Consider the following 72,089-nt stretch of genomic DNA (forward strand, 5'->3'; position numbering starts at 1 on the left):
TTGCCCATTGCCTTCCTCTTGTCTACATCCCTGAGTCTCAGCCCCATCAGATCTCCTCAACAGGCTTTCTGGTATTACTGTCCCATTCATGCATTAAAAAGCAGTAAACCAAGTCTCTCCTTGGAACATTTGGAGTAAAAACCCAATACCCTGCACCTGTCAGAAAGAAAGATTCATTAGAAAAGAATCTTTAAGTGTCATATGATTCTAATAAGAGTATAAATAAAGAAAAAAATAGTCCTGTGTGGTAGGCAGCCTCCAAGAGGACCCTGGGAACCCCCACCTCGGCAGAGCCACACTCCTGACCAGTCCCCTCCCCCTGAGTGTGGCTGGACTTAACTGAGAGCTATCTCTAAAAAAATAGAATATGACAGAAGTGATCAGGTGACCAGTCTGGCATTAGTTTATAAAAAGAGCTTGCCTTGGGGATCCCTGGGTGGCGCAGCAGTTTGGCGCCTGCCTTTGGCCCAGGGCGCGATCCTGGAGACCCTGGATCGAGTCCCACATTGGGCTCCCGGTGCATGGAGCCTGCTTCTCCCTCTGCCTGTGTCTCTGCCTCTCTCTCTCTCTCTCTCTCTCTGTGACTATCATAAATAAATTTAAAAAAAAAAAAAAAGAGCTGGCCTTCTGCCTGTGTACCATCTTTCTCATGGATTGCTTGCCTGGCTGGTTAGCCACCGTGTCATGAGGCAGCAGCCCCTAGAAAGGCCCACATGGTAAGGGATTGGGAGCTGCCAGCCAACACCTGAGTGGGCTTAGGAGCAGGTGGGCCCCACAGATGAGACCACATCCCCAGCCAACAGCCTAACAGCAAGCTCGTGAGATGTTAGAACCAAAGGCACCTAGCTAAATCAAACCCAGATTACTGATCCACAGAAACCATGAAACAAGGAATGTTTGTGTGCTAAGCCATTAAATGTCGCAGTAATTTGTCACACAACCCTAGATAAAATACACCATTATGCATCATTTCTGAGCTCTACACTTGTGCTAAGTTTTGATACTAGACACCAGCAACATGCTGGCACATGGCGCAGTGTCAGCTGGAATTCCTGTCCAATGGGGCTTAATAAATAGCAAAAACAAAAGGAACTATCTCGCTGAGAAGTTTTTAGAGTCCTGGTTATTTGAACAACGTTTAGAAATCCACAGTCATTACCAATATCCCTTCCTTAAAAAGAAACTCATGAAAGAAAAAGGAATTTGGAAGTTTTGAATCTCTTTTTAAAAATACATTGAAGCACGTGTCCAAAATATGTAATGCTGAGTTGACTTGGCCAGTTCTTTTTCATCCCAAACTCCAAATTGTGAATAACCCATTGCATACATGGCCTTCAAAGATCTTGCCTGTTCTCTCTCTCTTCTCTCTCTCTCTCTCTCTCTCTCCCTTCCTTTCTTCCTTCCTTAATATTACAGGTGAAACGTTTGTAGCCCTTTGTCCATTAAATAAAGTGTCCCTAAATTAATGGCGGCTCCACCTACCTTTTTAACTTGGGCATCACTCCTAACCCATGCAAATAGAAAAAGTTTAAAATAAACAAGAAAACTTATTCTATTTTTTGTTTTATTTTAATTTTATTTAAATTCAATTAATTAACATATAATGTACTATTGGTTTCAGAGGTAGAGTTCAGTGATGATGTCTTATATAATACCCAGTGCTCATTACATCACATGCTCACCATCACCCACTTACCTTGTCCCTGCAGCCTCCTCCCCTTTGGTGACCTTCAGTTTGTTTCCTACGATTAAGAATCTCAGGATGCCTGGGTGGCTCAGCAGTTAAAGTGTCTGCCTTTGGCTCAGGGCATGATCCTGGGGTCCTGGGATCAAGTCCCACATGGGGTTCCCTGCACAGAGCCTGCTTCTCCCTCCGCCTGTGTCTCTGCCTGTGTGTGTGTGTGTGTTTCATGAATAAATAAATAAAATCTTTAAAAATAATAATAATTGTCTCTGACTTATTTCATTTAACATAATATCCTTTAGTTCTATCCACATCGTTGGATAAAAATGGCAAGATTTCATTCTGTTCAATGGCTGAGTAGTATTGTATTATAAACGTATATATACACACACACCACCTCGTCTTTATCCATTCATCTGTCAATGGACATCGAGGTTCCTTCCACAGTTCAGCTATTGTGGACATTGTTGCTGTGAACATTAGGGTGCAGGTGTCCCGGCATTTCACTACATTTGTATCTTTTGGGTAAATTCCCAGTAGTGCAATTGCTGGGTTGTAGGGTAGCTCTATTTTCAACTTTTTGAGGAAGCTCCACACAGTTTTCCAGAGTGGCTGTGCCAGTTCACATTCCCACCAACAGTGCAAGAGGGTTCCCCTTTCTCCATATCCTCACCAACATCTGTTGTTTCCTGACTTGTTCATTTTAACCATTCTCACTGGTGTGAGGTGGTATCTCATTGTGGTTTTGATTTGTATTTCCCTGTTGCTGAGTGATGTGGAGCATTTTTGTGTGTGTCTGTTGGCCATTTGTAGATCTTCTTTGGAGAAATGTCCGTTCATGTCTTCTGTCCATTTCTTCATTGGATTATTTGGTTTTTGGTTTTAAATTTGATCTATGCTTTATAGATCTTGGATACCAGCTCTTTATCTGATATTTCATTTGCAAATATCTTCTCCCATTCTGTAGGTTGTCTTTTAGTTTTGTTGACTGTTTCCTTTGCTGTGCAGAAGCTTTTTATCCTGATTAACTCCAAATAGTTCATTTTTGCTTTTGTTTCCTTTGCCTTTGACTTCGTGTCTAGCAAGAAGTTGCTATGGCTGAGGTCACAGAGGTTGCTGCCTGTGTCCTCTAGGATTTTGGTGAGTTCCTGTCTCACATTTAGGTCTTTCATCCATTTCTGAGTCTATTAAGAAAACTTATTCTAAATCATAGGTTTAGTTTAGTACTAACCCAGCTCTGCAATGTATTAAGTTCCTTAGAACCATACTTCTCAAATCTTTTCTATACAGATCACTTGGGGAATCCTGTTAAAATGCGGTTCAGTAGTTCAGGTTTGAGAGGGCCTGAACTTTTGCATTTCTAAAAGCTTCCAGCCCTTGCTGCTGGTCCCTGGCCCACACTTCAAGGAGCAAGGCCTCTGATGGAATCATTTCTTATTTCTGGGATGAGGTTCCTTAGGACCTGCCAGACCCTCAGAGTGGGTTAGGTATCATTATTATGCAGTCTTTTGGCAGGCTGTATTTTTCCTTCATAGCCTTTGTTACAATGAATTAATTGAATCTCATGTGAGTGTCCGGTCTATGGCTAGGCTAATATCCATGCTCACTCTGGATCACCTATCTATCCTCAGTGTCCAGGGCACATCTAGGCACATGATCAAAATATTATGAATGAATAAATATTTCCCATCCACATTCAGAATTCCTGACTGATATCTCTATATCATCTCTATTAGGGTCTAATGGAAGCTAAAGTCTTAGTTACTGAGATATGATGTTGGCCTCCCAACGTGGGGATATTAGACATGTTGCCTTGTACAATTTCCTTGCTAGGAAGGCTGTGCATGCTGTGGCTAAGTGTGATAATAATTAGTGGATGGATGCAAGGGACATAGTTCCAAATAATCGACACAGGAATTCTAAACATTGGCACGAACAACACATAGAGAACACGTGGTTTCCAGGTCTCCTCCTTCAGACTCTAGCTTGCTTCTGCTTTCTTCTTTTAAACAGTGAATTCAAGAAGTAAATTCCTTGTCTATCAGAACCTGGATGAATCGCAGACACAGACAAAATTCATGGCAAAGGGATGTCTATCTGGGAGGTGTGAGTAGAGGGCTAGGGAGCCCCAGGTCCACAATACCTCCCCAGTCACCTGAATTTCATGAGAAGAAATGTGTTTCTTTAGAATTTGGAGAGCCCTGTTAAAATACAAGTACCCTTTGGATAGCAAAGCTATTTTCCGAGGTTAGAGAAACAGTTTCTCCTCAAATCAAGGTCACGTATAGCCACAGACAATATAGGTGCATTTTCCTAGAGTGTTTGCTTTTTATACCCTAACAAACTTTAACATAATTTGTATTTTAAACCAAATATAGAAATATTATAGAATAATATCAAAAGATTCATTTGCATGAATCTTCAAATGAAAAGAGAGATTCAAGGAAACATAAAGAATACTAATGCAGTCCTGGAGTATTAAGGACCCATGTTTGGCATACTTAAAAAGCACAGATGAAGAGTGCTCTCTAACCAAGCCAGTCAGCCTGTGGGGCTGGCAGAGGGTGGCATGAATTCACTGGGAGAGAGTATGGCAGGGACTGCTGTTACATACTGTCCTTCCTTTAGAGCAATAAATCTCTCATTTTAACCTTGATCTATCACAAGCCATGACCAATTCTGGATTTCGCAGCCTCCTTTGCAGCTAAGCATGCTCTTGTGACTAAATTCTGGCGCAGGTGATGAAAGTGGAAAGGTGATGTTACAACTTCTGGAAACTTCCTTAAAAGACAACAAGCACGTGTTCCTTCCTTAGAAGACAACTGGCACATGGCCAGTCTTTCTTCTCCCTCTGCCTTCCTTGTGGCTGATTGCAATTTCCTGACATGGCTGAAGCTAGAACAGTCAGATATGGCAAACTCCTTACCACGGATGAGTCAGATGGAAGGTGCAGGACTTGCATGCAAACCCTGGACCATCCACCCCATACTTTACAGAAGAGAGAAATAGAAGTCAACCCCTTGCTGAAGCTGGTGCTGTTGGGAGTTTCTATTACTTATAAACCTAAACCTAAGAGAAAAGGGGGGGGGGGAATGAAAGCAATTTATCACTTCTACCTGGGACACTTTTAGAAGGAAACAGACATTAAAACAAAGTTATACCTTAAGGAGTCAATCCCATTTACAATTGCACCCAAAAGCATAAGATACCTAGGAATAAACCTAACCAAAGAGGTCAAGGATCTATACCCTAAAAACTATAGAACACTTCTGAAAGAAATTGAGGAAGACACAAAGAGATGGAAAAATATTCCATGCTCCTGGATTGGCAGAATTAATATTGTGAAAATGTCAATGTTACCCAGGGCAATTTACACGTTAATGCAATCCCTATCAAAATACCATGGACTTTCTTCAGAGAGTTGGAACAAATTATTTTAAGATTTGTGTGGAATCAGAAAAGACCCCCGAATAGCCAGGGGAATTTTAAAAAAGAAAACCATAGCTGGGGTCATCACAATGCCAGATTTCAGGTTGTGCTACAAAGCTGTGGTCATCATGACAGTGTGGTACAGGCACAAAAACAGGCACATAGATCAATGGAACAGAATAGAGAATCCAGAAGTGGACTCTGAACTTTATGGTCAACTAATATTCGATAAAGGAGGAAAGACTCTCCATTGGAAGAAAGACAGTCTCTTCAATAAATGGTGCTGGGAAAATTGGACATCCACATGCAGAAGAATGAAACTGGACCACTCTCTTTCACCATACACAAAGATAAACTCAAAATGGATGAGAGATCTAAATGTGAGACAAGATTCCATCAAAATCCTAGAGGAGAACACAGGCAACACCCTTTTTGAACTCAGCCACAATAACTTCTTGCAAGATACATCCACGAAGGCAAAAGAAACAAAAGCAAAAATGAACTATTGGGACTTCCTCAGGATAAGAAGCTTTTGCACAGCAAAGGATACAGTCAACAAAACTAAAAGACAACCTACAGAATGGGAGAAGATATTTGCAAATGACGTATCAGATAAAGGGCTAGTTTCCAAGATCTATAAAGAACTTATTAAACTCAACACCAAAGAAACAAACAATCCAATCATGAAATGGGCAAAAGACATGAACAGAAATCTCACAGAGGAAGACATAGACATGGCCAACATGCACATGAGAAAATGCTCTGCATCACTTGCCATCAGGGAAATACAAATCAAAACCACAATGAGATACCACCTCACACGAGTGAGAATGGGGAAAATTAACAAGGCAGGAAACCACAAATGTTGGAGAGGATGCGGAGAAAAGGGAACCCTCTTACACTGTTGGTGGGAATGTGAACTGGCGCAGCCACTCTGGAAAACTGTGTGGAGGTTCTTCAAAGAGTTAAAAATAGACCTGCCCTACAACCCAGCAATTGCACTGCTGGGGATTTACCCCAAAGATACAGATGCAATGAAACGCCAGGTCACCTGCACCCCGATGTTTCTAGCAGCAATGTCCACAATAACGAAACTGTGGAAGGAGCCTCGGTGTCCCTCAAAAGATGAATGGATAGAGAAGATGTGGTCTATGTATACAATGGAATATTACTCAGCTATTAGAAATGACAAATACCCACCATTTGCTTCGACATGGATGGAACTGGAGGGTATTATGCTGAGTGAAGTAAGTCAATCGGAGAAGGACAAACATTATATGTTCTCATTCGTTTGTGGAATATAAATAATAGTGAAAGGGAATATAAGGGAAGGGAGAAGAAATGTGTGGGAAATATCAGAAAGGGAGACAGAACATGAGAGACTCCTAACTCTGGGAAATGAACTAGGGGTGGTAGAAGGGGAGGAGGGCGGGGGGTGGAGGTGAATGGGTGACGGGCACTGAGGGGGGCACTTGACAGGATGAGCACTGGGTGTTATTCTGTATGTTGGTAAATTGAACACCAATAAAAAATAAATTTATTATTAAAAAAACAAAACAAAAACAAAAAAAACCAAAGTTATGTCATTTTAAACTATTTTTTATTGACTAGCAAATTGGTGTTACTATCTAAAAAATAGTTCAAAAATAAACTTTCTAAAATAAACTTTCTCAAACTCAAAACTTCTTCATTTTTTAAAAGGCTTTATTTTATCATTTGAGAAAGAAAGAAAACAAGAGCAGGGGGGAGGGGCAAAGGGAGAGAGAGAAGCAGACTTCCCATGCTGAGTAGGGAGCCTGTCATGGGCTCTGATCCCAGGACCCAGAGATCAGGACCTAGGCCAAGACAGACCCCTAGCCAATTGAGCCACCCAGGAGCCCCAAAACCTTCTTTATATTGATAATCTGAATGCTAAGAAGTAACATAGTAGAATTGTTCTTGGCGCATATTTACTTGCTCTGATTTATTTCTTAGCTAGATCTCTCCTGAATGTCATACCACTAATATTTTTTTCTGAAAAATACACTTTCTCCAATTTGGTCTTACTACCTTTTTATCTTTTTCATAGAACTGCCTGTAATCTTCTTCAAAGTCACTTTTTATGATTAATAAATCTTAAAGTATTAGCATCTTAAAGTCATCTCAATAGACCATAATATTTTTTATTGAGAAAAAATTATCTGTACAGGTATAGAGGTACAGAAAATTCAATACCGAGGATCTTCCGAGTTCTAATTTCTGTAATGGAAGTGGATAAATATTTCCACCCAGACTTTTATGGTTTCTGTCTTCTTAACCTCCACTCAAAATAAAGTTTTACTGATTTCCATTTCCCAAAGGACAGGAGCAATCGGAAAGCTCGCAGAGTGAAAATGTTAAAGCTCCTGAGGCTGGCTCTTGGTATGGAAGCCTCCCTAGCTCCAACTTCTCTCTTCACCCCACTTCTCCTCTCTTACAGCTGTGCTTTCTGTGCTCTCCCTGTCATGACGTGCCCATCCTTAATTGTGCTCATGAGGCTATCTCATCCCTGACCTTCAAGGTTGAAGCTGTGCCTTATTTCATCTTACAAACAGATTCCAGCACCTCCTGCCTATCTCCGTCCCCTCCCCCCACCTCTCTGTGCCCCCACCTGCTGGTTGTGCAACTGTTCACGGACGTCAGCCCACAGAATATCATGCCTGGAGCCCCTGGACCAGAAACTCCTTGAGGGCTGGCTACCAGCACTGTGTCCCTGCAATAAAACACAGAGTGGAGCCCAAGGCAGAGACATTCATGTAGGATTTGGTGGATGAAAGAATCTTAATTCTGGCTCTTAGCTGGCTTTGGGTATATTAAAGCTCAAAAAACTGAATTTATTCAATACAAGAAATCACCTCTTATTTAACTTCAGGATCAACCTTCTTTCAATGCCTGAAGCTGTAAAAGCTGACAGAGTGCTTCTATAAATAGTCTCCAGGTCTCTAATCAATCAATTAGTACTGCCCAGCAAGGAGGGGATCACCACACCCAAACGCCTTCTAATTCTCATGCCTTCAAATGTGTCTAGAATAGAGAGACTTGGGAGGCAGGGGTGAGAGATGGCTTCTTCCCTTTCTGAGTTTCTGTGTGTTGTTGAAATGAGAGACACTGAGAGATGAGACCACAAACCAAAAGTTACACCCTTTTGGTCTGAAAGGTTTGGACAGACACTAGTGTTTCTGGAAGACAAAGAGAATCCACAAACATGGGAATGTGGGAATGGATGTTTGCACACAATGGAAGGCACGTTCTGAAAGTGCATTCGCAGACCATGGTGTAAAACCATTTAAAACTCACCAGTGAGAAGACATATTAGACACAGGGCTTTGACTAGAGGGAAGGGGCTCGAGCGCACTCAGAAGAAGCCTAGCAGATTCATACTTCCACGGATAAGCAAAACTAAGCATAAAAACAAAACTCCAATAGTCATTTTCCCTATACATCACATCCTGGTAGAGTTCCCACCTCTTAAGAGGAAACCTCTGTGACCACATAAGAAAAAAACGTTTTTAATTTCATTCCAGTTTTTAAACGAGTCCAAACTAAAACAAAGATTTTATGACTCTCTCAGTCTGCCATGCGGATTTCCGCCTCTGACAAATGCCAGGAATCCTTGTGGCTACTTTAGATGTTCAAACCATTTATTAAGAGTAAGAGAGTGCCATGTCGGAAAGCAGGCTCCAGAAAGGTAGCTGAGGCCACCACTTTGGACACCAGCCAGAAGAAGACTTCTTGGCAACGAAGTGGGCAGTTTTAGGAATTTCACAATTGTTTAAACTCTCTTGTGCAGTTTAAGAAGTGTTTTCAGTGGCAAGGAGGTGCCATAGAGCTGCAAATACAGGCAGAAGTATTTTCTCCAGATCATTGTATTATGCTGAAAATGAAAACTAAAACCCAATAAAATGTTACCATTATCCACCAGAGGCTTCAAATGGAGCCAATTCTGTTCTAAGGATTATTGGGCCATTAGATAAGAGGAAGAAGAAAAAAACTGAACAAAAATTTTAAAAACATAAACATTAATTTCCAACTTAATTGACATCAGACTTTTGGTGAGAGGAAAAGATGTGTACTGTACATCAGACACAATTGTCTTTAAACTAACTAGTGACTTTAGTGACTGGATATTGAGAAAATTATCTCCTTTGGATCTATGTGACTTAAGGATTGAATACTGCTAGAATACATTTGGATGAAGATATATGGAGGCAGGAATAGACGTGAGATCATATGGTTAGCTGCTGGCTAGATGGAAGAAACACTTGCCAGAGATGGAGGCTATTTAGCTATCCAGACAGCCCCTGGAAGCCTACTACAGTGTCTGAAACACACAAACCTGCATGCATGCATATACATACAATAATGTCTCATTTGGTTAAGAGTAAGGCATATTTTTAAAAATACATGTGCAATCTTGTGAAAGCCAAATAAGGTCTACACCAGAGTTAACAGTACTGTATCACTGTCGATTTCCTGGTTTTGATAATGTACTTATGTTTACATAAGATATAATCACTAAGGGAAGTATGGGAGCTCTCTGTACTATTTTTTTGCAACTTCCTGTGAGTTTGAAACTATTTCAAAATAAAGATATCTATATATCTATATAGATATATAAATATACATATATATGTATATATTTATAGTAGTAACATGTAAGATACATTCTTGTATACCACACATTATAGATGACCGTTCCCATAAGCCTGGGCCTAGGGTGGCCAAGTGAAGGATGACTGCCCCACTGACTTATTGACCAGCCTAGTACCATCACCTGAGTGAGAAATAAACTTCCATATTGTTGCGATTACATGTTTGGGTATCTTTGTTACCACAGCTTATCCTACCCAAATTAATATGGTCCTCCTCCTCCCACTAGTCTGTGATGTAGCTCCTTCTATCAGAGTTCTAAAAGAAGAGGAGAAAAAAAGCCAAAGTTTCAAATGAGCTAAGCTTATAAAAAACACTGAAGGCAAATTAAAGTCTACCTTTAGTTATATTCAAACAGCGAGTGCTGGGTGAGCAGAACTTTAGCTAGAGAAACTCCAATTAAAAAGCTGTCTTTTGAGTTAAAAATAAAGCTATCCTACAACCCAGCAATTGCACTACTGGGTATTTACCCTAAAGATACAAATGCAGTGAAACGCCAGGACACCTGCACCTCAATGTTTATGGCAGCAATGTCCACAATAGCTAAACTGTGGAAGGAGTCACAATGTCCTTCAACAGATGAATGGATAAAGAAGATGTGGTCTATATATGCAATGGAATATTACTCAGACATCAGAAAGGATGAACACTTACCATTTACGTTGATGTGGATGGAACTAGAGGAGCTGAGTGAAATAAATCAATCAGAGAAAGAGAATTATCATATAGTTTTATTCATATGTGGAATATAAAAAATAGTGAAAGGGACCATAATGAAAGGGGGGGAAACTGAGTGGGAAAAACCTAAATCTGAGTAACAAACAAAGGGCTGCAGAAGGGGAAGTGGATGAGGGGATAGGTTGACTGGGTGATGGGCATTAAAGAGGGTACATGATGAGATGAGCACCGGGAATTATACTGTACGTTGGCAAATTGAATTTAAATAAAATAAAAATTTTAAAAATAAAGAGATAAATGAGGTTTTTACCTTTAAAAAAAAAAGCTGCCTTTTAGGTAGAGACTAGAAGACCTCTTCGAGCAAGATATAACTACATGGTCATACATATCTTGATCATTCAAATATATGAAGTCCAAGCTCCCTTTGCTTGGGGCCTTTGTGGACTGGTAGAGGGTACCTCCTTTCCTGTGGTTGGCAGAGATTAAAGACTGGCAAACTTGTAGTAGAGACCAGGACAAGAAATTCAACTCCCAACATCTTGGATTTGGCATGTCCTCACTGATGTCTACAAGAGAAGCACGAAGGGCGTAATAAAATAACTCATCATGAGGGAAGGGAATGTGGCTGGAGACCTGGGTTCACACCAGAGTCTGGGTGATCTTGAAGAAAGGATTCATCCTGGCCCAAAGTGCAGCTCAACTCAGACAGACTTCTGACCCAGCTATCTCTATTCACAGACTACTTTGGACAGTTCATGGCTAATGAGGATGAATCCAAAGACTCTAGCCTTGAAAGACTAAAATGGAGCACAATATTTGAGAATCCAGGATCGTCCATCCCAGAGGCACTGAATTACCGGAAGCACCATCCCAGCAGCACATAAGGGCAACAAACTGGTATAGGAACAAGTGGAGCTAGTCGGTAGACAAGATTCTCCAATAGTGTCTATACCAAACAAAAATAGCACCCTCAAACTGTGTAAAAAGCCTGGGACAGGAAGATGGGTTGGGAAGGTGTTCCAGAGGAACTGGGTTTCTTGCTAATTTAATATGCATTTGACTCTGAAAAATAGCCATGATCATTATTCGCAGTTCCAAGCTGTAGGATGGATCATATTAACTTCACTTGAAAATCATATAAAGAAAAAATAGGTCTATTGTGGAAACCTATATAGTAATGTTGATGGCTGGCAAAAAAGCAAGTATGCAGTTTGCATTTTTTTTCAAAGTCATTTCTTTAGAGGCTAAAAAAAAAGCACAATACATATTGGTTAAAGGGAATTGGACCCTGATATAGATAGAGTGTAGGAAAATACTGAATGCCCTAAAACGAATTCTAATATCCTGATCTGGACAAATCATACCTGAGGCTAATGGTAGAATCAACCCTTAGCAGCAACCTGGGAGAATAATGGAGAACAGGAAGAGGACCAAAAGGTAAGAAATGGGCAAATGATATTTTAATTTCCAGAAAGAAGAAAAAGGCATATCTGAATACCATATGATTTCAATCTCAGGCAAGTAACATGAATAGATTATTTAAAGACCAATGTGATTGCTATAAGCTTTGATAGGCTCACTGAGAACAAGCCATTTTAGATTAACCTCATTTCCTTTTTTGGAATGGTTGTTAGACTAGTAGCTCAGAGAAATGTGGTTGATGCAGAAAATGTTGATATCAGAAAAACATTTGGCAAAATCCTGATAAAATATGGGCAATGTGGGTGAATGGAGATAGAGATGGGTGGATTGATGTATGACTGAATCAGTTAACTCATTTGGTTTATTAGTGATGTGTCTGTCACAGGGCTCAGACCTGGGAATTGCCTTGCTTTTTTAATGATATGAATTAAAACATAAATTATATATTTATTAAAATTTCAGATGATGAGCAGACTATCAGAATCCAAAATTATCTCAAGTTGAACTGCAGGACAAACTAACAAGATGGAGGTAAAAGAAATTTTCAATTTTCTCAATAATCAGGTTTTAATTCCTTTCTTTCCCCTAAAAACAGTCAGAGCTAAGGCTAAAAATCTGAAACTGTTTTGTAAATTTAGTAAATCATTTCCAAATTATTCACGTAGGGATACATTGCTCAGTGTACAACAGAACATAATAGGAAATGACATTCTTTTGAAAAGGTTAATTTCATCCTAAATCTCTCCTAATTCAGTGCATTTCATTTCTTGGTAATTCATAAAAGCTAAAAGAACTGTGTATTTTCTTTTTCTTAATCCTTTCAGAAAAGATCCTTTAAGGAAAATTTTTGTGCTAAACCAAATGGATAATTTGTTTCCCAAATGGATAGTTTAGAGAATGCTATTCCATGGAGCTTAATATGTATGGCAAGAGAAAAGTGTTCCACAGCCATTAGAAATGACAAATACCCACCATTTGCTTCAATGTGGATGGAACTGGAGGGTATTATGCTGAGTGAAATAAGTCAATCGGAGAAGGACAAACATTATATGGTCTCATTCATTTGGGGAATATAAATAATAGTGAAAGGGAATAGAAGGGAAGGGAGAAGAAATGATAGAAAATATCAGAAAGGGAGACAGAACATGAAGACTCCTAACTCTGGGAAACAAACTAGGGGTGGTGGAAAGGGAGGAGGGCGGGGTTGGGGGTGGGGGTGAATGGGTGACAGGCACTGAGGGGGGCACTTGACGGGATGAACACTGGGTGTTATTCTGTATGTTGGTAAATTGAGCACCAATAAAAAATAAATTTAATATTAAAAAAAAAAAAAAGTGTTCCACAGGCCGAAAATTGGGAAATCTTGGGTCAAACTTGGCTGTCGGGGGTTCCATTTCTACAGGGTTTTTCAAAGCTTCAAATGTGGTGAACTATGCTAATATAAAAAGGAAAGTTCCACTAGAGGTCACAGCAGGAGTCCAACCTAATCCCCTGGTTAGTCTTTCTGGTGACCAGCCCCATCCTGAAGCCATCTAGGGGCCACCAGGATAGCCTCGTTAGCATAACAAAACAATCCTAGGGATGGGTGAATTCCAAGAGTTTTTGAAACTCTGAGACAGGAAGCAGAGACAAACACTAGATATATTTGTTTATTATACTGTACTCTGTATCCTGTAAATTGATAGTTAAATCTAGACAACCAAATTTCAGGCTTAAATTTTTGGCAAAAATACCACATAGGCAGTATTTCATGCTTATACCAGGAGGCACACATAATGTTGGGTGGTTAGAATGGGATATTTTGTGGGTTTTTCTGTTTTTTGTTTTTTGTTTTTTTTAAGAATTTATTTATTTATTTATTTATTTATTTATTTATTTATTTATCTGAGAGAGAGAGATAGCAAGAGAGCACAAGCAAGGAGGGGAGAGGGAGAAGCAGGCTCCCCACTTAGCAGGGAGCCCACTGTGGGGCTTGATCCCTGGACCCTGAGATCATGACCTGAGCCAAAGGCAGACGCTTCACTGACTAAGCCACAGGTGCCTCGAAATGGGACATTTTGAAAAGCCAAAACTAGTAGTTAGCTGCAGAGGAAAGCTTTCTTTCAGCTGACGCACCGCAAGTATGTCATCATATTCACCTTCCAGGTACCTGCTATGTGTCTCTTACCACTTCAAACTCATTTCCCTTTCCTAGTTACCTCTTGTGGCTACTGTGTTCAGCTCCAAATTGTGTAGCAAGGATAATTCTCTTTTATTTTAATTCATACAGGAAAAACAGTGTATCATGAAGGAAGCGATCTGCAGCTTGTCCCCTCAGATTGTGTCCTCTTATTTCTTTGGATTTCTGTATCCAGTCCGTCAGAAAAAGAAATGGATGTCTTGATCAATACCTCTTACTCATACATTGACAATGTAGAGCTTTCCACAGCCTTCCAGACTAAGTGGAGGTGCAAGAACAAGCTGTGGGGTGTCCCTGAATGTGGGTGGGCACCAGGAGCATGAAGGCAGCCTGAAGACCCGAAGGACCTCAGGAACTCAAGTGCCCCTGAGAAACATGGCAACACTTGTTTTGCCAGAAAAAAGTCCCAAGCTCACCCTCCCATAAATGCTTAATCCATGGGCCCTGAGAATCCCTTATATTTCAGAGATTGGAGGAAATCAAGTCTGAGACTGTGCTGTTGAGGATGGAGAATGACTGCACTCCAAACTAGGATGTCATTCAGAGGCTCTGAACAACAGTAAGTGGAGTATATGAGACGAAAGTAAAATTCCTTTTCATTTTCCTCTAATGTAGGCAAGCTGTATGACCACCTGCAGGATAAGTCAGAATCCCTTTGCCCAGACAAGGCAGTGAGGATGCAGGCGTGGTCAGCAGCAAATGTCATGGGAAGTAGATGGGAGCCACTGAAGCAGGAGGAGCCCTCTGAAGGGACAAGGCATTGAAATTCATCTGGAGGACAGCCTCCACAGCCAGTAAGAGGGAAGCCAGGTATAAACACAGGGCTGTGAAAAGCAGAGTCTGTCATTGTATGTCTAATTTATTTCAAGGGTTCAGGGGTTTGTTGCCTTACATCCTCTTCTTACACAGGTAGTAATTACCTGAAATTCCTTTAAAGAGGAATCATCCCATCAGAAGACTTCTGATACTCACTGTCCTGCACATAGTCCGTGACAGAGGCTTTGCTACCATAGGCCTGGCTGGAGCTGTGGTACCAGGCAGTAACCTTGGTGGTCGTAATCCAAGGGGGCAGAACTCTTGGGACCTGGTACCTCCCGATGTCCTGGCCACACCCCACACCTTCTCCTCTCTTTTCTTTGCTCCCTTCCCTTTCCACACCAGGGGTGGCTTGGGAGGGAGCAACCCAGAGCTGAACTCATCTTCACACATCCCTTCTCCCATGGTGGCCTCTGGGAAGCTGGGCAACCCAGTGTCACTGCCGAGCCTGGCATGTGGGTGGCAGTGAACTGGTACCATCCAGATCGCAGGGCTCAGATGTCTGTCCCAGACAGTGAAGCAAGCCCCTCACACTGGTGTCAGGATTATGCCATGAGGAAGAGGGGAAGATCCTTTGGTAGGTCTTCAGAGTGGTCACACAATAATAAAGTCTGGTGTTCCTGGCCATGATGGTACAATTCCTTTCTTTTTTTGTTTGTTCATTTAACAAAAATATATATTTTTTTGTCAGAGCAGTTTTAATTATTTTATTTTATTTAAACTCAATTTATTAACATGTAATGTATTATTAGTTTCAGAGGTAGAGTTCAGTGATTCATCAGTCTTGTTTAACACCCATTATGTGCCCTCCTAAGGACCGTCACTCAGACACCCAGGTACCCCATCCCTCCATCCCCCCACCAGCAAACTTCAGTTGGTTTTCTATGATTAAGAGTCTCTTATGGTTTGTCTCCTTTTCTGATTTTGTCTTGTTTTACTTTTTCCTTTCTTTCCTTATGATCCTCTGTTTTGTTTCTTAAATTCCACAAACTGAGATCATATGATAACTGTCTTTCTCTGAATGACTTATTTCATTTAGCATAATATCCTCTAGTTCCAACCACATTGTCGTAAATGACAAGATTTCTTTCTTTCTTTCTTTCTTTCTTTCTTTCTTTCTTTCTTTCTTTCTTTCTTTCTTTCTTTCTTTTTATAGCTATGTAGTATTGCACTGTATGTATACCACATCTTCTTTATCCATTCCTCTGTCAATGGACATCTGGGTTCTTTCCAGTTTGACAACTGTGGACAAATACCTAGTAGTGCAATTGCTGGGTCATAGGGTAGCTCTATTTTCAACTTCTTGAGGAACCTCCACACAGTTTTCCAGAATAGCTGTACCAGTTCACATTCCCACTAACAGTGCAAGAGGGCTCCTGTTTCTCTACATCCTCACCAACTTCTGTCATTTCCTGACTTGTTCATTTTCCCCATTCTCACTGGTGTGAGGTGGTATCTCATTGTGGTTTTGATTTATATTTCTCTGATGGCAAATGATGAGCATTTTTTCATATGTCCTTTGGCCATTTGTAGGTCTTCTTCAGAGAATTGTCTGTTCATGTCTTCAATTGCTATACTATTACTTTCAACAGAGAATACCATCCTCTGCTGTAGGGCTAGTCCTGGAGTAGCAGTCTGTGCTCCTCTAGTCTCGTCGCTCATTCCCAGTATACCCCTACAGTCTTTGGTCAAGCCTTCCTCCTGTGCATCTGTGTGCATGTGTGAGTGTGTGCCACACACTCTGCTAAAATACTCAGCTTCCTGGACTCCCTTCCCAGACTTCCAGGATGTCATGTGACCCATGAGAAGTAGACATCCCTGGGTTGGGCTTCCCTTTCTGAATACAATGTCAGGAGGAAATAGCTCTTGTTGGTCAGTCTGCCCCACCTTGTCCCTACGTAGTGGGGGCAACAATCCCAAGACCTTGAGGATAAAAACTACACACTAAAGACAGTGACATGGCAAACAGAAGGAAACCAGCCCCTGGGATCACCTTTGATCATATTTGGCATCAACCAATCAGCTGCCTATCCATCACCACCATCTGACTTCTGGTGATAAAAGGAAAATGAATCCCTTGGTTGTCACAGTTGAACATATTTCTACCTCACAGTCCCCTGACATGATGGCTAACGTGTATGCTGGCATCAGGTCCTTGGCTGTCACTGAGAGATACACCTAGGAACTCTTCTGTAACTGCTGCTAGTGATTTTATTGCACAATATAACTGGTCTCTGTGTCTAGTCTTGCCCCCTCCAAACATCCTTCATTCTGTGGTCAGGATGGCCATTTTAAAATTCAAATTCAATCATACCAAGATCCTGCTAACAATTCTCCAGGGAGTTCCTGCAGCAGAAACAGGTAACTGTCCTCCAAACCTCATGTGCCCCTTCCAGAATTAAAATACTGCTGCCAAGTGGCTGCCTAGCCAGGGATTATGCTCCACCCTCAACCACCTCCCTGCCTGCCACTTCATTTAGGTGAGCCTCTGGGACTAAGTCTTACCAGTAAATTATGTCAAAATGATACGAATCATTTTCAAGACATACTGGTGTTCTCTCCACTTCTCTTCTCTGTTACCTCTGCTGTCAGCAAGAAGGCCCCAGTGGCAGAAGAGACACCCAGTAGAATCACAACCTGAGGTAAAGTTGCCCAACTACCAGAAATAGTGTCAGACTACTATGAGAGTCATAAAAAAAACCATAGTATGGCCTGAATCACTGAAACCTTGAGAGTTATTCACTACAGCAGCTGATATTACTCTATTAAACTTTATATTAACTAGAGAACAAAATCCTTAAATTGGGCACAAGCCATTTTCTCTACCTTACCTGGAAACTTCCTTATCCACTCTTTGCTTGGCTAATTACTATCATCCCATAGACACCTTGAATGTCACTTCTTTAGAAAAACTTTTCCAATAACCCATAGATAAGCCTCCCTGTTATAAACCCCTATGCCTTGCTGTTCTTCCACTTTCATGGAGCTCATTGCACTTGTCAACATTTGCGCCCAGTGCCAGGCTGTGAACACCAAAGAGGCATTTCTATCTAGCTCACAACTAGCTCCCTAATAGACAGGTACAGTACTGGATAGGTAGTAGGCAATCAATGAATTCCCAATGAATATATGAATGAACGACCTGATATTGTTAGAACAACTTTATTGGCCCTGTTTAGAGAGACTCCTGGGAAGTATCACTCATGTCGCAGGAATTTCTAGCAATTTTTAAAATTTTATTAACGGTGTTATTTTTTTAAGACTTTATTTATTCTTGAGAGACACAGAGAGGCAGAGACACAGGCAGAGGGAGAAGCAGGCTCCCAGCAGGGAACCCAATGCAGGACTCGATCCCAGGATCCTGGGATCATGCTCTGAGCTAAAGGCAGATGCTGAACCGCTGAGTCACCCAGGCATCCCTAATAATGTTATTATTACACAATCGTCTTTCCCTCTTTACTTTTGCCACTAGGAAACTCACAGACAGAATTACAGCCTACCTTTAAGAATCACATAAGGCCTAAGTGTATGCTTTTCTATTTTTTCCCTTGATCTAGCTCCATATAATAATTCAATTCTATATCTTCTCACCATCCTGAGTTTATTATTCTTTATCTACAGGTTCTTAAAGTACTTCTGTGGACTCTTTAGATGCTTTCTGTACAGAGTGGCACATAAAAATTTTTAAGTTTCATTCTTAATGAGAGGACTGGCCTGTAATTCGTCCATGCTTATGTTAACTTGGGAATAGTTAAAATTTATCTCTTCCTTTATTTTGCTTATAAATATTGAATCTTCCCTAATACAAATTAGCACAAAGCTGCTTAGAATATATTTATATTACTTATGATAAAGGTCACTGTGACATATAACAAATGTTAAAAAATATATTCTTTATCAAAATCATAAAATTTAAAGATGACAGAGCTAAAAAGGCGTATAGGGGTCATATAGCCTAATTCCCTCACATCATAAATGAGAAAAGCTAAAAGCCAGAGAGGTAAAATGACCATCCAAAGGCCATACATATGGTTCCAGAGTTGGGGCCCCAACTCAAGTGAGCTTGATCCTAAATCAATGTTCTTTTTGTGGCAGCCCGCAAACCTCCTGTTACTTTAAACCAGGGTATGGAAGAATGAATAAGGGTCCCCAAGATATCCACATCCTAATCCCTGGAACCTGTAAATGTATTTATTTATGTGGCAAAAGAGGCTTTGCGGGTATGATTAAGTTAAGCATCTTGAAATGGGAAGACTATCCTTAGTTATCCAAGGGGGCACTGAATGCAATCACAGTGTCCTTGTAAGAGGAAGGCAGAGGGAGATGTGCTTACAGAAGAGGAGAAGGCAATGTGATAACAGAAGCAGGGATTGAAGTGACAGAGGCCACAAGCCAAGCCTGCTGCCTTGGAACCCACAGAAATCTTTAGCCTGGTGATAGTGATTTCGAGCATCTATCCTTGTGCTCTATGAGAAAGTAAAATTATGTTATCATGTGTCACTAATTTGCCGTAATTTGCTACAATATTAAGAGGACACTAATACACAGCGGTTGGCAAATGATGGCCCATGGACCAAATCTGGCCCATTGCCTCCTGTTTATAAATAAAGTTTTATTAGAACAGAGCCTTGCCCATTTCTTTGTGAAATATTAATGATTGCTCTTTGCTACCCTAGCAGAGTTGAGTAGTGTGATGGAGATCACATGGCTGACAAATCTGAAGCTATTTACAATCTGGCCCTTTACAGAAAAGGTCTATTGACCCAGCTTTCAGCTACAAATTATTTCCATCTTTTCTCATATTTTCATTGTCCTTCTAGACTAGAAATAATATATGTTCATTATACAAAATCAAAACATTGCAAAACTATATCACCTAGAAAGTAAATGTCCCCTGAAAACTATTACCAAAAGTTTGGGACACGTTTCCTATTTGTTCTTTTTCTCTACATGTATAATAACTTGTACTGTTACAGTCATCTTATCAGTGTTTGTTAAGTCTATAGATATTCATAAATTACAGAGGACTAAAAACTTCAGATCAACAGTATAGTCACAACATGTTTTAATATATGAGCCAAGGGCATAACTTTGACAGGTTCCAAAGGTCCATACTAGAGAATCAGCATGTGGATTCCAACTCGGAACAAGTGGGGTGTGTGGTTATGGCCAAGCCTTAGCATCTGAGAGGCCCAATCCAGATCCCTTCTTCTGCGTGGCTGCCCCTTAGCCTATCTGTGCATCATTTGCCTCATCTGTAAAATGGAGATGACATACAGAGCACGATCATTAAATATCAACAAGAAATAATAGGGGCTCCTGGATGGCTCAGTTGGTTAAGCATCTGCCTTTGGCTCAGGTCATGATCTCGGTGTCCTGGGATCAAGCCTCACTCCAGGCTCCCTACTCAGCGGGGAGTTCTCTTCTTCCTCTCCTGCTTCCGGCTTGTTTCTCTCTCTCTCTCTCTCTCTCTCTCTCTCTCTCTCTCAAATAAATAAAGTCTTTTTTTAAAAAAGAGAGAGAGATAAAATGTGGAGCATTCCACACAGTGCTTGACATACAGATTAAATAAAAAATGTTGTCATAATTTAATAAATTTTGCAATGCCTTGATTTGAAATACCTAAGGAAAAGGATCTTTTAAAAACAATGACACAAAAAAAAAAACAAAAAAACAAAAAAAATAAAAAATAAAATAAAATAAATAAAAAACAATGACACAAGGGTGCATGACTGGCTCAGTCAGTGGGACATGTGATTTTTGATCTTGGGGTTGTAAGTTTGAGCCCCACTTTGGGTGTAGAGATTACTTAAAAATAAAATCTGAAATAAGCTAATTAATTAATTTAAAAAAATTAAAACCAGCTGCACAAAATTTTAAGATTTAGTTTTTTCTAATTATAAAATTATTATTGTAAATAATTTGAACATGAGTAAAAGCATAGAAGAGTTAAAATTACCTCTTAATCTCATCACCCTAAAATTACTATGCTTCTTATTTGGTCATATTTCCTTCCAGTCTTTCTTCTGGTCTACATATTTATGCCCATTTATAATAAAAGTGAAATCCGATTAAACGTAAAGTTTGTGCCTTGCTTTTTTTGTTAAAACCATTTTCCCTCATGTCATAAAGTATTTGGGGAAAATATTTTAATACCCACTCAAGTGTTTTGCATGGATATATTTCAAGCATTTTAATTCCATAAGTATGTCCCAGGCACCTATTACATGTCAGACATTGTTGATGTTGAAAAAGTGAAAGAGGAATTAGATGATTTGCCTGCCTTCAAGGAGCTTATGATTTGGCATGCACAAAAAAATTTTTTTGAAAAGCAAGTGCCTCTCATTCATAATACAACGTAGACTCAGATAAACATGATTTTTAAAAATAACAACACAATGGGCTCCAGGATGAGTACAAAGTAAAGTTTTTCTTCCCTCTTTGAATCTTCAGCTACCTATTTCCTCAATCAGATTTGGGGGGGAAAAGTTACCATGATTTGAGGGCTTACAGAGCTAGCAAGAACATTTTTTGCCAAGAAAGGAAAATGTACCCCCAGTAAACACTCCCTGGGAGGTATTTTGGAAAATGCGACAAGTCCTTTTAAAGAAAAGGAAATGAGGAGATTGTCATGTCTGTCTCACCTTAAATAATAAAAGCTGGGTAGGCATCCGAAATTGGAAATAAATTCTAGGAAATGTCTCTGAAGTTTCCACAAAGTGATCCAATTAAGATATGAGTGGCAGCCATGAAAAGCTATGGTACTGCCAAGCCACAGGGAAATTGTAGATGTAGAAACACAAGAAATATCTTACTGGATAACCAAATATTTTTTAAAAGAGCCATATAGTATAGACTTAAACTTCCAAGACATCATTGACTATTTTTTTTGACCTCCAGCCAAAGATAACCTAAGACAAGGGAAAACACTGGCTATCCCATGAAAGCCAGACAAGTAAACAGAAATTTGTAATGAATCTTTCTTAGCCTCAGCAAAGGCCAGGCCTAAAATCCATCTTCAGCACATTAGAATGGAATCTCTTAAGTCAACTAACAAGACCCCCCTCCTTGCAGGGGTGCTGACATCGAAGCACTCTGGAATCCCCAGCTCCATGCACCTCCATCTGCTGTCATAAAGCACTTCGTAAACTGGGCCCCAGATATTCCGTACATCTCTGAAAACTACCAGCTCCCTCTGACTCCAGAGAAAAACCAGCTCCCAGCTCAAATAACATCTGGCCCCATATATGGTGAAACCATCAAGGAGGTATCCTTTGAATTGGATCACTCTAGATGATAGGTAATAGCACTAATGGAGGCCAGGAGAAGTATACATTAAACCCACTCCACAAGTCTCCTTTTAAGCAAGAACATCAATTTTTAAAGTGAGCACTCAGAAAGTCAAACTTCTGATTCCTTCCTATTCTTGAATGGTCACACTGAAGACCAAGATAAGCAGGATACCTGGGAATGTAGGAAAATCCTGCAAAAAAGGACACTCAAGTTGGTTCTATAATAAAATCTCATTTCTAAAATACAACATTTTTATATCATTTCAGTTGTACTCTTAAGCTTGTCCCATCAGTTAGAACATTTTGACATCATGACCTGTTTGAGTGCCTTTTGAGCAGAATTAAATTCTTTCTGGAATGTGATCAATCAAGCAATACTATGAAGGACTTACTGTGAGTACACCCTTATACCATTCACCATGTACATAGGGAAATGGGACAAAGAATCTCTATCCTCAAGTTTAAGTTTATGAGAAAAACACAAATGTTACTGTAGCAGACATAGCTAATTGCCAACTCAATATCCATCAAGACTGCCATTTCCAGTCTTCTAACAGACATTGATTATGGCCAGGTATAAACCTTACAATATATTCCCATAACTTCAAGGAGAATGGTCCAAGTACCAGCCTCAGAAAAAGGACCTGATGTGTCTAACTCAATAATGGCAGTCCCATTTTCCTTTGTATGTTTGGCCAATGAGATGGCTAAACAAAGTTTGTTGAGTGGCTTCTGAGAAAGATACCCTTGCTTAAAAAAAAAAAAAAAAAAGACCCAAGAAGAAATGGATCTTCATCTTCCAGGAGACTTTTCTTTCTTGGTATGATACCTTCAACAGGAGCAGCCCTCTTGCAACCATAAAGTACAGCCATGAATATGAAAATTTAGTATCTGAGGACAAAGCTGAGATGTTCTGAGAAAAGAGATGGAAAGAACCCAAGACCTTGAGGAAGTCATTAAGCTGCTAATGTAACCCATTCTGGGACTATATTCTCTCCAAACTTCTCATAACATGAGATAATACATTTTTCTTAAAGAATAAGCCATCCCATGTTGAATCTCCTACTACAGACAGCTGAAAACCTCCTGGGTGATAGAGATACATAAGCAAAGATGCTTCTTTAAAGAACTGGCAAAGTGTACAACGGAATAAGAATTCTGGAAAGAGCATTTTGGCCATAAAGGAGAACATAGGCAGAGATGTGTGACTCAGCTCTTGACACTCCAAGTGTTTTCTAGGACATTACAAGAAATCACTTTTCCTGCTTTTAGTCCCAGGTCACCAGTGAGTTAGGTCAAGCATCCTATCTAGAAAAATACATCTTTAGGGGTGCCTGGCACTCTCAGTCCATAAAGTATGCAACTCTAGATCACAAGGGTGTGAGTTCACACCCAAAATTAGGTGTAGAGATTACTTAAAAATAAAAAATATTTTTAAAAAGAAAGATATATCTTTAGAAAAAGAAATTTTATAACAAGTAAACTGAGAAATATTTCAACTTACACCAGTTAGAAGAATATGTAATTAAGGAAGTAGGTTAAGTAAGTTGAGTAACCTCTTGAGATTCTTCTGATAAAATGGAACCCAGTAAATGAATTTTAAGCAGTGTTTTATATTTTAATTATTTTCCTTTTTTAAAACATTAGTTATACACTATAGGTGTCCCAATCTTACATGTATCATTCAATCAGTTTTGAAAAATACTTACAGAGACATAGAACATTTCCTTTGCCCCCAAAATGTTTCTTCATGCTCCTTCTAACTTACATTATTTTTACAATTTGTGCTTTCTATATCCTTTCTGATAAATTTTTGCTTAGCTTAAGGTCATGAAGATATCGTTCTAGGTTTTCTTCTGGTAGTTTTATTGTTCTAAATATTACATTTAGGTATTGCATCCATCTCAATTGATTGGCTGTTCTACATAAAGGAAAGGTTGAGATTCATCATACACACACTACATATACATACACACAATTGGATATTCATATATGTATTAATATCTCATTGTTCTAGTACCATTTATTCAAGAGATTTTCCTTTCCTCATTAAACTGCTTTGACACTTTATCAAAAAGTATTTATTCATATATTTGTGGTTTATTTCTGGATGCTTTCTTCTGTCCCATTGATCTACATGTCCAGCTTGTCATCAGTACCACACTAATCTGATTAACAGTATTGAAGTCAAGTAGCATGCGTCTACCAACTTGGGTTTTTTTTCAAGATTTTTAGGCTACTCTTGGTCCTTTGCTTTTCCAAATAAATCTTATAATTCTTATTAATTTCTGAATAAAAGTCTTCAAGCAATATATTAAAGGTGATGGAACAAGGCTTTGCTATGAAAAAGATGAAAAAAACCTTTGAGATGAGATGAATATCCTGATGGCAAGTATGTGGGTGGGAATGGGGGAAGCAAATAACATTTGTGTAGAGGACAATTAGAAGCTTTTTTAAAATTAGAGATTCATCCATTGCATATAACACCCAGTGCTCATTACATTAAATGCCCTCCTTAATGCCCATCACCCAATTACCCCATCATCCCCTACCCACCTCCCCTCTATCAACCCTCAGTCTGTTCCTAGAGTTCAGCATCTTTTATGGTTTGCCTCTCTGTTTTCATCTTATTTTATTTTCCTTCCCTTCTCCTATATTCATCTTAAATTCCACATGTGAGTGAAATCATACAGTATTTGTCTTTCTCTGACTTATTTCACTTAGCATAATACCCTCTAGTTCCATCCGCATCATTGGAAATGGCAAGATTTTGTTCTTTTTGATTGCTGAGTTATATTCCATTATATAAATGAACACATATATATTTAAGTGTATATATACATATATATACATATGTGTGTGTGTGTGTATATATATATATATATATATATATATACACACACACATATTTTCTTCTTTATCCATTCATCTGTTGATGACATCTGGGCTCTTTCCATAGTTTGCCTATTGTGGACATTACTGCTATATACATTGGGGTGCATGTGCCCCCTTTGAGACACTATGTTTGTATCCTTTGGATATATACCTAGTAGTTCAATTGCTGGGTCATAGGGGTAGCTCGATTTTCAACTTTTTGCGGACCTCTACGCTGTTTTCCAGAGTGGCTGCACCAGCTTGTATTCCCACCAATGGTGTAAAAGTGTTCCCCCTTCTCCACATCCTCTCCAACACCTGTTTCCTGAGTTGTTAATTTTTACCATTCTAACTGGTGTGAGGTGGTATCTCATTGTGGTTTTGATTTGTATTTCCCTGATGCCAAGTGACATTGAGCATATTTTCATGTTGTCTATTGGCTATTTGTATGCCTAGAAGTTTTTCTTGATTAAAAACTTGGACCATGAGCCAGAATGGAGACTGCTATAGACTGAACCATGCCTCGATCAAAAATTCATACGTTGAAGTCCCTAACCCCCAGTGTGATGGTATTTACAGATAAGGTCTTCGGGAGATAATTAGGTTTAGATGAGGTCATGGGGGTAGAATCCTCATGAAGGGATCAGTGCCCTCATAAGGAGAGACACCAGAAAGCTTGCTTCTTCTCTCTGCCATGTGAGGACATGGTGAGGAGATAATTGCCATAAGCCGTGAAGAGAATCCTCATCAGAGACCCAAATCAGCCAACACCCTGGGCTTGGACTTCCAGCCTGCAGGAAGTGAGACGTGCAAGACATAAATTCCTGTTGTTTAAAGCCCCCAGTCTGTGGGATTTCGTTATTACAGTCTAGGCCTACTGGCACAGAGACCGGGGGGAAATTATCATGGTCCTGAAAGTTGCCATTTTATTTTGAGTCAAGGGGCCATTAGAACTTACAAATAGCAGGTTGATTGCATGCATTTATAGTTATTCCTTTCCACCACCACCCCCAAAATGATAGCAAAGGCAAATATTTGCTAAGAGAATAGGAGCGGAGATATGTCAATCAATTTTTTTAAGGTGGAAAGCAGATGAGGGATAACAGACCTCCACAGAGTAGAGGACATAGAGGAAGCTGAAACCAAGAGCCTGCATCAGACACCAGGGAGAAGCTAGCGATTCATTGTGCGGAGCCCAGAAAGGACAGGGAACTAGAAGCAGCGGTGCCTATTAACATGCAGGGCTGGAGCAGGAGCGGTGAGCCCTGGGCACCCGTCCCTGCAACCACAGAAGAGCAGCTCTGTGAAATAGGAATCTAATGCAAACCACGGATGTGATTTCAAATTTTCCAGTAGCCACATTAAGAGAGGTAAAGTGAATTTTAATAATACATTTTACTTAACCCAGTATGTTATTATTCCAATATGTAATCAATATCTTTTAAAATTTGTAATGAGATATTTTACTTTTTTTTTTATAACATCTTCAAAGCCTGGTATATATTTTACCCTCAGAGCACATTTCAGTGCTGACCAGCAACATTTCAAGTGCTCCATGGCCACACATAGCAAAGGGTTACTGCATTAGACAGCATGGGTCTCTACAGCAACAGAACCAAAAAGGCCCTGAGCACAAAGACACAGGCACAAGTAGGAGACCGTGGTCCACAGCTGAACTGAACAGGAGTTTTAAGTAAAAGCCTGAAGTCCAGCTTCCTCTCACCTGAAAACCAGAATACTGGCATCAGTGTCTTCTCTGGCCTCCAATTCAAGAGACTGGGTCCTGCTTAGGGCCTTAGGAGAAACAAAAGCAATTTAGAGGGCTACATCAAAACTTCAGGAATCACAAACTTGAGAGAACTATAGAATAAGTTGCATTCATAAAGCAATACCAGGATACTGTAAAAATCAATAAGAAAGACATTTTGAGAATTAGAAAATATGGTAGCAAAGTAAAAATGTTGTGGAAGGTTGGATAAATAAAGAGAAAGGAATTGTTCAGATGAGAGTAACGATAAAGAGATGGACACTAGAAAAGATAAAGGATCAGAGGATCAACCCAGGAGGTTCAACACCCAAAGGAGCCCAAGAACAAGACTAGAAAAGGTACTGGCAGGACGTTCACAAGGAAACACTATGAGAAAAGTTTCCCAGGAGAGGTTGCTCTTTTTGTTACAAGCCTCATGGTACTATTTGGCTCCCACAAGTATGTGCATATGTTACTTTGATAAAAATTTAAAATCATTTGAAAAATGAAATGTTGTAAAAAGGAAAAAGGGGACAATTAATTCTTCTCTTTGGATGAGCGTGACAGGATAATGAACTGCCCTTGATAAACACATGTCTGTTGCTAGTACCTGGTAAATATTAAATAATCAGAAACGACAGAAGTTATCAGAGAGGGGGCCTCTTCCCCACCCCACACCTGGTTTTATAGCACTGTTTTAAGGCAATAACTACAACAAAAGTCTCTAAGCTTCAAATTGCATAAAATTTTGGAAGCCTGGCTGGCTCAGTCAGTAAAGTATGTGACTATTGATCTCAGGGCTGTGAGTTTAAGCCCCATATTGGGCCCGGACATAGAGCTACTGTAAAAAAAAAAAAAAAAAATTGCAGAAAATCTCATTTGGGCTTTAAGACTTTTTCACTTCAACTCAGAACCTGTGTTCTACACATTTCTTTGGTACTCGTCTTCATCTTATCAGAGAAAACTCAGATGAAAGGAAGGACAGACTATTCCTTAGAATCCTCTGCAAGAGTCTCTGTAGAACGTGTCCACACCTTGACAGGCAGGGCCTGTCCCCAATGCTGACTGTGCCAAGGCTGCCAAGAATGAGGAAGGGGAAGTGACAGCAAAGTTCCTGGGCATTCAGGGGGCCTCATGAGGACAAAAACTCTGGGGGAGGTTAGAAGCAGCCACAAATGTCCCCAAAAGGTCCCATCTTTGAGAACCAGCTACATCAGAATATGGGAAGTCAGTTGTCAAAGTACAAATGCCTGGCCCACCCTTAACCTGCGGGATTGGCACTTCTGGAGATGAAGCTCAGGAACCTACAATTTAAAAGGACCCTTATCCACCCACGGCTACCTTCATTAATTCCTATGCACGCCAAACAAAATGAGAGAAACAGCATGGAACTGTGAGAACCCAGCGTGGAAAAACCTAGCTTCAGAACCTGAAGCTTATATTAACCTCAAACTGTGTCACCAGGAGATCCTTCTGGTGGGCCTCTTGAGGAAAACATTTCAGATGAGATTTACAGGCCAGAGCAATCATCTTACTTGATGGAGCAGAAGAACTTGGCATGGCAATCCGGGTCCTGATATCCAGATACTTCCCAAGCGAACACTCATCAATAGCACCTATAACCTTGAGTCTAAAAAAAAGAAAAAAGAAAAAGACAGGTTGTCACTAGGACATGCCTTGCCCTTCACTTTCAACTCAGGAACTTTTATCCCATTTCCTTGTTTAGTGACCTTGCACATACTGCCAGGAGAGGAAGTATTTATTCTATCCATTTATCTAAACCATCTCTGCTGAAAAAATAGGCTCATCGTATGCTTGAGACCTTCATATTATGACGGTGGGTGGTATGGCCACATGTGTGAGGATGTGTGCGTGTTATGCAAATACCTCTCATACGCAGCACTTCGGGGCTGGAGCTGCGCCAAGGGCAGATATTAATGAGATATTTGATTAAGATCAAGCCCTGCCCACTCATTTGAAGTGTGTGTTAGCAAAACATCCAGAAAAGGGGCCTGAGTGCCAGTTCTCCAAGAACATGTGGGGGGTATCCCGGTCTGTGTGTGTGCTGGCCGGGAGGCAAACATTCACATTTCCAGCTGCTGGGAACCAGATGAGAGAGTGGCCCGTGTCACACCACTGCTGCGGGTGAGGGAACAGGCCTCTGGAAGAAAACATTTCAGATAAGATCTACAGACCAGAGCAATGCTCCCGGGAAGTTCAAAGGCCTGCATAGAGAATGCAGCTCCCTCCAAAGGCAAATTGGCCTTTGCTTCCCTGGGGCATTCTGGTTGGGGCTGACAGCTCTGCCTGGAGAACCAAGACTGAGAGGAATTATAAAAATGACCAGAATGAGGCTGTCCATGGGTCTTCTCGCCAGACAAAGCTGCCTGTGTCTAGTGGCTCTGACTACCTTCTTGCCTCCAGGAAGCAGGATACACCACAGCCTCTCAAACTCGGGCCTTAATTAATCCCTCTGTGTCTCCAATGCTCAGAGTGTGAGCACCAAGCACGGGTGCAGGCAGAAAATCTTACACTTAGAACATATGAGAACTCTAATCACACACAAGGACATCTTGAGCAGTAAACATGAGCCAAGTCCACCTTTGGCATAGTTTGTTAATAAGCTCTCACATTCTGCTCTGGAGAAATTCTATCTGGGAAAGATAGGTCATACGATGAGAGATATATGGGACATTTGGAGGGAGGGGACAGGTAAATGTTTGCAAGATAGAAAGAGGAGTATAGTCTAGCTGCAATTATAATTTTTCATCAAGGATATCAGTGTATCAAGGTTAGGTTGATGTTGGCAGTGACAGTGGCACCACCACTATTTTCTGAGTACTTCATATGAGCCAAGCCCCCTAAGTACTTTACCCTCTCTTTCTAAAAAAAAAAAAAAAAAAAATGGTTTTGAAGAAAACTTTGGGAGGACTTTTATGCCTAAAACAATGCAATGAAGGAGCTCTGGATACTTCTAAGGAGTGAGAATGATGTAGGGAATTTTACAGGCCCTGTCTTTCTGTAAATATTGAGTCAGATTGCTCCAGGGCCTAAACCTCACTCTTGGAAATAATATAAACCCTGTGGAGTACTCAGATTAGCCAGGGAAACATCTTCTGCCCGTGGGCCCAAGTGTCCTGAGACATCACAACAGCTTCCAGGGGGGTGTTCCATGTGGAGACCCCAGCAGGACCACCACAGCAGGCATATTTCAGCCCAGGCACACGACTAGAGAGGGTGTGTGCTGTTTCTCAATGTCGTTTGTGACACTGACCGACTATCTTCACTGTGCAGATTCCCCCCCTCTTATTTTTTTTTTTAATTTTGCACGGATTTCTTTTTATAGAACATCTATTTAAATATTATAGAAGTGTTCCATGGACCATTCTAGAGGAAACCACCCGCTGGTCTGAGTGCTGCTGGTGGTAACAAATATAAGACAGGCTCTCCCTTCAGGACCTCACTTCCATTTCTGAGGCAGGATTGAATCACATCATACACCTAGAGAACAAAATAGAGTTTCTTCTAACCTATCAGCTGCTTTCCGCAAATTGAAAAACAGAGCTACCCTTTACCAAGCAGCAAATCAGCTGCTTTACTGCTCCAGGTATACTGCAGGAGAGCAAAGAGCATGGATGGGATTTTTGTCTCATTCCATCATCCTCTTGGCAAGGTGCCCTTGTACAGTGAACAACTTATACAACCTTATAAGAAAATAAGACCCAATAAGCTCAATGTAATCAAATTTCAGTTTATTACCCATAGCTGAAAAGAGGACAACTGGGCTATAATTTTCAAAGAATATTCCACACCTAAATGTCTAAATCTGCCAAGCCTCACTTCATCCATTCTTTATATTTTGCTTCCTTTCTTACTTTACTGTATCAATTACCTGTGCTTTGTCTTAAGGTGCAATTTTGTTCCCTCTCACTGACTCAGGGACTTCACCCCTTCGCTTGACTTGCCCCTTATAGCGTCACCAGCTTCCTCGCTCTATTAAATGATTCAATCAATAAACCAAAGCTGGGCTTTCAGCTTAATAAACAAATGTTAATCTCATCTTTTCCAACTACTGCCCCAATTCTCTCCACTCCACTTCTCAGCAAATTCCCCCAAAACTTGTCTCTATTCATTATTCCCAAACCCCCTCATCTTATTGTTTTCCCTTTTGCAAGCGTGGCACAGGTCACAGCCAGCCCCTCACCTATGACATGGTGGAAGCCCGCACTTCCTCCATCTTCTATCCTTGGCCTTTGTGCTTCAGTCACAGCCCAGATAGCAAGAGTTCCAGTGTCTCACATGACTATGAGAAGCTCTCACTCTAGGACACAATGAGACTCCCTGAGTCTTTTCTCTTTGTCTTCAAGGTCCTTATTCCTCCTTTTCCTTCCTTTATATTTAAATATCTCACCACCAGTCTTTCCATGTCTTAAGTGCCTTTCAGCAATTTTGAGTTTGAGGTATAGAAGCCCTTGAGGTCATGGTTTCCATATACACCTGCCCAGGCAGCCAGTGTGAATGAGTGAGACTGCTGGAAGAAAGAGATCAGAGATAAAGAAGATTGATACTGGGCTTAGAGTTGGGGGTGCAATAGGGAGTGGTGGGACCACAGTCAATGGCAAGGGGATAGCCACGGTCCTATCTGAAAGGAACAGCTACTGACTGGTTAAGGCCAACTGTTGCTCTGCTAGACTATAAGGCTTAATGTTGCCCCAAAATTGGATTTTTCAAGAGAAGTCATAAATCTGGCTTTTTATGTGAAATCTCTGAGTATTTAAATATTGGCTACAAATTCAGATTGTCTACCCAAAGCTGTGTGGACTAACTGGCCAGAAGCCCATCAAAATATGTATGGGGACCAGAGCTGGCCTCCCCGCCTTCCCTTTGTAACCTTGGTCTGATGTTTCTATACTGAGTTCAACCTCCTTTTGACTATGTTTTTCAAGTTCCCCATGATTTCATTATTTTCTCCTCATTCTCTTAAGCTCTTTTCTTGGTTCTTGGAAATTAGAATCAGGAGATAGATGGACAGAAAACAATGTTTTATCCCACACAGCAAACCTAGAGCTTTGTTACTGATTCACACTATAATTGTGAGTCAAGATTTGTTGCCCTTTTTCTTTCTTTAGCTTGTTTCTGTTCTCAATCAGAGCACAAAGCATAAAGTTCCAGGGTGACCTACCAGATGACAGAACCACCCAATGGAAATCAGTCCCATTGTTTGTGAGTTGAAAAGCCCCAAGCATAAGTCTGACTAGAAAATGAAAAGGCAAATGAGACAAGCTCTGGGCAGAAAAGAACCAGGGCCTAGCAGTTCTTTCTTCATTTAACATGAGTATTGCCAGTGAAAATTGCTTTTATGTTTATTTCTAAGAATGATGGTTGTTCAAGCAGGAGTTGAGTCTGGGGACCATGTACTGTGCAGCAAGGCCATCCTCACATGAATTCACTTAAATTTCAAGGGCCTGAAAATTAAGAAAATTATAATGTTAACCAGTAAAGCTAGCAAAGGACCTCTCCATTAGCCCTTTAGGTTAAGAAAATTAGGCTGCCCTAAAATACAATATTCCTTAGGAAAAGGCCATGATACTCATAGCATTTAGTAGGTTTCGAACCATTCCTGACAGTCTTATTGCAGGGGAGCAGTTTCACCAGGACTTGAGAGGGACATTTACTTGAGAGCTAAAATGGTTGAATGTCTGCCTTTGACTCAGGTTGTGAACCTGTGGTCCTAGGATGGAGTCCTGCATCAAGCTCTCTGGAGGGAGACTGCTTCTCCTTCTCCTATCTCTGTCTCTCTCTGTGTCTCTCATGAATGAATAGATTAAATCTTAAAAAAAAAAAAAAGAAAAGAAAAGAAAAAGGCATTTCAGAAAGCATTCATGCTCACTGATACCCACTCTCCTGCTTCTCATACTCCCTCACAGCTAAATTGATTACATGACTAGTTTGGGCCAATGAAATAGCGCTTCTGGTTGAAGTGGTTAAGCATCTGGTCCTACTTTTATCCTCTCTCTTCTGCTCACATGACTGCAAGCATTTGCTCAGACAGCAAAGTCACACAATGATTCCAGAGTCACTGCTTTGGAGGACAGCTGCCATGGATCTCATGGGCTGAAGAAGAAATAAGCTAGTATTAAGTCACTGGAATTTGAGGATAATTGTTATAGCAGGTATCATTAATTTCTCTGACTAATATAAAGAGAAGATGGAAAGACTAGATAAAATTTACCCCTTAAGCTTTCCCAGTGCCCATTATGTTGAGTTACAGGAAAAGGAAGCTATTTATTATTCTACCCGTACTGGAAAAAGTACAACTTACAACAATCACTCCCCAGGTCCTGAGACAATGTCCACCTTTTCTCTGGAATTGTGTTAGCCAGACTTGTAGGTTTTTGAGACCCCTCTCCAATATGGCTCTCCACTGAAACACTTGCATGATCCCCACAGTTTCCTTTTAACATTGTTAGAACACCCCGTGCAGTTCTGCTGAGGAAAGCACAGCTCACATCAAGGTTGCCTGCAAGCTCAGGCAATGAAAAGCTGTTTTGAAAGAAAAGTGTCTCTCCAAAGCCCAGGTGTAACAAAAGAAGATTCATGCCTGACTGCAAGAAAACTATGCTGTCTGCCATAGGTGATGGAAGAAGGAAAGAGAAGCTGTGACTTTGGTCCTTCTGCTTGTTTTGTTCAACTGGCTTAACATAGTTTTAGCACTAGCTTCAATTCCAGAGAAGCTGCTTCAAAATAATGAATTTAGTTTTCAGACTCCAGTTATGGAAGGTGAACCCCTAAACTTCTGATCATCCAGATATAAATAGAGACCCTTAACCCAGTTAAACAGATAATTAAGAGAAAGAGCCGTAGCCTCAGTAGAAAAAGGTCCAACTTTGCCCATTAAGAGAAAGAAACAAAAAACAAAAAGAGGAAGAGGGACAAGAGCAAAAAGAAGAGATGCATGCCCTTCCTTCCTTATTTGACACAAATACAGAGAGACATGTAGGTTGGGCAATGCTGGAATCCAGTATCCCATTATTTGTAGAGAGTTCTTCTGGTGTTTCTGACTCATATTCTCCCTCAGTCTGTCAGAATTTGTGGATTAAGTTGTTACCCTCAGCTCACCAAATCAGATAGGTAAAAAGAACTCTACTTTCTGCTAATTTAGCACCAAGCCGGTAGGTTTGGTTAACTTCAGTCTTTCTTGGGCCAGAAGGAGCAGGAACCATGGCTGCCGGGGTAGGGAACACACCAGCACGTATCAGCTCCAACACATTTCCTCACTCATAACGCTGCTCCAGATTTGACATTTTACGGGGAGAATCCAGCCACCCCTGCTTGAACAGCAAGCCCACTGCCTGGCTGGGGAGAGTGGGGCACCTGATTGACACTCTACCAACTCGGGTGAGCTAATTCCCTGGAATGCACAGAATGGGGATGAGGTAATTTCCTGGAAAGGAAATGGGGTGCTATTAGTATGAATGGGGAACAGCAAAAACAACAAATGTTCACCCCACCTCCTCCCTAAGTTAATATATTTGATTTTAACCCAAGGCTCCTGGAGACAGATTGAAATCCATGGAAAAGCAGGAAAGGGTCCCTTGGCCTGATCATAAAGGAGAGAGCACCATCCCATAAAATATCCCAACACTGGAAACTTACAAGGTAAGTATATTTCCTCCTGGGAAATTATTAGTCTCCTATTTCACAAACTAGGAAAGGCAGGCAGGGAAGAGAGAAACCCTGCCCCACATCATCAGCTAAGCAGAAAGCCTGCCATGCACCAAGGAACTCGGGCATCTCTCCGCGCTGAAGGGAGAGTTCATGAGTTACTCTTCAGAGCGCCTCACTACCATTGGAAACATTTTTCAAAGCACATATCCTCCTGGAGGTGGGGTGTGCAGCTGTAGGACAGGCCTGTAGGTTGACTGTTACCACAGGAGTTTGAGGGGTGTGTAACCCCTCCAATTGAAAGATTTCAGAGGTGAAAATATTTTCCTGAAAATACAGCGTCTATGTGCAGTAGGTGTCAATATAACTGACCTTCTGTTTTAAGTTGGAGCTGGGAATGGATTTTTTACAGGAAAAAGGAAATGCATGGGTGTGGAGCTGCCAGCAGCAAAGGAAGTTTCCAGGAGACCTGTCTTGGCACAATTTATAGACACAAGTCTCAGAAGGGCTGTAGTGGGGCTGTGGAGAGGGTGTGATTTGTTGGTGGTGGAGCCTGGCACCTGGCACCCGTCCACGCTGACTTAACTCAGCGTGCACATGTATGGCCCCTACGCACAGCAGTATCTGGGCAGTTAGAATGAAAAGAGCAGAAAGAAAATGCACGCATCCAGAGGGGAAATAAAAAATGGAACCCAGAAAGGAGCAAACATAGTGATTGTGGGGAAGGGGAGCTTGAGGAAATGACTGGAGGGTAATAAGCCTCCCATGGCCTGCCTTAGACTTGACTTAAAGCAGAGAATTTAAACTCGCCCTTCCATCCCAAAAGACACATTGGACAGATGCTGCAAAGGTCTTCTGAAGAGAAGGCAAGTCCTTCTTAGCCATTAAGTTGGGTCCACTGGGAATGAACAAACGAACAAAAGGGACAGAACCAAATAATTTGGTGCCCATCACCAACCCCAAGGCTTCCCCGCAGAACAACAGAGACCAGAAAGAAACGGCCTGTAGCTCTTCAGCAAGAGCCAATTAGGCAGTAAGGCATGACAGTCAACACACGTCCTGGGGGAGCAGCCACGCAGTGTTTACAGAGCCTGGCAGCCAGTGCCAGAGCTAACAACCCACACGCACAGCCCATCTGGGCAAGCTTGAAAAAGTAAACTCGTTTCCTCTGGGTCTCGATGGCTGCAGCTCAAAACATTCTGCACAGCCACATTTGCTTCCCTCCTCTCAGATTCCTTCCAGAAAACCCACACATCTGTATACACACTTTAAAATAAATATGCATAAAAGCAGAATCCAAGCTAAGGATGGGTGGTGGGAAGGGCCTGCGAGATTCTTCTCTGGGTGGACCGTGGTGCCCCAAAGCTTGTCTCCTCCCACAGGAGAGCCGCCCTGGACAGGTTCTAATTGTAGCATTTTCGAGAAGTGTGAGAACTTGTTAGAATATCATACCTGCTTTGTGGTTCTCCATTCAACACAAACACAATTTTGAGGTCTGCAGCACAAATTTTCTCCCCCCAAAGACATCTGCAAACTTCTGAACTTGGCTCAGAGGGTGAAAAAGCCTGAGTTTCTTTTCAAGTTCATTGGAAACCCTCCAACCCAAGACCTGTCCCCACCCCTCAACTTTACCAAGGGTTTTCCTTCCCACTAAGACAGCGAAAACCAAAGACTGCTTCTGCTCTTTGTGAGCTTATTCTTGTCCATTGTCCAAATCCAGTCTCAGAGCGACCCCACAGATCACAGGGATGGAAAATGCAGCCTGAGTTCTGGAAGGCTGAGGATGAGTAGGCTGCCCCTTTGACACATTGTGGACCTAAGAGTGCACTTGGGGGCAAGGGAAAGAATGAGGTTTGAAGTCAAGGTAATTCAGGGTGTGGCTGAACAATGACGAAGGTGCTACAGTTTGGCCAATGAGCCAGAGGAAGTGGAGAATAATACTTAGTGCATCTACCAGGAAGTCAGCATATGGCTGTGTCACCTGGAGGCTCTGGTGCACCTGTCCACTTAACTTCCTCTTTCACTCAGGCTCCTATAAAATGGCCAAGGTCTTAGCTGTCAAACTGATGAGGCTCAAGGTTGTAGTAATGGGCATACTGGTAAGAATGCCAGGAGCTGGCACTATGCCCCTAAAACATCAGCCTCCCCAGGCTGGCAGCTGCCAAAGGCCCTCCTCCGCCTGGCAGACACCTTCTGCCATCTGTCAAGGTCCAGCTTGCACGTCACTCCTCCTTAAAGCTCCACCCATCCAAGCAGATCTAGTTGCCCCTTGTCTGGCCCCCAAAGCTGTGGCCTCCTAAGTTTTTAGATTGTGTGCTCCCAAGAAATGGTTTGAAAATCCATACACCCTCTCTCAGTTTTAAGATGACATTAAAAAAAAAAAAAAACTTTTACTGGAGGTTTAAATAGTTCCAGAGGATGTCATTTCCTTAGTGCTGTAAATATTAGCATTTTATGTTATTTTTTTAAAGATTATTTATTTATTTATTCATGAGAAACACAGAGAGAGAGAGGCACAGACACAGGCAGAGGGAAAAGCAGGCTCCATTCCATGCAGGGAGCCTGACATGGGACTCAATCCCAGGTCTCCAGGACCTTCTAGGACCACACCCTGGGCTGAAGGCAGCACCAAACAGCTGAGCCACCTGGGCTGCCCAATATTAGCATTTTAAAACAAAATTATTAGATTGCTCTTTAAATGTTGCCAATGGAATCTAAGTCCCAGAGCAATTCTATACTCTGAAACTTTATCTATTTTAAAAATACATGAAAATCTTCTCTAGCTTATTTATTTACTTATTGGTTTTTAAGTAATCTCTATGTCCAGCATGGGGCTCAAACTCATGACCCCAAGATCAAAAGTTGCATGCTCTTCTGACTGAGCAGCCAGGTACCCCCACGAAAAGTTTTCTTTATCAACTTATTGGTCCATTTTCTCCTTGAATTCACATTTCCATTCTATTTACTCTTTGTATACTTTAGCAATTGTCGTAACTTTCATGTTGGAAAGTTTTTTCACAACTGTCATACCATTCTTATCTGCAGCAGAAAATGTAAATACGTTGAAATTTTAATTTCGTTATCACTTTAAGTCTGTAAGTTTTAAGCAGCTTTTTCTAGACCAACTTATAACTTCAATAATTAGCAGAGGGGTGCCTAGGTGGCTCAGTTGGTTAAACATCTGACTCTTGATTTCGGCTCAGGTCATGATCTCAGGGTTGTGGGATTGAGCTCCATCCACATCAGGCTCTGTGCTTAGTGCAGAGTCTGCTTGTCCCCCTCTCTCTGCCCCTCCCCTCACTCATGCTCTCTCTAATTAATTAACTAATTAAAAAACTTTAATAATTATCAGAACACAATTAATCAAGAGAATATAAACATATTCTAGATTTTCATAAATAAGAATATGAGTATGAATTTTCATAAATTAAGAATAAGGGTAGATTTTATTAAAAATTCACCTCTTAAGGAATTTAAATGGCACCTTTTTTTTCAATTAGATGCATTGAAATTATGGGTGAAAATTATTATCTGCTAAGATGAGATAGGATCCAGAGTCACTTCTACTCCTACTTAGCATCTCTGGAGAGAAACCTCTGAGAAATCTAGTTCTCCTAAAAATAAGATATGAGTAAAAGAAGTTTTATGATGCCAAAATTCCATAACAATCTCTAAAGTTAGTAGTGACCTATCAGCTGGCAAACTAGTTTGATCCTCCTTCAATTTTGTTGAAAGAAGAGAATTAGAAACCATGAGAGCTGAAAATATATTTGTTACCCAGTCATTAGTCATTTGCTTTCTTAGTTCTGGGAAATACACCAAAAAGGCTGTACCTAACCTTCTCAGATGACTGCTAATTATACCTGCTACTCATTTACTTAGAGACTCCTTGTTTAAACTGAAAAGGTTGAGAAAATTAAAATACTTGTTATTTCAATACAACTTTGCCAAAACAATATTTTTTTTTACTTTTTAAATTGAAAGATAATTCACATATTATAAAATTCATCCCTTTAAAGTGCATAATTTAGTGGGTTTTAGTATCTTCACAAAATCATGCAGTCTTTACCACTATCTAATTCCAGAACATTTTTATCACCCCAATTAAGAACTTCTGCATTTGTGAGTACTATTCCTCATCCTCCCTCTGCCACCTTCAGCCAATACAATTTTTAATAAAATTATTTTATTTCATCACATGCTTTATTTTAATCTAAAGCTTGGATTTTCAGATTTAGCTGATTTGGTTCAGGGAAATGTCTGCTATAATAACCCGTTTGGCAAAACAGTCCACACTGTCAAGCCAAGCAGCCAAACCAGATTTAGTTTCAGGTAGAAAAAAATAAATTTCAATTTCAAATACATGTATTGATACCCAATCATAGCCAACTATCTTACTTCTGAATTCAAATTCTGAGACGAGAGGTCAATGCTTAGGCAAGGAAGTGGTAGACCAGTTGTTCACCTGAGAAATCAAGAAGGAATAGCAACATTTTGTGAATTAATTGTCTTGACGAAGTAGACCTTGGCTATTGCTTATTAGTGCCCTCTTTACTTCATGTTTGAGAATCTTTCTTTAGGAGATACATATTTTTTGACATTATTTTGAGGATGGAAGAGGAGAGGTTATTGAAGAGTAATTTTTTTTTTAAGATTTTATTTGTTTATTCATGACAGAGAGAGAGAGAGAGAGAGAGAGAGAGAGAGGTGCAGAGACACAGGCAGAGGGAGAAGCAGGCTCCATGCAGGGAGCCGACGTGGGACTCAATCCCAGGTCTCCAGGATCACACTCTGGGCTGAAGGTGGTGCTAAACTGCTGAGTCACCCAGGCTGCCCTGAAGAGTAATCTTTATCACTCCCACTGTCTCCCTCTACAAAATCTGAATTCACAGACCCAAGCCTTCCTTTCTGAGCACCACATTTCACCCTTAGCAGAATTGCATACAATAAGGTAAAAGTGAGGTAGGCATAGGGATGCTCCATGAAGATCCCCTGCAAAGAAACCTTGGCTGCCTAACTGTGGGAAGTGAGCCAGCAAATGACCTCCAACTGTTAACTCCTTCAGAACTGGCCCAGCTTCCAGAATGCCAGCCTGGTGTGCCTTTCCTGCCTAGCGAGGACCACTCCAGGGGCCAATGCTTGCTCTAGAGCTCCCCAAGGATTGCCAAGCCTTTGTCAGGCCTACCTCTCAGTTTGACATCTTCTACTCAACTCTGCTTCTTCCCCTCTCCCTTAGCTGGTGTTGATCCCTAAAAATATCTGGCACCCCAAACTCTGTTTCAGCTTCTGCTTCTGGAGAACTCAGCCTGTAACAGAAAGACACTAGGTTCTCTGCAGGTCAGTGGTGTCCAGTTACAGAAGTTTTGCCAACACCAATATGTTGAATCATAATTTTATTGCCCCAAAGACTTTTACACCCCTGTGTAAGACCACACGGAGGGACTCATAGTGAGTGAGAGTCCGTACCTTTCTTGGGCCATGTGAATCAGGAGTTGAGGAAGGTGATGGGCTAACTCCATCACATCCATCACACCCATTTTTCAGTCGATGTGGAATCTGAGCATCTGGCATTGATTCCCTTAAAACTAGCTCAGCCCACATACACCTTGGGAGGTCTTTGGATTCACACTCCAATTCAAAACTCCTGCCTGTACAAGTTGTCTGCCCTCATAATCACACACTGTATTTTAATTGATGTATGTGAACACCTTTCTTTTCCATCTCATAGAGAGCTTACTGGAAAGGACTGAGCTTTATTCCCTCATTCGTTCATTCCTGTAGACAATCCCTAACTTTTTTTTTTTTTTTTTAAACAAACATGTCCTGAGTACTCACTGTGCACTGAGGGTAGGTAGGTGAGTGACACCTGACATCTACCTGATGTAGATGTTGCTGTCCCAAGAAGTTCACAGTTTTATAAGAGAAGCAGGAAAGAGTGAGGGGAGTGGAAAGAAGCCAATGACCTAGAGGCAGTGAGAACCAAGGCAGACTTAGACTCAGTCACATTGAAAAAGGAAAATGATTTTTATTACTTGACTCCTTTGAAATCTCAATGTTTCCTTAGGCAGAGTAACCACTGTCAGCACTATCAGCTGCTTATCAAATAGAATTGCATTTAACTGAAGCAAACAATGGAGAAGTATTGGAGCACCAAGAATGTCCCCCTTTAGTTTGGGTATTTTCAAGCATAGATTTTAGTAAATAGTTTATTTACAGAGTTAGTATAATACAGCCTGATTCTTTTTTAAAGGCTTTATTTATTTATTCATGAGAGACCCACAGAGAGAGAGACAGAGAGAGAGGCAGAGACATAGGCAGAGGGAGAAGCAGGCTCCATGCAGGGAGCCTGATGTGGAACTCGATCCCAGAACTCCAGGATCACACCCTGAGCTGAAGGCAGACGTTCAACCACTCAGCCACCCAGGCCTAATTTACAGCCTAATTTAAATTTAAATTTAAATTTATCTCAGACTCCTGGTAGTCAATGGTACTTTTCTCCTTTGCCAATTTTCAGTTCAAATCTCAAAGTACTCGTAAAGAAAGGTAATATTAAATAACAACAATAAGAGCTAATGCTTATTGAGAGTTTACTATGTTCACTCAGCTAAGTGCTTTTAACTTTCATCATTACTTACACTTCGAAATAATCCTATGACTTACATGCCATTATTGTCTTGACTTTCACAGATGAGGAATCCAGGCTTGGAGAGTTCAAGGAGCTGCTTGAGGGTGCTCTGCCAGCAGCTTAAAGGGAGCAGGTACTCTAACCCCTGCCTGGCTGTGTGCCTCTCCTTACCCTACCTGAGATGCTGAGGACTGAGAGTCCTTCTCTGGCTCTTCAAAGCACCACAGTCCATACTGCCCCAACAGAATGAAAGGTACAAGCCAGTGTCACCTGCAAAATCTCAGGCTAAAAAGGAACCTCATCTATAGGCCGGTGACTAAAAGTAAAATCTTTAGTAACCACTTAAGCCGTAGCTCTCTCTGGACAAACTCATTTCTAAAATAGCAGAAAATGTCCCCCACAGTCTGCTTCTTCTCTGTGACTTTTTAATGTTGGAGGCAGAAGGCTCTTCTCTCAATGACATACATATGCTGAAGGCTGGCACTGCTACATCTCCAGCCTGAGCCTCACCCCTAAACTCCAGTTGTATGTATCCACCAGCTCCTTTTGGCATTACTACTTGGGTGTTAAAAAGGCTTCTCACACTTAAAATGTCCAAAAAAGGGTTCCAAGAGTCCCCCCCTGAAAAACCCTGTCCTTCCCCAGACTTAGCACGTGGCAACTTCATCTTTCTATTCTCTGGGGAAATTTAGGTTTATCTTGACTTCTTTTTTTTTTTTTTTTTAATATTTATTTATTTATTTGAGAAAAGGAGGACAAGGAGCAGAGGAAGAGGGAGAGAGAGAATTTCAAGCAGACTCCCAGCTGAGCACAGAGCCCAACAACTGAGCCTCAATCTTACAACCTTAAGATCATGAACTAAACCAAAATCAGGAGTTGGATGCTTAACCAACTGTGCCACCCAAGCACCCCCAGTTTATCTTGACTTCTGCTTTCCTTGCACCCTACACAAAATCCATCAAGTCTATCAGAACTCGGTCATCGTCATCTCCCCTTCAATTATTGTCCTGGCTCCTGGTCTATATTTCTGTCCTTGCTTCCTTGTGTCTATTCTCAATACCAGCTAGTGATTGCAGAGCATATGACTCCACTGGTCAAACCCTTATGACTTCCCATTTCACTGAAAGGAAAAGCCAGACTCCTCTCCATTGGCCACTGCGCCCTGAACAGTGAGATCAGTGACCCACTCTGCTTCCATAGCTCTCACTCCACAGTCCTAGCAACATGACCTCTTTTCTGTTCCGTCTGCCTGGAATGTTCTCCCCCAGGCACCTGCCTGGATTACCCCTCACTGTCTTCACATCTTTACCTCATGGCACCCCTTTGGCAACACCTGTCCAACCACTGCTCAGAAATGCAACTCCTGCTCTTTCTGTCCCTCTTCCCTGTCTCTCTTTCCTGCTCTTATTCTTCTTCACGGGACTTACCACCATGTGACATTCCACACGTTTACCTAATAATCCTATATCCTCTGCCATTTGAACAGAGAGTTCTTGTGTGCCTTGGGCACTGCTCTCTTACAGTAGATACTGAAGATATTGGAGCTAAGTAAGTAGTCACATTGCAGGAGAGCTGAGAGGGGCTACCCGACACCAGTGAGAGTTATTCTCCACGGTCCAAGAGTCAGGATTTGTTCCCTTAAAGCCAGAAAACTGTAAACCAATGCTTTGTGTTTGTTGAGTTTGCCCTTCCCTGAGAGGTGGGCAAGTCAGTTCCTTGCCTTCAAAGGCCCACTGGAATCACAACTGCTAGTCGAGATACCACCTTTCAAGTAGCTCTCTCTCTCTCTCTGTCTCTCTCTCTCACACACACACACACACACACACACACACTGCGGAAAGCCAAATAAAACTGCCATCCTGTATTCTTGATTTCCCTCTTGATAATCTATCCAACTCCTATGTCAAAGGAAACCACTCCCAAGAAAGCCCTCTGCCTGACCCCCCACGCACAGGTGGCCACTAGTGAAGCTAAGAACCAGCCAGTCTTCAGTGACTTCCCCTCCTCACACAGCCCAGCTCACTCACCCCACTCCTAAACTCTGCCAGTAGGAGAAAAAAAGAACAGCCAAGCAAAGCTATTTAATTCAGTCTTGCCACTGAAGACTTAACCAAGGTAAGACCCCTCCAATCACAAACTTCCTCTTTTCCTTCAACAGCTCTCCCATCTGAGCTGTGGGCACAGATATTTTCCTCTTCCTGGTGTAATCCTGTCACCCTGGCACCTTTTTGTGGTACAGCTTTCAGGGGCCAACCCACTGAGCACATTGCTTTCACTTCTCTCTCTTTTTAAACATCTCCAAATATCAGGAGGTCTCTAACACTTCCTATTTAGGTTGGTGGCTGTCACGGGTAGAATGTTTGGGGTTTCTATATGAAAGGTGTTTAGTCTGGAACCATCACAAAAGGCACGCCAACAATTTCAATTCTTGAAACCAGTTCTCCCCTTTTGGGTGGCAATGAGATCCATGAATTTAGACACTACAAGAGATGCCAGACAGCTTCCATTGCTCCCTTCCCATTAACTCTAGATAGAGAACAATAAATACCTCCCCTGTCACATGAGTATGTCCCCCTCAAGTAAACACTGACCAGCTGGATAGAGAGGGAAGTACCTCTCAGAGCCAAGGCCTGACCAGTAAAGGAGGGAAGAGAAGATGTTTGCCAGTGACCAATGTTGAGACATGATCCCCAGGGAAGACTCCAGGGGCCCCTGAATCACCCACTGACCTGGCAGGGATTTTTTTTTTCCTCTTCTGAAACTCATCTTTGATAGCATCCAAGAGTTGTGAACCAACCTCAGTGTCCTTGAAAGAGGAAGCTAAGAATGGGAAAGTGTCCCTGTTCTGTAAATTAGCTTGTTTCCAGAATAAGGGTCTCCTTTCAAAAAAGGAGAGGTAGCTACCAAGAGAGCAAAAGTAACCTGACCAAAGCCAGAAATGGGCAGCAATGCCATGGTGTAAACTAAAATCCAGTGGCCCAGAACCCCAATTCCAATCTTAGGCCTTCAAAACAGCCTGCTCCCTGAGTTGTCTTTCAGCTCAATTATAACACAGAACAGGAGCCATGTAAAAAAATTTTTTAAAAAGCTTTTTAATCTTTAAAAGACTTTGCAGGGCATAAATTAAAGAGCTATGATAAAAATGTATGAGGTGAAGGAAGCAATTTAAGTGGTTGTTGAAAATTCCTGTCTGTATGATTCTGAGAGTCATCTCTCAGGTGGAGCCTTGCTGGACACTGGATTCCCTTCAGTTTAGAGCAGTGGCAAATCTAGCCTTTTCTGCCTTTGAATTATAATCCATTTACATATAATGTTAATGTGCTAGCAGTGGTAATATCCTGAAACTTGCAATGCCTTTGATCTGATCCCCAGATCAAGCTGCAAAGCCTACACACAGAACTCAAGGAAAGTTTGGAAAGCAGGAAGGTCAGTTCTGGGGCTGGAGAAATGCATTCATTACAAGGCAGGTGACACCTCTGAATCAGAATCCCAGATCCAAACCAAGAAGTCAGAGAGAGTGTGTCTACTGGCTGGGAGACTTTGTTCTCAGATCCGTAGAAAATGCTGGTGAAGGCATTTTGTGAGCTCAATAGCACTCTTTGAAATCCAGTTGTTCTTATTTTGCGCTGTGAGAAAAGAAATCTTCTGGAGGCTTCAACCCTTGGAGTGTAAGTTGCCAAGGCCCCATTTCAAAGACAACCGTCTCAAATAAACATATTGCCAGCTGTGTGACCTTGCTACTAGCAAAGCAAACAGATAAGGAGGCAGGCTGCCCCCACCCATGAAGTTCTCCTTTTAAAAAGCCCTGGGTGGGATCCCTGGGTGGCGCAGAGGGTTGGCGCCCGCCTTTGGCCCAGGGCGCGATCCTGGAGACCCGGGATCAAATCCCACCTCGAGCTCCCGGTGCAACATCGGGCTCCCGGTGCATGGAGCCTGTGTCTCTGCCTCTCTCTCTCTCTCTCTCTCTCTCTCTCTCTCTGTGTGTGTGTGTGTGTGTGTGTGTGTGACTATCATAAATAAATAAATAAATAAATAAATAAATAAATAAATAGCCCTGGGTGTTGGCACACCTGGGTGGCTCAGCGGTTGAGGGTCTGCCTTCAGCTCAGAGTGATCCTGGAGTCCCAGGATGGAGTCCCACATCAGGGTCCCTGCATGGAGCCTGCTTCTCCCTCTGCCTATGTCTCTGCCTCTCTTTCTCTGTGTCTCTCATGAATAAATAAATTAAATCTTTAAAAAATTAAAATTAAGAAAATAAAAAGCCCTGGGTGACCTAATATGTGACCATTTGAGTGACCCCACTCTTCCCTTCCCATGAGTTAATTTCACTCTTGTGTTCTAAATTCACCAATAAAGAAAGAACCTGTAAACCCTAGGTGCCCAACCCTCAGACCCCGGTGCCCAACCCTCAGCCCCAGTAACTGCTGAATCCCAGCTCTGCTCACATGCACTGTCTATCTCTCCCAACCCCACCCAAACCTCACTGCCCTGGAGACATGCTATGTACCCCCCAGGACTTCCAGGCATTCCTAGCTGATAGCATCACTGTGTATGAGCAGAAACCAAGTGGAAACAGCCCTTCGTGACATCTGCTTGGGTTCATTCTGCCAAGAAGAGCTTTCACCACCATGACCACACCCTTCAAAGTCCATCTCCATTTGCTGTCCTTCATGAAGGGGTTTTAAGCACCCCAAACATTTATCTTTTTCCGGATCCTCGAAAGCCCTTTGTATATCTTCAATAGCATCCACATTCCGTCTCACATCACTCATTTGGGATAAGGATATGTTTTTGAGGTATGCTGCTCAGTGATTGTGGATTTGGAGCAAATCAAACCCAGTGTTCTCTGAGAACCTTCTAGTATGTTAGGAACTTCCACTTTCAAAGGTACTCAATTAATACAGAAGGAGTAGCATATGTCCTGGGACAATATGCCTAAAGCAGATTAGGGGGCTGGAGTGTCTACTAAGTTCCCTCCACATTGATGGCTGGAGCTGAAAAACATTTTATAGAACTTCTAGAAATTCTAGAATTCCAATTGGAATTCCATTCCAATTACTTTTAAAACTCCATCATGAGGGCACCTGGCTGGCTCATTTGGTAGAGCATGTAACTGTTGATCTTGGGGCATGAGTTCAAGCCCATTGGGCATAGAGCTTACTTAAAACATAAAAACAAACAACTCTGGCATGATCACTCCCATGGAAATTTAGGGTGCTGGGCACTTTCAAATTATAATCCCACATATCCATCAAGAAGTACTTGTTAATTTGTTTAGTTTTTGGTTTTGTTTTTGTTTTGAATTTCTGAAAAACTAGAGAATCAGAAAACTTACAAACAGCTAAGTTTGCTTAATGGCAACCCTCTTTAAACAGTAATTTTCCGAGGCTGTCAATCTCACAATTAGAGAATCTACTAAAAACATGCCCTTGTAATAGGGGTCTTTTGTTTGTGCCAGCCCAATATCTATTATACCTTCTTCTGATAATGGTGCCCATCCCAGTTCTCCTTAGGATTATCCCCCAGTTCACCTTTTGGCTCATATGTGTTTATCAGGATGCAAGGTCAAACACATGACCATAGCATGACTAATATATTCCAATCTTCTGGACACAATAATGTTCTTAGGGGTGGGAAAATGATATGCCTAAGTCATTCACTTTAGAATAATACGGGAATATGCTAAGCAATTAGAAAACACATCCTTTTTCTCCCAAGGTTGCTTAACTGTTAGAATATAAATCTCAATCTACTGAAGTCCATCTTTGCTGTCATTTGAATGAAACCAGCTCAAAAGGAAGCAGCCTAAGAGGTGGAGAAAAAAGAAAAATTGATTCTTCATGAAAATCAGTTTGAGCACCTAGGTTTAGTCATGCCTGAAGTTCTAGACTTTTAGGTTAGATAAACCAATAAATTCCCTTTTGCTTATGTCTTACTGTGATTAGGTTGATGTCACTTATGACTGTGAGTCCTGACTAATACAGTGTAAATGATGATATAATAAGAGTAGCTACCATTTATTGAGTACCTAATATATGCCAGGCAGATGAAACATATATTCTCTCTAAGCTTTATAGCCATGGACAATGGCCATTATAAGACTGATTTTCCTGGCAAGGAAATTGAGGCTCAGAGAGATGAATAGTTTGTCCAAGATCACACCATTCATGAGCTGCAGAAATGAGATTTGAATTCGGGTTTTCCTGCCTCCAGAATCCATATTCTTTTCCCTACACTAGCTGTCTCATCGAGGGTAGGACAACTGCTATATATTGGCAACAAGGAATAAAGATTCCTCTCAGGCATGACTGACTTGTCAATAACTATATCAAAATAAAATATAGTTATTTTTAATCAAACTGTCCCTATGGTCTTCCAAATCCTCTTCAAATTCACCAGTCATGTCCATGTTTCGCCAAATGTTTTGCTGTGTTGTGTGACTTTAATACCCAACAAGGAAGTCTGGCCTCTCTTGCCATTCCAGCAGGAAGGAAGGAAGGAAAGGTACATGAGATCCAGGCCCCTCACACTTTGTGAGACTTCGTGGTTTAGACTCTTGGATTATTAAAACTGCAGCTCCATTACACAGTCAAGGGAGAGGTGAAAATTATAATCTGACACCAGGTCAACTTGCCAACTCCAGGGTCCTATCCAGACACTGGAGCTGGCCTCAGAAGGAGACAGCTTCCACTTCAGCAGGTATCTTGCTGCCCAAACCTTAGGGATGTATGAGTCAATCCCACTGAGGACTGTCATCTTCAGTGTGGAGATTATCTGGGATTATCAAAGATTAAGGGGAGGGAAAAAAGAGGAGTACCTGTTTAATCCTGTGGCTAATGAATTGAGAAGGAATTCTCTGTTAAAATGAATCTGCCTGCTTCACAGACTACAAGTCCTTTTTTTCTTTGGCCTGAAGCAAAGCCAGACTCTTGTGCCAGCAATGGGAGCACTTGCATAAATCCTGGTTGCCAGTGTCCCAGACTGTGCTCATCCTTTCCTCAAGAACACTCTTTACTACCTTGTCAGATCCAGATATGTCTGGAAAGAAAGACCCTTTAAGCCTTCACCATTTAGTCTTCCTGTAGCAAAACTGATCAAAGACACTTAAAAAGGAGGGAATGAATGGAGTAAAAGGCCTATGAGACAGCAAGGGGCCACCAACCCCGAGGGAAAGATTTCCCTCCTTTACTAAGGCTGCTGCCTTAGTAAACCAAACCCTAAAGGCAAAGGAACTTGGCAGAGCCTTTGCCTGTTTTGCTTCAAGTTCAAAGACTGAAGTTATAGAACCGCAGCAAGGAGACTCCAAGTCTCAGTTATTCAGGGGATGGTCACTGCAGGGTCATTGAAATGGCACCCTGCCATGGGCAGGGGTCATAACAACCAGCTGCCTTCTCTTTTGTAACTATCATTTTTAATTTAGTGCTCAATTGCAAAATTAATACACAAATCCATTTTACTTTTAAAAATTAAAACGTGTGATTAATTCTGAGATCCACCACTCCAATCTCACCCCTTGAGGTAGCCAAAGTTAGGAATAACTTTCTAGATCCATGTAGACATGTATGTGTGTGTACATATATGCTCTCAGAAACTTTACAGTATTTTCTTTGTAGATTATGTGTCTTCACATAAATGGTAGGCTACCCTTCTATTATTTGTCTTTTTTGCTCAGAGAAGCATCCTGGGGATGCATCCACGTTGAAAGCCACTTACACCTTTTTGAAGCAGAGCCAAGTATAATGAAATTGAGCTGCATTAGCTCATCCACTCACTTTGTTCCTGCTCTTTCTTTCTCACTCAGGCCACATCAACATTCCTTCATCATAATTACTTATGCCACCTTGGGTTCCAGTTAAATCTAGGTAAAAGGACATGCCTACAGTGGGCCCTGAGTGTCCTTCAGCACCTCCCACATCTGTGGGAACCCAGTCGCTTCTCTGCCAGGCGTCCTGAGGAGAAGGTGGGCTCAGGGAGACCACAGCCACTCCATGAGTTTTCTCTCCCAGTGGCCCATTCTTACTATGGAAGATTCCCGGGAGCTGGGCCTTCTCATGAAAGGCAGCCCAAAACAGTGAAAATGATATGTATTTTTAAAATGGCAGATTTAGGTGTGGATGCTTTCCCCAGCCCTTTACTTACTAGCTCTGCATTCTTGGGCACCTTATTGAGCTTCCTTAAGCCCCAGTTTCCATGTCTGGAAAATGAAGTTAATTCTAGCTGCCTTGTGGGATGCCTCCTTATACCAGCAGCTGAAAAGAGTAAGCAGCTCTTTTGATGATGTCATAAGCTGATGTATCTGCAGTGAAACTCAAGTTTCCAGGCATTTTCTAGCCCTGAGACAGGGAACTTTGCAGTCAGTGCCACAAACACTCCAAGGATATAGGAACTCTCCCTGAGAGTTCACCTAATTGGTAATAGGACCACCCAACAAACCCAAGCTACCACCAGAGAAATCCATTACCCGTGCAGCACCCACCACACATGGCTTTCCAACCAGCCACACTATGGCCTAATGACTTTGGCCTTTGGTATCACAGGTTTGTATTCCTTTCCTAAAGCATCAGTGGCTTGGGCTTTCTGTGTTTCGCCTCTCTTTGCCTCAAATATCCCTTTGCCCCTTACTCAGACATTGGGATTTAGAAGAAAGAAGCTCAAGGTGGAATGAAACATGCACTCAGACCTACCAGTTCAGAAAACAGCCTGAGTTTGGATAAGAAGGAAGGGAGGAAGGAAGGAAGGAAGGAAGGAAGGAAGGAAGGAAGGAAGGAAGGAGAAAGAAAGAGAAAGAAAGAAAGAAAGAAAGAAAGAAAGAAAGAAAGAAAGAAAGAAAGAAAGAAAGAAAAGAAAGCTAGATAGATAGATGTCTTCCCAAATTTAGATTTAAAAAAAAAAATCAGCGGTAGATCCAGGTTTGGGGCTGAGGGCATGGCAACACAGCAGAGTCCTTAAGATGCTGGCTTTGGAGACAGAGCTGAGTGAGCTCCAACACAAGTTTTGGGCAGGGTTTCCTCCCACCTCCCACCTCCGCATGTCAGTGCTGGGATTGATACGTAGTACTTGATAATTAAGATCTATTAGTCTTCTTCTCTAGCCATCCCTGACTCTTCAATAACATGCTTACCCATGAGCTGGCTGGACAACCAATTTCTTCAACCCCATCCCTTTCAAACACTTTGATTTGAGGGCAGCCCAGGTGGCTCAGTGGTTTAGCACTGCCTTCAGCCCAGGGCGTGATCCTGGAGACCCAGGATCGAGTCCCATGTTGGGCTCCCTGCATGGAGCCTGCTTCTCTCCCTGCCTGTGTCTCTGCCTCTCTCTCTCTCTCTCTCTCTGTCTCTGTGTCTCATGAATAAATAAATAAAATCTTAAAAAAAAACACTTGAATTTGAGTCAAAGGAAGAAAATAAACAAAATGACATCCAGCCTCAGGTTGTCATGTCCAAAATGAGAAGGACTGCCTCTGAACCAAGATATAATTCCACCAAAAAATGGTATTTTGCAAATTGTATGAGCATTTCAGAGTTAAACAGAGATCACAAGAGTGTGTCCTTGTTTCTGAAACATCCAGAATCAATGTAAGCAATGGTCTTACTGCCCCAGTACTGCTAGTATCTTCTCTTTTTTACTGGGAATTCTAGTTACAGCTTACTCCAGGACAAACCCACTACATGCATTTAATCCTCTGCACAACCTCCGAGATAGAAATACTATTCTCCAAGATAGAGAATTGGGTGCCAACTGAGTGGTCAGAGTTCAAGCTCTGAGCCTCCATTTTGGGACTCCTTTCTTCACCAAGTTTCCATCTCTGCCTCTTCAGAGAATATGTGCCCCACTGCCTCACAGCACTGAGACAACTTCATGACTGGAAATAGAGCTGGGCAGCTCCCATGGAGTGAACAGACTGGAACTTAGCACCCAAAGGCTTGGTTTATAATCCATATCCAGCCCTTCGAATCATCTCAGCCTCTATTTCTTAATTTGTAAAGTGGGCAAAACCATACCCCACTGGGCCAAATGGCACAATGCATGTAAATTACAAATCACTCCACAAATATAACACAATGCATATAAATTGTCAACAGTCCACAAACATAAAAGCTGCCAAATCCTTGGCAAGAAGTGAGATGAAAACTGGACATCATAAATTATCTCATCGAACATTTACTGAATCCACCAGACCCACTAAATCAGAGGCTCTGAGAGTGAGGCTCAGCATGTGCCCGTGAATAAGACCCACAAAGTGATTCTCATGCACATTCAGGTTCAAGAGGCACTAACTCACAGGTGTCACAGCCTAGCATACTTAATATTAGTCACAACCAAGTATAATATTATATATTATACTTCATAGGGGGGCAGAAGAATCTTTAGATTAAACTTAACTCAGGGTGAGGATGGGCCTGTGACCATGGCAGTTGGGAATCACTCACCATGAGGAGCAGAGGTCTGAGTTTAGCTTGAGAGAACAACAGTAGGGACAAATTAGTGGTGGAGACTGGAGGCAGAGAGGCATGGGCTGGTGAGGGAGCCATTGCCGGCAGTGGGAGGTCTCGATTGCTAGGATAACCGCGACTGGCCCCCAGCAGATTATATGTGGCTGAGTGTTGTTGCAAGTATCATGCAAGGTACAATATGTAAAGCATATGGCAGGTGTTCAGTTAGCTCCTGTGACCTTCACTGTGATTCCCAGTGCAGCCTCCACACTCCAGCATAGGCTTTGTCCATGCATATCTGTATGAGTCAACTTCTCTCCGTCGTCGTGTGTACCCGTGTTGAGAAAGAGGTCGGGAAAGGTCATTTGCATGTTTTAAAACAGGCCCTTTGATCGTTCATAGAAACGCCTATCATCAATAGGAACCTCAGAGGGAAATTGGGGTCCTGCTTTATGCCCTCCAGGCTTCTGCTAACAGTGACCCCATCATCAAAGAGACGGTGGTAAACCAACTACAAACCAAACCAAACTGGTTTCTGAGGAGAAGTGATTCAGAGTGCATAGCAGCTTATAAAAAAAAAAAAAATTGATAATGAGTGTAGAAAATGCCAGTAAATGAGAGGAGTCCCCTCCATTATGATGGCCTCAGAGTTGCTCAAAGCTAATTTCGCAACAGCAAGGACGAAATAAAAGCATTGAGAGCCGGTTGTCCTCGGCTCAGAGATAGGATAATCTTGGAGAAACATTTTACGGTGTATCGCTTGAAGAAAAGTGCATTAGTCTCTCCTGAAAAAACATTTGGTTGACCTTGAAAATAAAAGCATTCATGAGAAGTATGAGCAGAAGTTTTCATTCTTCCCTAAGCCCTTGCTTCAGAGGGACAAAAAATCCCACCCTCCACTGCAAGGCCACAATGCCAAGTTGCCAAGCAACTGATCTTTTTATGGTAGATCGCCACGGAGACTGATGTAAACAAAATCATAAATCCCATTACCTTGCTAAATACTGGGTCTAGGTTAGAAAGGGAGCAAAACAAGCTGCTTTTCAGGTTAAAAGAGATCATATGAAACGATGAGTGGTGAGATTTTAGAGTAAATTGTCATGGGTGAGACTGTAATTAATGTAGCTCTTTTTTTCCTTCAATAGACAACAGTCCTTACTTCTCCAGATCAAAGAAAGGAGTCATAGTTGGAAGAGTCATTTCCACCTGAAAAATCAATCCCACCACCCCTGGGGCCTAGGCCTGGCCATAGAAGAACCAGTAGGTCCCTGGTGTTTCTTCCCAGATGGCCTCCAAATGGACCTTCTCCGCCACCCACTCAGATCTGCAGTCAGTGGTAACACAAGTCCTTGAAGGAGGCTCTAGAAACTACACTGGATACTTTGTACGTTTTCAGACAAAGGGAGAGACAAATGGCTTTTATGGAGTGTGACTCTATGGCAGACACGGTGGCGATGACTGGTTGGTGGGATCTCGTTCATTCTTACGACCCTCCTGAGAGGTCAACAGTGCTGCTCCCACTGAATCCACAGGAGGCTGGGGGCCCAAAGGATGAGGACATTTTATCCAAGGTTGCACAGTTCATGACCAGAAGAACAGAAATTCTAACTCTCCAGTTGAATGAAAGATTCCATGTGGCCCCCCACCAGCTTGGACCTGAGGCCCTCTGCATGGAGAGTTTTCTGCTTCAAACTGGGCAACAAATTCCACATCGAAAACCACAGCTCATGACACGGTTCCCATTAGACTGACACGGAGCTGTTCTGGGTGTGCTGGCTAATGTCTAACAACAGGCTCTCTGGAGGGACAGTGTGAGCCCTGGTCACCATGGTGTAAATAAGTCCCACCATGGTCAGTTTCAATAAGAGATACACACCATGGGTTCTCCTGAGCCATACAAGCCTACTCTAGCACATGCCAGCTCTCTTCAAGATATCAATACCCCGGGCCAACCCCAGACCAGTCAAACCAAAATTCCTGGGAATGGGGCCCAAATTTTAGGATTTATAACAAGTAAGGCCAGGGATTCAGAAGCACCAGACCAGAAGCTTCACATTCAGAGCCCAGTTGGCCTTTTTGGTTTTGTTCTTTTAAGAAGGTGCTGGGGTCCTGAAATAATCATGGTTCATCCCTCAGCTGATAGCAAGCCAGCCAAGGGCTCAGCAGTCCCACCACCTCTGTTCTCTCAGTGTGATTCAGCATGAGGCCATCTGCCTTTGACCCAGTTCTAGGAATGCAGTAATTCTAGCACAGGACCACAAGCCCAAATGACTATAGGATCCCCCCAAGCCAAGGAAACAAACCAAACCAGGTAGGTGGAGATGTAGAAACCTGGAACACATAAGCCCCATCTGAAGGGGGCAGCAGCTATCAGGGCAACTCATTGGCATGAGGCAAAGATGCTGGCCATCATCATCGGCTACATATCCCAACTTTTCCAGGCAAGATACATGTGAATTTTTATGTGAACTCTTCTGGTTTTGGCAACTAATTCAAATTCAAAAAATTACAGGCCAAACAAAATCATCCCATGGGCCAAATCCAATCCAAGAGTCCTCTTCTACAACCCCTGCATCTGCATCCTTAAGCTGAGCCTCCCACCCCTTTGGCTTCCAAAAGATAGGCGCTCCCCTTCTGTACTCTCAGCAATGACACCATAGGCCTGCAGGGTGGCACGGGTCTTCATGTGCCTCTCTCACCCCTGCTCCTTGGGTTCCTCACTCATCCAGAGATGTAACCCAGAGCAGCAGTGAGCAAAGGGAAATAGCATGCTTGGCTGTCCTGAAACAGACCTCAATATAAGGATTCCCGTGCTAGTGTTTTACTTGGGAGGTCATTCCAAGAAACACTGGTTGGGAAATGGGAAAGCTGTCGGGAAGGCAGTAAAAGGTTCACCTAAGCCAGCTACTCCAGAAGTCCATTCTCTAGAGAACCATCCAGAGCTCTCCCAACCAAGAGGCAAAGAGCTAAGGCATTCATCCAGTGCCCTGTCTGTCACTGGTCAGAGCTGCTTCTGGAACATCAACCTCACAGCACTTCTGGCTGGCCTTGAGCTCAGGCCAAGCATCTCCCATGACCAGAAAAAGCCTTCATTGGTGCCTGTTAAGAGCATGGAGAGGACACCAAAGGGATGCGGGTGGGGCTGGCTATCATCTCCTCTAAGACGAAACCAATACATCAGTACTGGAATCAGAAAGCTAGGTGAGGAGCTCAGTGTGGGGAATAGAGAATAAGAAAGTGACCTTGATGGAGAACAAGGAGCCTGGGTATGCTAGAAGGGATAAGATCAGCGGGGTCAGGTTCAACATCTGCTGCAGCCTCCCCATGTGCTGGTATGCGGGGTACAGTCTGTCTCCTGCCCCTGCCCTTCCCTCGGCCTGGGATGGGCTTCCAAGTGAGCCCAGAATTCAGCACCTGAGAGAGGAATCTTTAAAAAAAAAAAAAAAAGGCACTGGAAAAGTTGTCAAGCACCCAGATAAACCCTTGGATCCTCTCTCTGCTTTTTTTTCTCCCTTTGGACACTCCAGCGCCCGCACACAGAATGCTCCAGCTGAGGCAAAGGCCAAGATGGCCAGAGACAACCTCAAATTGTGTAGCAAGCAGCAGTTACCCCTAAGAGGACCTAAGGACTTGTGCTGGTGCAGATCTGAGCGGCAAAGGCCGAGACAGGATGAAACCTGCACGGATTTCACTAGGGGAAGTGCCTGGAGAAAGCACCGAGGCAGAGGCACTGGGGGAGCCCACAGAGGCAGTGCAGGGGGTCCAGAGAGGAGGAGGCGGGGAGACCGGGCATGGGGGCCTCCCAAGGAGGGCAGGCCAGGCCCTGGGAGTCCTCCAGCCTTTGGGGGGGTTTTTCACAGGAGGGGTGAGGCCCTGGGTGGCCCACGATTTAGGGGGATGAAAGCCCAAGTTACTCACACTGTTAAGGGAAAGAGGAAAAGATAATTTGTTGTAGAAATATGAACAATTATTATCTCTAAGCTCTGGGATAATTAGTCATTTTTCCTTAAACTTTGCTGTATTTGTTAACTCTCCTGTAGTAAGAATTACTTTTATAACAGGTGGTTGAAGGTGGAGTAACTTGGATTCCCTTCGTCAAGGCAGCGCACCCACCCACCCCAGCCATGGCCTGCTGACTGCTTACAGCCTTCCTCCCACCCTGGATGCCAGCCCCTGGCCTGAGTGTTCCCCCTCCATCCACCTCCCCACGACTGACAAGGAAGCAGAAAAGGGGGGCCTCTGCCTCAGTGGGGCCTGGGCTGCGGTGTGGTTCCAGCCCCAGAGCCCCCTGGGGTCCTTCTCCTTCCTTAGCTCTCCCTCTGCTGAGAGCGCCAGCACAACACATCCCTTGCACAAGAAGCTTTGGCTTGGGCTCCGCTTCTAGGAAACTCCAACTAGGGTAATGATTTGTTTCCATCCCCACATAGACTCTCTTGAGGCATTACTCTCGTAAGCCTTACAGCCTTTGGTCTGCTGTACCATTTATTTGTGCTGTGAAGCAGTTGTTTTCATTTTCAAATTCCCATGCTTGTTTCTTGAACTAAAAGTTGACTTTATCTCAGGAGTGGCAAAATCCAAAATCCAGAAGGTAGTGAATGGCGATATATAAGGTCCACCTGGTAGGCTCTGAGGTTAGCCCGAGAGTGACGGCCTCATCTCCACGAGGGGCACTGCCAGCCGCTGCCATACTGGAGCATGGACTGGGATGCCCAGGCCTTCTGAATTGTTAGGACACTCCAAAATTCAGATATTTATATGAAACCACCCAATCTTCAAATGTTGGCTCAGAGTTTTCTAAAAAACCTGTCTAGGCCAAGCAAAACACGTCTGTGACTGAGTTTGGCCTGAGAGCTGTCAATTCAAGTCCTTTGTTTTCCTGAAGAAGTTCGGGAAAAAAAAAAAAATCCCCTCTACTGTGTACCTCGCCATGCTTGCCAAAAGGGGGGCATTTCTTTGCCATTGTCTCCTGTCCTTGTCCTAAAATTGACAGAGACCCCTGACAGGAAACACCAGGAGACTCTAAGCCACATGTGATGAGACTCCATCTGAGTTTCTGAAGCAGCCTTTGGGCATTCGCTGACCTCCAGAAGGCTTACTGTCTTCCCATCTGCACCGAGATGCTCCTCCTAAGTTGTTCTGAGAGATGAGAAACGTACTCATTCCTATCTCCTGATTAGAAGCTCAGGAAATACTAAAGGTTCCCACACACTCTCCTCAAAATGCTTTTTCAGATCAAACTTTCCAACCCTGGTCTTAAACCAAGGCTCTTTCATGAAGGAGGCCCCACTGCCTTCCAGAGGCTCTCAAGGACCACACACTCCCCCAAGGCAGCCACCACCTCCACTCTGTGCCTGGTGAATACTCCCCCAAAGTAGTCAAAATTGACTTCAGTGAAGGGATTTTACCACTTCCTTAGGACCCAGTGGTAACATATAATCAGCTTTCCTACGAGAGCATTTTCCTTTGCTCAATTTCACCCCATTACATGTAGTTATATCCCTCAGAGTTCAGAGACCACCCAGGACCCTTCCAGTTGTTTGGGCTAGTTTTTATATTACTCCAACTTTGACCAAATATTGTTCCTATAAAAACAATCTAAGCTTATTCATCCCCTTGACTTGTTTCATTTTCTGTTGTCCTATGCTGAGGTGGCCTCCAGGAGGTCCTTCACTGATTCAGTCAGCAAACACAGAGCCAGGCACTGAGCTAGGCTCTTGTGGCTTCTTCCAATCCTGGGCCCATCTTCCCCAACTGCCCCAGGACTTCAAAAATACTCTTGGAGGCTCAGATTAGGAGGACAACCCTCCATCCCTCTAAGTTGGAGTCATAGTGCAGGGGAAACACTCTCCAAGCCTCCACGAGTTCATGCAAGATGAGATCAGGAGGTGGCCTTGGAAGACCCTAGGACTCAGCATGGGGCATCCCAGTGTCAAGGGTGACATCATCTGGCTCCTGAGGAGGTTGGAGAATTAGGTGAGATGAAGCAGAGGAAGCACTGGGCATGGACCCTGGCACATGGTAAGTGCCAGAATTGACACTAACAGAAGTGGTCTGGAATGGCTGGATCCATGCCAAGGACAGAGTGTGACAGGGTGGTATTCACAAGAATACCCTTCCCCTGAGCTTCCAGCTCATTCACTCATTTTACAGGTATTTATTGTACAGCTTCTGCATTAAGAATATGATTTTGAGTAAAGACTTGAAAGAAGAAGAAGAGATGGCCACACCAAGCCCTGAGGAAGGAAAGTTGCTTACAGCAGCACAAAGAACAAGTGCAAAAATGTGGCATGTTTCATGAAAAGCAAGGAGCCCAGGAGCGCCTGGGTGGCTCAGTTAGTTAAGTGTTCAACTCTTGAATTCAGCTCAAGTCTTGCTCTCATGTCATGGGTCATGAGATGGAGCCCTGTGTTGGTCTCCATGCTCAGTGTGGAATCTGCTTGAGATTCTCTCTCCCCCACTCTCTTTCTCTCTCTCAAATAAATAAAATGAAAGAAAGAAAGAAAGAAAGAAAGAAAGAAAGAAAGAAAGAAAGAAAGAAAGAAAGAATAAAGAAAAGAAAGCAAGCAGGAACAGGTTAGAGGGGATGTGGGGCTTTGTATACGTCAGAGCAGGAACTCTGTCTTTTGCTAAGAGTGAAATGAGAAGTGGAGGCATGACCTCTCTGGCTTCCATCCTAACAGAAACATTCTGGCCACTACACTGAGAATAAACTAAAGGTGTCCAGAGTTTAAGCAGAAAGATGGTTAGTGATTAATGGTGGCCGAGGCCAGTGAAGTAGCCTTGGTTGCAGCGAGAAATGGTCACATTCTGAATATATATTGAACAGAGTCCACATGATTTGCTAACAGGTTGAACATAAGGAATGAAAGAATGGAGAAGTCAAAATGACTCTTTGGTTTTGGCCTGAGTAATCATAAGGATGAAATTTTCATTCACCAAGATGGAAGGGGAAGCAGGGATTATTTTGGCAGGTGAACATCAGTTCATTGTGGGACATGCTTAGTGGGTGATAACTATTCTACTTCTCAGTAAAGCCTTCCAATTAACAGCTGTGTAGGATTGGAGTTCTGAGGACAGCCCTGCCTGGAAATTGATATATTTCAATTTATCTAGTTTAAGATGGGATCGACAGCCATGGAACTGAGTGGGATCATCCAGAGAGTGGATACAGAGAGAAAATAGAGGCCAAGGCACAGAGGCCAAACATTGTCATAGGGTGGCTTTAAGAGGTCATTCAAATATCAGTTTACAAAAGAAGTAATCCTTTCTAACAAATCCAAGGCCAGGGCGTGAGAAGAATCAACAGAAAGAGCCCCATATACACATACACACAAACCATTCACACATCCCCTAGAAGGTAGTCGTGAGAAATGTAGTCCTAAAGGATATATATACAATGTTCCTTTTCTTCTCTCAGTATTTATTTCATGTTTTTACCTCAGCTGTGAACTTCGCCCTGTTCATGACTGCGACATTTCACTCCCTCCACTCCTTTTTTATATGGCAAACTTTTTTTATATGGCACTGTTGAACCCTAAAAGTTATCCATAACTTCTGTACTATCAGACCTCATCATCTACGTTTCTGCACGAACAGCTCTATTCTAGGGTTGCCTGGGTCACCTGGAGACTCCTCAAAGCAACGTGGCAAAGCTGTGGTGTGGACATCCTTGCTTTCTTGAGTTATGTTAACAGAACAAAAAGCATGAATCTTATCTCTAATGGACTCTGTGATCATTAATTTTATGAGTCAACTTGCCTGGGTTAAAGGATACCCAGGTAGCTACCAAACATGATGTCTAAGTGTGTCTGTGAAGGTGTTTCTAGAATAGATGAGTATTTGAATCCATAGATGGAGTGAAGAAGATGGCCATTGCCATTGTAGACAGGCATGACCCATTCACTGGGGGCCCAGACAGATGAAAGGCTGAGGAAGGGTGAATCTGCTCTCTGCCCAAGCTGAGACATCAACTCTTCTCCTGACTGGGACATTGGTGCTCCTGGTCCTCTGGCCTTCAGATCCAGACTAGAATTACACCACTGGCTTTCCAGAGCCTCCAACTTGCAGACGGCCACAATAGCAAGTCTCAGCCTTTAAAATCACCCAAATTCCCAATAATAAGCCTCCTTCTTATTGGTTCTGTATCTTATTTGTTGTTTCCCTCAAAAACTCTGATAGACCCTACCTATTAGCTTTTACAATATCGTTGCAAAACAAAACACCCCAAACAGGTAGCTATAACAGTAAGGATTTATTATGCCTTCTAGCTCACATGGCAGCAGTCAGCCCAGCTTTGTGCTGAGTCTGACTCCAGGCCACAGGTTTGGTTTGGATCTGCCCCTCATATTTCCTTGTCTTCTGTGACAAACAAGCTATCCAGGGCACATTATCATGGTGACAAAAAAAGCACAAGAGGACAGACCTAATCACACAAGTGCATTTCCAGTTTTCATTTTGTTTGTATTATGTCCGCTAGTATCCCACCAGCCATGCAAGTCACATAGGCAAACCAAACATCACTGGAGCAGGAAAATATTCACCATGTCCAGTCAAAGGGAAAAGGACATAAATAGCAGGAGGGGCAAAAAATTGGGAACCTTTTCTTCTACTCTACTCTTTATAGCAGTGCCTCAAGGGTGACAGGTATTCCTCAGTCAAGTGCATATACCTACTCAGATTTGGTCCTGTAAATGGGCAATAACCACAAGATAGAATATGGCCTTGGAACGATTTTTGGGGAGCAGAGCTGCTGCCTTGAACCTGACTTGCGAGCACACCAAGAACATTTGTGAAGTTGAATAAAGAATTATGATTCCGGATGAGAAAGCAGGGTCACAGATGTCGATGAGTTTCTTACAGGGAAGTTGGAATTCTGCAGTGTGCCGCCATAGGAGGGGAAAAACGACATAAGGAAACCACCCAACACTCCTCTTCTGGCTCTTAATATAATTTTTCCCACCCGGATTTTACAAATCAGGGCCATAATGAAATGGGCCCTGGACACTTCACACCCAAGTGTTTGCTGACTTGACCTCCTAAACCACAGGATTAGCAAGATCCATTTACTCTGGCTACTTCTGCAAATTCTTCCGATTTCATAATTCAATCAAATAGAGGAGTAAATGGAATGAAAGGCTGCTCATGGGAAAGCCAAATGCGGAGGGAAAACAAAAATAAAAGGAATCAAAGACTAAAATTTTATGTATATCTTGAATTGGTTTGGCAACAGGCCAAACAGAAAAAATTCCTTCCCCTCTTTAGCTGGCATACTTCCACATCACAAAAGCGTTGTGCGGATCTGGTTTGGCTGCAGCTTCTTCTCACAGACACGCAAGCCGAAGGCAAAGCCTGGATGCGAAATGCAAGTTTCAGACAGAGGTGTGCAGGAAAGCTGGTTGGAGGCTCCCAGGAAGCCACGAGGCAATAATTCAAGGAAAAACAATGCTGTTTATATAGGGTCTCCTCAAGCGTCATGGTTAAGAGCATGTGCTTTTGAGTTAAGGAAACCTGAGTTCAAATCCTCAAACCAGTCCTCAAGATCTATGAGGATTGGGCACATTACTTCTCTCTGTTCCCCCATTTTATCATCTGAACAATGTAGAAAATAATGGAAACTGCTTCTAAGGGTTGCTGTAAGTATGAAAGGAAATGGTGTGTGGACAGCATTTACACAATCCCTGGGTACCTGGAGGTTATTATTTCTAGTAAGTTCTGAAGGAAAATTTATGCATTTCCAAGTACTGCTGTGCAAGAATCCCTCTAATTTCCTGTCTCCCATGCTTTTATTGGAACTAAAAACAAAATATGGATCATCTTCACAAACACTGAAGATATACAAGGGCTACACCCCACCTACCTATGGAAATCTATCCAAATCTACCCAGAGAGAGCACCCCTGAGGCTGTGAGCAGCAGCACACCTGTAGCCAGGTGGGCTAGACACCAAGAAAGCTTCTGCCTTGTGCCACCAATATATATGAGGACGACTCTGGCCCTTCTCTGACCACCCTTCCGCTCCCCATTCTCCACACAGAGTGAGGAGGCCACAGGCTCGGGACAGGCCTAGCTGGAGCCCAGGTCTTCCTTTCAAAAGGAAGGAAACGTTCCATAACTGGGATCCACATTCTCTGCCCAAAGAGCTTCCAAGTCTGCTTCCAGGGCCGGTGGGCCTCTTGCCCTGATCTACCTTCCATGATGGCTTGACTTCCAGGATCTACATGTTAAGCCCAAGAGAGACAGGCCACAAACGTGGACAGACCTGTGACTGCCCCCCCCCCCCCCGTAGAGTCTGTGCTAGTGATGCTCCTTGAGTTCCAAGGCTCGATCATAAATGGGGACAGGACATCTATGGGCTCCCTCTTGGGGACATGCTTCTTGGGAGCCCCAAGCCTCTCTCCAAGAAGTCCCACAGCTCTGACGTGGATGTGTGAGAAAACCCCGTGGAGGGACCATGGAGACACAGAGACACCTGAGCAAAGGACCCGGCCTCATGGAACCACCATGTGACCTGGGAGAGGGTAGCACAGATCGGAGCCAACGCCAAAACCACAGGAGTCCGCAGTCAGATTTTCTGTATTTGCAGAGACTAAGTTCAAAGACAGGCTCTGGGGACACCTGGGTGGCCCAGTGGTTGAGCGCCTTCGGTCCAGGGTGTGATCCTGGAGACCTGAGATCGAGTCCCACACTGGGCTCCCTGCATGGAGCCCGCTTCTCCCTCTGCCTGTGTCTCTGCCTCTCTCTCTCTCTCTCTCTCTGTGCCTCTATGAGTAAATACATAGAATCTTAAAAAAAAAAGAAGAAGAAGAAAGAAAGAAACAAACAAACAAAGAAAGAAAGAAAGAAAGAAAGAAGAAAGAAAGAAAGGTGGCAAGTTAATTCCTTTATATGTAGGTTTATACGATGAGCCATAGGTAAGTCTTGCCCAGTGCAGGGGTATTTACATTTTCTGGAAATGAAAAAGTCAACACAAAATCTTCCTATACTTATTCACATGGTAACCATTTCCTGAGCACCGGGCATTGTCCTGTGTGCTGGGGTACACAGGAGTAAAGAAAATAGATAAGGACTCCTGCCCTCGTGTCACTTACATTCTTGTTAGGGGAGACAGCCAGTATATAAGGGTAATTTATTTGAAAGAACTTTCTTGAGATAGAATGCACATACCAGAAAACATGTCCATTTAAAGTATACAATTCAACAGTTTGTATTGTACTCAGAATTGTACAGTTTGTACAATTTGTATCATACTCAGTTTTCTTTGCCACAGAAAGAAACCACAAACATGTGAGCAGCCGGTCCCCGCTCCTCTTGTGCACTCACCTCAGCCCCTGGCAGCTACTAATCTGCTTTTTATGGTCTATGCATTTGCCTATTCTGACTATTCCAGACTATTACAGACTATTACAGACTATGGAAGCATGTAACATGGGACCTTTTGTGACTGGCTTCTTCCACTTAACCTAATGTATTTAAGGTCTATCCATGTGGCAATATGTATCATTCATTCTTTTTTGTAGCCAAATAATGTTTCACTGTATGGATACACCATATTTTGTTTACACGTTCATGAGCTTATGTTTATTTGGGTTGTTTACCCCTTTAATGTGTCATGAAGAGTGCTGCTATGAGCACTCAGAGAAGTATTTGTTTGGGCACTGATTTTCAATCCTTTTAGGTATTATTTCCAGTTGAAGAATTAGTAATCCTGTATTTCACTTTTTGAGGAACCACCAAATGGTTTTCCACAGTCACTGCACCAATTTCCATTTCCACAAGCAGTGCACGAGGGCTCCTATTTTTCCACACCCTCACCAGCACTTTCTTATCCTTTTCTTTTCTATTATAATCATCTCGATGGGTAAGAAGTAGTATCTCACTGGGACTTCCCTGTGGGGAGCCCGAGGCAGGACTCAACCCCAAGACCCTGGGATCATGACCTGAGCCAAAAGCAGATGCTCAACCACTGAGCCACCCGAGCACCCCATTTGTCTGCCCTTTTTGGAGAAATGGCTCTTCAATCCCCTGTGCATTGTTGGATTAGGTTGTCTTTTTGTTGTTGAGTTATACGAGTTCTATATCTATTCTGGATACTTATCAGACATACAATTTGAAAATATTTTCTTCAGTTGTGTGGGTTGTCTTTTCATTTTCTGGATGGTATCATTTGCAGTACAAACTTTTTTCAATTTTGATGAAATGCAATTCATCTATCTTTCTTTTGCTATTTACGCTTTTAGTGTCATGTATAAGAAAGCTCTGCTAAACCAAGGCCACAAAGATTCACTGCTCAGTTTTCTTCTAAGAGGGTCATAGCTTTAGTGTTCACATGTAGGTAGGTCTATGATGAATATTAAGCTAACTTTTTGTATATTGTATAAGGTAAGTGTCCAACTTCAGTCTTTTGCCTGTGGACATCCAGCTGTCCCAGTACCACTTGTTGAAAAGAATTTTCTCTCATCATTTGATTGTTTTGGTGCCTTGTTGAAATCAATGGAGCATAAATATTGGGCTTTATTTATGGACTCTCCATTCCATCCCATTGATCTATATGTCCATCCTTATACCAATAACACAATGTCTTGATTACTATTGCCCTAAGTTTTGAAATTTAGAAGTGTGAGTCCTCCAGGTTTTTTTTTTCAAGAGATATTGGCTATTCTAGGTCTCTTGAATTTCAATATAAGTTTAGAATCAGCTCTACAAAAAAAAAAAATTCAGTTAAAATTTAGATAGAGATTGCCTTGAACTTATAAATCAATTTGGGGAGTATTGCCATCTTAACAGTATAAAGTCTTCCAACACATGAACTCAACCTGTCTCTCCATTTAATTATTTGAGTTATGTTTTCTGGTCTTCAGTGTACATGTCTTGCACTTCTTTATTAAATTCATTCCCAAGTATTCTATTAGTTTTGATACCATATAAGTGGAATTGTTTTTTAATTTCATTTTTGGATTGTTCAATACAATAACTTTTTGTATTGATCTTGTATCCTACAACCTCACTGAACTCATTTGTTTTAATAGTTTTTTAGTGGATTTCTTAGGATTTTCTGTATATCATATCATTTGCAAATAGAGATTTGCAAAATAAACTCTTCCTTTATTATCTAGATGCCTTTTATTTCTTTTTCTTGCCTAACTATAGAAAATACAATTTTTATTTTATTTAGGATTCATTTATTTATTTTAGAGAGAGACAGCATGAATGGGAAGGGCAGAGGGAGAGAGAATCTCAAACAGACTCCACCCTGAGCAGGATGTGGACTTGGCATGATCCTGAGATCACAACCCAAACCAAAACCAAGGGTCAGACACTCAACCAACTGTACCACCCAGACACCCCAATTTTTTTAAAAACAAATGATACAGTATGTTAGAAGGTGACACAATGGAGAAAAGAAAAGGCATATCCAGGTAAGGAGATTGGAGGTCTTGGGAGTTAAAGTTGTGATCTTTAATTGCTCCTCAGTGAGGAGGTGACTCCTGAAGAAAGACCTCAAGGAAGTGATGGAGTTACACTTGTTGAACATCCAAGCAGTGGGAATAGCTAAGGCAAGGAGTCAAGACAAGAATGTGACAGGCGGGTTCTCCAGGAACAGCCAGAGCCACTGTGGCTGGAGGAGAATAGCAAAGAAATCCCAAGTAGAATCTTGGGATTAGAGAGGCTAGAGTGGAAGAGTGGCTTCACCTGATTTAGGCTTTGAAAAGGACTGCTGAGGTTGCTGTGCAGAGAATATCCCAAAGGAGGTAAGGGAAGTAGTAGGGAGACTAGCCGGGGACTAGTGCAGTAATCTTAGAGAAAGGTGACAGTGCTTGGACCAGGGTAGCACCCATGGTGGTATTGAGATTGCATTCTAGACATATTTTAAAGATAGAGTTGGTGAGATTTATTGACAGTGTAAAAAAGAGGAACCTAGATGAGCCCAAAGTGTTTGGCCTAAGCAATTGAAAGGCTAGAGTTGCCATCAACTTAATGGGGACAGCTATAGATGGAGCAGAAAACACCAAGAGCCACTTGCACTGAATTTGAAATGTCAGTTCTAGTTCCAAGTAGAGACCTCAAGTAGAGAATCAGATAAACAAGTCTAGATTCAAGAGAGAAGCCTGGGTTTAAAATGTAAATTGAGAATCTTTACCATCTGCATGGCATTTGAAGCCACACAATGGAACATGAGCCCCAAGGGAGAGTGTGCATAAAGTGATGAGGCCCGAGGTCTCAGATGTGGAGTCTTCTAGTGTCCACAGGTTGGGAAGAAGAGACTGAACCAGGAAATGAGGCTGAGTCAGAGCTACCAGTGAGGTAGGACAGAAACCAGGACAGCGTAGTGACCCAAAGACAAGGGAAGAAAATATGTGAAGGAAGAACAAGTGATCAACTGTGTCAACCACTTTTACAAGTCAAGAAAGATGAGGGCCAAAAGATGATCACTGGCAAATTGCCCAAGGAGGGAGCTTATTATTTTAAACACCACAACATGGAAAAGGCTTTTTTTTTTCTATATTCTTTATTGTTGGGGAAGGGCACAGGTGAGCAGGGCTAAGGGACAGGTAAGGGCCATAGAGAAGCATGCTGCCAGATAGCACCTGATTCTTTAGGGTCCATTTGGTTATTTATTACTGCATAGCAGATAACCCCAAGCTTAGTGGATTGAAACAACTTCTCATCTCCAAATTTTTAAAGGTCACATATCTGGGTATGGCTCAGGTGGATCCAAGGTATTAGTAAGAATGGTGGTCTTGGGGCACCTGAGTGGCTCAGTCAGTTGAGGTCTGACTCTTGATTTTGGCTCTAGTCATGATCTCAGGGTTGAGTGATCAGGTCCCACATCAGGCTCCGCACTAAGTGTGGAGTCTGCTTGAGATTCTTTCCCTCTCCCTCTGTCCCCTCAACTCACTAGCACATTCTCTCTCTTCCTCTCTTTCCAAAAAAAAGAAAAAAGAAAAGAAAAGAAATAAGAAAGGAAAAGAAAGAAAAGAAAAGAAAAGAAAAGAAAAGAAAAGAAAAAAGGAAAAGAAAAGAAAAGAAAAGAAAAGAAAAGAAAAGAAAAGAAAAGAAAAGAAAAGAAAAAAACTGTGGTCTTATCTGAAGCCTCACCTGAGCTCGATCACATGGTGGTTGGCAGAACTCAGTTCCCCAATGGCTGCTGCCCAGAGACAGAGAGTCAACAAGATGGAAGTCAAGCTTTTTGGTTTTTAATCACAAAAGTGACATCTCAGCACTTTTTTTTTTTTTTTTGCATGTTTGTTTGTTTTGGGGTTTTTTTCTTGTTTGTTTTCTTTTTTTACATTCCAGCATTTTTGCTGTATTCCCTACAATAGAAGCAAGTCATTAGGTCCAGCCTATACTCAAGGGATTACAGGGGCATAACTACCAAGAGGCAGGAATCATTATGGGACAGAAGCTGCCCACCACAAGCAGGTCCAATGCTACCAAATGGATGGGGACAAAGCTAATGCCACATCAACTGGCATTTCATTAGTCCATATCAACAATGAAAAGTAAGTTAATTGATACTAGTCATGAACACCATAAATAAATGGGAAATCCTTTGAGCACAGTCTTCTTCTACCTAATGACAACATTCAATACCAGCACATCACCTTGCGTATGATTTGCATACATGAATGACACATTTTGCAATGTGATAATTCTCCAAAAAATGGGATGGCAAATTATAGGAGAAGAGCTAGGGTGGGTCAGCCCTGTCATTCCAGTTCTATGATGTCAAATTTGGGTTCTGTCACTTATCACCTACGTAATGTGGAGCAAGTCATTCAACCTCTCTGCACCACGGGGGCTGCATATATAGAATGCAGGTATTAATGTCCATCCCCCAGACTACTATGTTGGTTAAATGTGATACTATATGTAAAGATACTAAACACAGTCCTTGGACATCTGGTCTATCATAATAAGTGCTTAATCAAAGAAAGCTATCATTAACACTGCTATTTTAATGAACATGAACTATAATAACTGAAGGAATTTGTGTGGAATAAGATGATTCAATAAACTAGTGCATAAAAGGTCCTGTGCAGATGCACAGTATACAGCTGGCCCATAGCAAGTGTTCCATAAGTAGACATTATCATTATTAGTTTTATGCTGAAAATTATAATTACTGAAGAAGTTCGCATGTGTGCATCTCTGTTTACTTTCAAGTCCCACTCATTCTTTTTTAAAAAAAAGACTTATTTATTTATTCATGAGAGACACAGAGAGAGAGGCAGAGACACAGGCAGAAGGAGAAGCAGGCTCCATGCAGGGATCCCAATGCGGGACCTTATCCCAGAACTTCAGGACCATGCCCTGAGCCACACACACCCAACTGCTGAGCCACACAGGCGTCCCCCGATCCATTCTTCAACAACAGTCCTCAGCACAAAGAGTTCCTCAGTACTACTCTTCATGGTGTCCTCCCTGACTGACCATAACGAGTTTCAGTACCTTCAGTAGTACTTCACCTGTCATCTACCTGAGTGTGCAGAATTTGCCATGCTTTGTGCCTGCTTGGTGCTATTCTCAGGCCTTTTCCTGGCATGCCTCATGTCCCCTCATTTGACTGTGGCACTTCAAGAGCTGGGCCACGTTTCTCTCCCTCCATACCACCCCAGACCCTAGCACTCTGCTCTGTGCCCAGTCCTGAGCTGCCCAATCCACATGCTGTGCAGCCCCAGACACAGTGGCTTGGGGAGCACAGCCTGCTACTCCAGCAGGCTGGCCAGAGGGTGGACAGCAAGGTGGGTGGAGGGCTCCAAGGAGGGAAAGAGGGAGAGGAAGGAACAGAAGCATAGCACCAGAAGGGCAAAGGCAAGCTCTGGGCCACATTGGATCTTATAGAGAGTGGCAGGCCCTGGGTAAGAGCTACTCCTACCTCAAAGCCACCCCACATGGCCATGCAATGGAATGATGGAAATTCAAACATGGCTTTGTCCCAGTCAGCCTACTTCATAAGGTATGGTCACTCCATGGTGGGGAGAGCATTTGGGAATGAATCTGGGCTGAAGGATAGAGAAGATTCTTGAATTATCCAGTATAGCTCTGTCAGGACCTGTGTGGTTTAGGGAGTTAACTTAACCTCTCTGAGCTTCTCATTGTCATAACAACTAATACTTACCAAGAAATACTGGTGTACCAAGCCGTGTTCTCTGATATTCATGATAAGCCAAATAGATAAGTATCTATTTTCATGATGAGGAAATTGAGGCCAGCAGAGATAAGAAACTTAGCCAGGTTCATGTAGCTCAGAAGTGGTGCAGGCAGGATTTGAATCCGTGGCACATACCCATTACCATTCTAATGCATTACTCTGGGTTCTCCATAGAAACAGAATCAATGGGATATATAAAAAGAGATTTATTATAAGGAGTTAGGGCACACAATTAATGGAGGCTGACAAGTCCCAAGATCTGCGAGGTGAGGGAACAGCTAGGAGATCCCAGGCTGGTTCCAGGTTGGTTCCAGGCTAAAAGCCAACAAGCTCAAGATGCAGGGAGAGCCAATGTCTCCAGTTAAGTCTGAAGGCTGGAAAAAGCTGATGTCCCAGTTTTGAAAGCTCTCAGGGAGAAAGAATTCTCTCTTACTCAGGGGAAGGTCAGCCCTTTTGTTTTAGTCAGGCCTTCAACTGATTGGATGAGGCCCACTCACATTAGGGAAAATGACCCACTTTATCCAGTTTTAATTTAAATGTTGATCTCACCCAAAACCACCTGCACAGACACACCCAGAATAATGTTTGGTTATATATCTGGGCAGCACATGAGCCAATTAGGTTGACACATAAAATTAATCATCATGTCTCACAAGTATTACTTACAAATTAAATGAGACAATATATGCAAAAGTTAAAAAAAAAAAAAAAGGCCTGGCAAACAGTGATCCATAAATGGTAGCTAGAAAAGAAAAGAGAGGAAGCATAAAAAGAGGTGAGTGGCTCAGTTTCATTGTGAATAAGTGGGTTTGGGGTTCAGGGTTTGGCATGTATTTTAATAGAAACTTCACTTGACTCATTTGTTGGTAAGCATGCAGCTCGGGGAGTCCTCCTAGACGGGCAAATCCATGCAGGGGATATTACACTTCCAGTGTTTGGTACAAGAAGGCCATGAGTGAAAGGTCATCCATTCATTCAAACTCAGTTTCAATGGGCATTTTTTATTAAGTGCTTGCTTCCTGCCAGGTGATGTGCTGGAATCTCATCATCTGTTCACCTCCTGCAACCCTCACTGTCCCGTGTTGCCATCACTCCCATGTGGAAGACAGAGCCTGGGGCATGGAGAGCTGGCACGCCTTACACATGATCTCTGAGCTAAAAAGTAATAGTTTCAGAATAGTTGAATTCAGATCTGCAAAACACATACCCTCATTTCTAGACCACAGACATCTACCTTGTTTCCAAGGATTCGGTGAGCGTGCTCCAAATCAGGGATGAGGGGTCTTGTGCTAAGACTTTTCACAAACTCACTTTGGTGAAGACAAAATAAATATACTTGGACTCAAGTTTTAGGAAACTTGAGTTGAGCTTAGTTGAGCAGAGGCAAAGTGTCAGCTATTTCACTAAAAAAATGTTTTTCTTATTCTATTCCATCTATGTATTGTCCAAAGTCAGGAGGAATGAAAAACCCTCAGGGAAGTTCCGTCCCCTTCCTGAGTGCTTGCTCAACTCCAGGAGGAGGTGGACGTGTGGGAGAAGTTTATTGTCACACCAGCTGCTATTAATGGTCACTGCACTGCCTTGCTCCCCATGGAAGTGCTCTGTGGGAGAGAAGAAAACCTGAACTCAGACCTCCCCATGAGGTGGCCCACAGCAAGTCAGGATGCTGCTCTGCAGAGGAGGACCCACGGATAGGGAGGAGGAGATGGGCAGGAGGGCAGGAGGTGGACACAGGGGATCCTGCAGGTGAGTCAAACCACAGGCCTTTTAGAAAAGATGGACCTTTGAAGGGAAGGGAGTACAGATGGCCTGACCTATGACCATGGCCTCCCTCTGTTTCCTGTGCCAGGAAGCAGCCTCGGTGGTAGGTCTGGGGGCCCTCAAAAATGCATCAAAAGAGGCAAGGCTGGCTTTAAACATTTGGAAACTAAGATAAGAATCAGAGGCAAACAGCCGACTGCTTTTCTCTTCCTCTGGGGTCAGTTCCATTTTCAGAGCCCTCCTGGGCCCAGTGAAAGACCTTTAACTGCCTCCAGAGAGGCCAAGAGCAGGAGGGCAAATGGTCTGGCAGAGGGCAGGAACTGCCTCCAGAAGGCCTGGGCTGTCTCTTGTTCCTGTCACACAGCACAGGGGGTTAACGGTCCTACCGACTTGGGGAGGATTCTCCAAGAATAATGAAAATCATTCTGTTCAGCCCTTCTTCAGCCACAAACTGGCAGAACCTACAACATGGTTTTCATGAGCTTTAGGAATCCAGCTTCCTAATTTTTTCCAATTCCAAATATAAAACAAACCAAAAAAGCATTAAAATAATTTGAACTTCAAAGGCTCTAATTCCTAGGGGCAACAACGAAATTAAATAAGAATCAGTCTCTCTTTCTCTCTCTGTCTCAATCTCTCTCTCTCTCTCTCCTTTTCCTCTCTTCTTTAAGGAGAGGAAAATAAAAGCTAAAAGGACATAGGGTCCATGCAAGTCCAGGAAATGCTTGCATAAAGCTTCTTTAGCTTCTAACTAGCATTTGTAACTGGGGATTAGCAGAGCGGCCTCTTGTAATTACTGTTGTTGCCCCATTTGTGGGCTATCTCCGTGAGGCCAGTAAATCTTGAAATTACAGGCTGACCACCCTGGAGAACTGAGACGGAGTCAGCCACATCTCTCAAAGGCACTGCCCTGGGCGATTCCCACCCCCCTGAGATGACTTGCCTGCCAGGGAGAGGGCCCCGCCTGGGAGGGACTCCCAGACCTCACAGTGGCTTGGAAGTAAATAAAACCAGGGTGGGTGGCCCAGGACACCCTGTACCCCACGTGAGTAGAACGGGGTGGGGTGGCAGCTGGCTCCCACAATCTCCGTCCCACCTCCATCACCCTGCCCTCGCTTGGACTCCCAGTTATGGGGCTCCAGCATGGAAAGAAAAAAGGATGGACCTTCCCCTGGTAAGGGGGAGGTGGAAAGGACTTAAAAGGGAGACTTTGTCTCTTGAGATACCATCCTCTCTACCGAGGAACGCAATACCTGCAGTGGACGTCTAAGCTAATGCCACCTGCCACTTTGTATAAGTGGAACTCAAGGTTTGACTTGAGGTAGATCCAGATCTTGACCATGGCTTTTAAATGAGAAGTTATAACGGATCTTCGTAACATGTGCCTCTTCTAGACCTCTAAAAAAAAATAATCGAAGTATTCAAAATCAAATAGCCAAGACCTATTGAGTGTTGCTCAGGATGCTGTTCTGGGCTATTTTGGAAATGAGACTCTTAGCTCACCTTACACCTTCACAAGGACAAAGAAGACACCAGGAATGACACTTACACTTTCTGTCTGCAGGTCCCTTCAAAGACGGCTCTTCTTGTCGGATAGTCTGAGACCTTACACACCGCATTCAAATACACTAAGATGGGACCAGGGCTAAAGTGTTAACGGGCCTC

This window comes from Vulpes lagopus, chromosome 2 (genome assembly GCF_018345385.1).
Source record: "Vulpes lagopus strain Blue_001 chromosome 2, ASM1834538v1, whole genome shotgun sequence".
Taxonomy (NCBI): domain Eukaryota; kingdom Metazoa; phylum Chordata; class Mammalia; order Carnivora; family Canidae; genus Vulpes; species Vulpes lagopus.